Genomic DNA, 72,089 nt, shown 5'->3' on the forward strand with positions numbered 1-72,089 from the left:
GGTGTATATACCGTCGAAACACAATGCTTAAATATAAAATATCTGCATTGAGATTATGGCACATAATTAACGGATGCTCACGCCAACAGAATAAAGCAAGTAACCTTAGCCTGATGAATTAAATAATCGCATACAACCTACTCCCTAACAATAGCGATTAGAGACATCCACAGCAGAGTGGTATTATACAGGCCAGCCATTAAAAAAACGTAACTTACGGGCGGTTTCAGACATTCACAGACTGACTCTCAGTCTCACGTCTTGAAGAGAAGACAACTGTTGCACACTGGACTGGCCTGCCCACCCGGAAGTGCATCTGACATTAATTAGCAGTTCTTTCATTTGGTTCTAATATACCATGCCATGATTAATAAAACATTTGAATTAAAGCACCAATTTATTTCCGAATAAAACCTGGTGAAATAACTCCATAAGGGCAACAGCATTAATATGTCTGTACTGGGCTTGAAAGTTTTCATGCAGGAATCACAGTGCAGCTTTAATTAACCAAACGTAATTAGCATCAATTTCTCTACTGTAGATTCTATAACTTCTCACATCAGCACACAGAACAGGATCGCGACAGGCCCCTTGGAGTGCCATCAGAAAAAGCATGACTTTAAACATGTAAGAAAATATAGATGTCACGCTCAAGCCCGGGAGTCCCAAAATAATATGAAATTAAGAATCTTCTCCCTTGTACCAACATCAAACATCAGAGCCTTCGGTCTGCTGGCCCGAGGTAGATGCTCTCCGGTTTGGATTCCTTGTGTTTTGTGCAGCATCAGCACTTCTCCAAGCTTCTTGTCCTTGATTAATTTTGGCAAAATGAATTTATGTGCTTTGTGCTCAACAAACATATATTTAACGTGCTCCTGTTCCATTAGAGTTAAGAAGCAAGCACTGATGCAGTAAGCGCTAGCGTGGGAAGCAAGCCCATTATCACTGAAAATTGCGTCACAAAGTGCAGAGGCCTGCTGTCGAGTTCTCCTCGCCTGCCTACTCTCGGTTTCTCCTTCCCTTCTCCCGCAAGCCAATCACGATTGCGTGTAGCCAGCCCAGTGGTGACAAAATGCTTTGGCCTATAGTTTCATTAGCCTTTAAGCCAGGGTTTCATGCTATTCCTCAAGGGGCCCCCCAGATTGACTATGTAATGAACCATTGGCGGGAAGCACAGCAAAAACGGCAATTGGAAGCCAAGCCATCCCATTGTTTACTCAGAGACAGAACAATTACAACACACCACCTTAAGACATCTGAGTTGCACTTGCGCTCTTGCAGCAAAGCCATAGCCAACGCTGGACTATAAGTTAAAGATTGCCCGCCTGGGCCTTACCTGGTGAACTGATCGAGCTCACAGCCAGCCGAGTCCTTCCTCCTTCAACTGCCCTACTCGAGTCCAGCCAGCAACCACATAGACTACCACCTGCTGCACTCTGGATCGTATATTAGCTGCCACGTCCTCTCTCCAAATGCTGACAAGTGCGGCGCGCGGGAAGCAGTGAGTCAGGTTAGCGTCATCTCAAGCCTGCACAGACGGTCCTTGGCTGACACACCCTTTACCAACTCGTCACAGGGTGGGTCCCTCCCACCACGCCCTGTGACGAGTTGGAAAGGGGTGGTGACACAAGCTCTCCTCCACCCTGATTGACGTAGAGAGTTAGCGATCCCGGGCTTGCATTTAAAACGCCCGAGGCTAAATTAACCTCCACGCCATCAGGGGGTGGAGACTGGGCCTTCCAGCTATGTAGTTGACGAGCCGATGACATCACAGCCTTCAGGGCTGGGATGTTGTCGCCCGGCAAAAACATAGCAGGCATTTTTGGGCCTGGCCGCCAGAGAGCAGAGCAATTAGTCACGTGACGTGACAGCGGAGCTGCGCGATAATGGTGAGTCGTGAGTGGGGTTGTAGAAGACTGCAGCCTCAGACAGTGCCCCGGGGCCCGTGTTCTTTGGGAATGTTTTACATTTTTTTTAATAAAATAAAATGTTATTGATGCACTTCGTAAGTACCTGGGGCGGAGCCCCTACGCCCTAAAAGAGAAACCGCCACTGGGTCTTAGAATAAAACCCTGTTGGAAATAATGTTAAAAGGCATTACATTATTTTAAATAGTTTAAAATATAAATAAACGTAATTATATGTTATAAAATGCATGAAAGCAAAGTATATTTAATATTTAATTTAAAATATTTTAACAACCTTTTTTGAATTTATAAATGAAGGTAACATTAATTTATGGTAAAATATAATTAAACTACTTCTAACTAATTCTACACATCACTTTTAATAATAACTATTGCATATTTTTTTTACTTTTCTACTTTATGTGGAAATATAATATCTAATTTAAACTTAAGTAATTTCGATTTAATATATTTAAATTAATTAAAGGTTTAATTCACAACTAGGGGCTTATTACAATGTCGGTCGGAAAGGCTCCAAACGGCATTCGGATTTTCCTAACGCGGGACCTATGTTTCTGACCGACCGATTACGATGGAAAGGCATTCGGAGACTCTGAGTAGGTCGGAGCCGAATCGTATAGGTCTATGAACCGTGTTCCTGAGTCAGAACGTCTGAAACGAAACAGCTGTCAGAAACTGACTTTGGGGGCCCCAGCAGCATGCCCCCCTTCACCCGAAGGTTTCCCGATGGGGCCCTTTGGGGTACCCATGGGACTCCTCTTTACAACCATGCACAGTGTGGCAGGCACCATGGGGTGCCCACCACAGGGTGCAAGGTTTTCCACAATCACCCCTTCTTTCAATGTGAGCCTGTGTTGCCGGTCGGAATACACAGGCTCCTGTTGAAGTCAATGGGAGTCTGACCGAACAATGTTTGGAAACATCGTAATTGGTCGGTAGGACTCCCTGAACCCAAGTCGATCAGAAATGATTCAAACAAGGAATCGGTCGGAATGCTTTCCGACCGACATCGTAATGCGGTCCTTAGTTACTAATGCTTTATCATATTCTTTCCGTTGTTCTGTATTTAAAATAAATAAATAAAATTAATTCAAAATTGGTTTTTCTTTCAAATTTTCTTTTTAATTTCAAAGCATTTTATTGATTTTTAATTAACAGATACAGTAGCATTTCTGTCACGGGGTTAGCCAAACTTAGGGGCCGATTATGATTGCGGTTTTTCCGCATCCTCCGGGCCGGCGGAAGCCACCGCCGGCCCGGAGGATGCGGAAAAACCGCTGCGGAGCCTCCAAAGACCCACCGCCAAATTAGGATGGCTGGTGGGCCTGGAATTCCGTCCGCAGCTTTTCCGCCGCGGTCGCCTTCCGACCGCGGCGGAAAATCTCTAACATGGCTGGCGGTGTCTATCAGACACCGCCAGTCATATTAGGATGGTGGTGAATACATGCTTTTCCGCGGCGGCTTTTCCGCCGTGGAAAAGCATACAGACTTTCACTTCGGGGGCCCGTTGCGGGCCCCCTGGGTGAAAAGGGGGTGGGGGGTGCACATGGGGGGTACCTATGGTACCCCCCTGCATTTGCATGCACAAAGTGGCAGGCACTGCGCAGTGCCTGCTGCTTTGTGCATGCAAATGCGATGCATGCATTTTTAACATTGCGGCGGGTGCAGCTTGAAGCTGCATCCGCCGCAATGTTAAAGATAGAGGATGTGACCGCCACCCTGGCGGTCACATCCTAATCTGCTCGGAGGGAACGCCGCAGCCCATGCGGACGTTCCCTCCTCCTCAGGGGTCGCGGACGGACTCAAGTCCGTCCGCGATCCTAATCGGCCCCTAGGTATGTATTACAGTGATTACAGGTACGTGAGATATATGTTTAGCTGAACCCCTCTACATGGCTTGCAGAGAAAATAGGCACAGGGTGATAGAAAGAAAGAGACGGACTCATCGCTACAGAGCCTTTCTCGTACCCTCCTTTCACCACTTTCTTTCCCTGCTCTTTCTTTCAAAATAGTTTTTAACATAGAAATACCTTTTGCTAATTTTGAATTATTTATTTGGAGACTTTGTAACATTAAACTATATTTATAAATATTTTTAACTATTGTGAATAATTGAATCTAATTTAAAATTATTTGCTACCGGTTTTATTTTAAGCCCCTAACACTGTTATTTTTTATGGGTAGGTGTTGCAGTTCCCAGTGATTGTGCACGTGTGGTGCTGGACTTACTCCAGCTCTGAGCTGGAGTAATTTACTACTATTTGGATCCCTTTTTTGGCTGTAGTAACTTTAGAAGTGTAGTTTCAGAATAGCAATGGGCTTACTGTTTTGTGGGTGGGTCCTTAATTCTCTCTTAACCCCTCCTTACTCCTCCTATTTAGTAGTATGACCCTCTTTCCAGCCACCTCCCTGGTCCCTCCCACATTTACTACTAATTAGTAAATTTATATGTGTGAGACAGGAGAAGTGGAAGTAGAAATTTACATTTGTTGATTTGTGAATATAATTTTGTAGTGCGTTATTGATACTATTTTACTACAAAATGCAGTTGTGAATAGGACCTAGAGTTTTTGAGATCGGTTTACTGGGGACAGAGGGTGTAGTAGCCAATCCAATGGAGACAATATCTCACATCTCAAAGCAACACACAGAATCCCCTAAGTGCTGGTAGTAGGGAGCGCTTGTTGCCCTGGACAGCAACAAGAGAATTGCTCTGTTAAATGCATTTGTATAGAACTTACTACTACATGTATAGTAATGTAATGTTTACTGGTTCCTACATCCTCATAACAGCAAAATTATGGAGGGCAGAGGAAGTTGAACATTTTTAACTCAAGGTTAGCTGCAAGTGGAAAGACAGATTATGCACTTGTGGATCATTTAGAGGATGGTGTGACATTAAGTAGAGTGCTGCGGGATCAGACTTGCTCAGTACAGGGATCCCTGTCAGGCAGGGTTCACCTGTTCGGAGAATCCCTGCTACTACCTACACCAGCACTAAGACAGGAGTCCTTAGTAGAGAGACCAGGACAGGGCACTTGGTAGAGAAGAGCTTCATACTCCCTTGTAGAGGGAGATGGACAGCTTAAACTATCAATAATGCAGCAGGTAGAGAGGCACCGGGTCCTGTAGTATTAGGGGCCGACTACTCTATGATTATGGCTGTTTCTTCCTACCATTGAGAGGGATATAGGTCAATTTTTCTTTATTTCTGAAGGGCCAGCTGCATTCTTCCGACTCCACATGTAGTGGCAAGAAATCACTAAGCCATTTTTGTTTTTTCTGGTTTGCCTGCCTATCTTTCATGTTTTTGTGTCCTATATTTAAAGGCCCTTTGAACTAATTGTATTGGTCTGCTTCTATGTAATGTTTACATGAATTTGCTGATTCCTTCACCATGCCGTAGGCTAGCCACATGTTAAGGATGGTGTGTTGTTTCTCACTGCTTTTCTTTGACAAAACTGCATATTGCTTTTACTGCTACAATTTCTTCACTTTCCTTGCTGTGCTGTCTGTCCATTTTCTATGTATACAACCCTGTTAATCACCCGGTAGGGTATCAAGGCACTTGCAGGTCCCGGTGGGCTTATTCGAGCAACCAGGTCTTGAGGGCCTTTCAGAATTTTGGAAGTGAGGTGATGGTCTGGAGCTGCATAGTTCGGCTGTTCCTGGTCTTTGCTGCAATGTAGGAGAAGGAGTGCCCTCGGCTTCTGCTTCGGTGGATGTGGGCAGGCCTGGACTGGCCGTTGCGGGCACCGGGCAATCCCCCGGTGCACCACAAGGGTGGGGGCCGGTTTTGCTGCAAAAACGGCCCTGGCAAAGAGCGCGGTCGCACCCTCAAACCCCCTTGGGGGTGGGGGGCCGGCCGAGCACTTTGCCAGGGCCGGTTTTGGTTCCCAGTCCGGCCCTGGATGCGGGACTTGAGGACGAGTGATAGGGAAGCAGAGCATAATCTTCTCGGCGGTTAGTGAAAGTAGAGGCAGTGGTTTATGTAGGAGGGTCCTTGGTTGTGTATGGCTGTGTGTAGATGGGGCAGTAGCTTGAATTTGCCTCTCTTGAGTATTGGGAGCCAGTTGAAGTGTGTGGTGATCCCTACGTGGGTAGCGTTGCTATAGTTTAGTCGGCTGGTGAGGAGGGGCTGTGTCACTGTGCATCTCATGTGCAGGGATAGCCATTTAAAATTATCTTCCGTGTTTTTTTTTATTTGCCTTTGAAAATGAAAACCTGAGTTTTTCCGGGCTCTAGGTGGGTGTACCCTTTCTGAGAAAAGTTTGAAAAAGTTTTTGTCAGAGAGTGCATTTTGCAGCAAAAAGTTCATATAAATGTACTCTAAATCCATGGTTTCTAAAAGAACAGACATTTAATGGTGTGCCAAACCATTGAAACCTGCCACTCCTGAGGGGTTTATCAAATGTTTATCTAAACATGCTATACACACACCCGTGTGTCAAAAACTATCTTCACTGTGCCAGGGCTAGCATTTTGCATATGCAATAGGTGTGCCTTATGTCGAAAATGATTTCAACATATTTTTGCAATTTAAAGACATCTTGCAAATTAACTATTTTTAAAGTTACTGTATTGTGGATTTTTATCGTATTTGGTCTGGTTTTAAGTATATAAAAATATTGGATATTTTTCTAAACTGGTGTGGTGTCCTTTTGTAGTGTATTACTGTGGGTTATGTGCAAATGCTTTACACACTGCCTCTAAGATTACCCTGATTGCTTATACCAAGCTACCAAGGGGGTGAGCAGGGGTTATTTTAGGAGTGTAACTCCCATTATCCTGACTAGAGTGGTGGTTTCTGCCTGGTTTTGGTGCTGCAACCCTTATCCAATCAGAAATCCCATTTCTAACACCTGTACATAAACAATCCATGTCAGTCAGCACAAGGCAGCACACATGGAAAAAGCAAAAAAGAGGAGAAATAGTGCATTTCTTCTCATTTCACCAACTTAAGACCAGGTTTTTCCTGGTTTTAATTTTGGTGCTGGCTCCTATGTACGCTGCCCTTGTACATAAGGGGCAGCATCAAAATCAATGAGTGTTGCGGTGGAACGCCCACCACAACACCCACTGCCCACCCCTTTGCGTTAAGCATAGCGTGAAACGAGGGCTTATTTACAAGGCAGCGTTAAGCCACGTTAAATGGCTTAAAGCTGCCTTGTAAACAAGGCAATGCCCCTATCGCCACCTCAACATTGGAAAAAGTAATGCTGTGGTGGCGATAGGGGCTTGTACATATGCCCCTATGTGTTTTATTAAGCACAATATCCAGGTAAAATATAATAACAATGCTTACGTTTTAATTTTATAGTGGATTCCACACTCTGTATGCTATGGGTTTCATGCCCTTGTGAATTTCCATAGAAGCCCAGGTTCTGGTGTTAACCTGTGCTTCTATGGGAATTCACAAGGGCATATTATCAAGCCCATTATCCCTGCTTTAGCGGCAGTTTCCTGCCGATAAAAGCGGCAAGAATGTATCGCCTTTTCTTGATAATATGGCCCCTAGTTCGTCCGAAACAGTCAAACAGTTCATACTTCATAGATATCGAAGACTGGATAGATCTCCTAAGACTCAGCAAAGTTGTATCATCAAAACCAGATGAGTTACCCTGTCAACGTTTGCATTTTGTCTGGACGCCAGAGGCATCTTACTAGTTTCCTGCACTTCAAAGGGGAAAATCAAACCTGCTGCTTTCCACATGAATGGCTGCAATATTACTGTAAATGCTTGTCTGCAGTGTTAAACTGTAAGGTGTCTTTTGCAAGATGTGTGTACTGTTTGCACATAAAATAGGTGGAAATGGTGTGCTTCAATTTGTAGGAAATTAGGATTTCAGTCCATGACATAATGGAACGATCCATAAACTGATTTTGGTTCCCGTGTTTCACACACATATCACAAAAAGAGAATCACAGCAGCACTAACTGCTTGTGCGTTTTTGAGGGGAAGTCTGTTACTGCTGCAAGTATGATATAGAGCAACTGGAAGTAAACAATTTTGGAAAACAGGAAGTCTTGTGCCAATGATGGAATCAAAACTGCATTGTGCCTACCGAGGTATAGCTCTTCGAGGACACAGAGAGTCCGCAGCTTATTACATCAAAGGAACCTGAAGAGAATGATGACAATTTCTCTGCTGCTTTGTGCCTACAGCTTCAAGCCATTGATAAAGTTCTGGCAAACCATGTGGCAATATGTCCTTCCAACGTAGCCTACAAATGTTGAGAGATTCAAAATTAGATTATTTCTTCATGCAACATTCTGATGCAAACTGGAGTGGTGGAATGTGCCAATAATGCAAGATTTTTTATCTAGTTAGGAGATGAAACAACTGACAGAGCCACTATAAGGTAAACCTGTTTTTAATTTCGTTTTATGGAAAGAACATCCATGCCTGAAGAATTTTGTAGTTTTGAAGATTTCCGGGATGGAACTTGGGTAGAAACTGGGAGGAAAAATTTCAGTTCGTAAGAAACATATGTTCTGAAGGTTGAACGTCTGCATGGGCAATATGTGATGGTTGTGCTGTAATGAAAAGTACTGTTAAAGGTGCATGGGCAATAGTTTTAGAGCAGGTACTAAAGGCATTTTAGGTACATTGTGAAAGCCATATATTCACCCTTATGACTGGACATTCATGGATGCACGTCAAATCTGTAATTACCTTACAGCACTTAGAGAAGGGGGCAATTTTGTAAAAGGCTATGCAAAGCAAATGACTGCCCTAAACGTAAAACGTGTCACCTTGCTGAACCGAAAAAATACACTGTTAACTGGGTTATGTGAGACATGTTGGTTCAAAGGAATGCATCTGTTGTTTCGTTTGTTGATATGTAACCTGCTGTGGTCCACTCTTTGCTTGAGATCTCAGACTGACAAGATCCCAACACCTCTTCTAAATCTGAGCAGATAAATTGGAGTGTATAAAACAGATTGAAAAAATAAATATGATTTAAGAAAGCAGAGGCCAAGCTGAAGAAGCATTTCATGAAATCTTTGTGAAGGCCCAAACCACAGCAGGTGAACCCCGGATCATGCCATGCCTTACTGGCAGACAAACACAACCGGCCAATTGCAAGAGCTATCCTTGCTGCTCCATCTAGAGACCTGGCCCATAAGGTAGAGGAGGTGAGGTGGGATTACGCGGCTCTTGTGCATCAGGAAGCGAAAGCCCAATTCTGAGTCACTCAGTGCAGATTATATGAGGTGGGCAATAAGGCCTCCAAACTTCTAGCATGGTTGGCCAAGAAGGAAGAAGGACATAGAAGGGTTTGAGGGATCAGAACGGAGGAGCCAGGGTTGAGAGAGACCCCTCAGGAAATCACGCTGGTGTTTGCAGCATATTTAGAAAAACTATATACGGCCCACACTATGCCTGAACGGGGAGATCTAAAGTCCTTCATTAGGGATCTTCCAACCCCTCGGCTTGATCCTGACCAGGCGAATTTTTCAAAAGTGTCACAGCTAAAGTAGAGAAACCGATGCTGAATATGTTTACCAAGGCCAGGGAGATGGGTACTCTGCAGGAGACCATAGAGAAGAAACAATCGTTCTGATTCACAAGGATGGAAAACCTAAGGAAGACTGTGCTTCTTATAGGCCAATTTCACGGATCAATGCTGAAACGGAAGTTCTAGATAAGATGCTGGTGAATTGTTTCACGCAGGTGATAGATTCTCTGGTTGGAGTGGACCAATCCAGGTTTATGCCTTACAGGGCCACGAGGCACAATATGAGGAGGCTGATGAGTTGCTTGCCACATAGTGAGGGACTTCATGAGTCAGTAGTCCTCCTGGCCATGGATGCTGAAAAGGCCTTTGACTCCCTGGAATGGTCATATATGATGGCGATACTCAGCAGGATGGGATTTGGATCATATTTTTTATCCGGGGTTGGCCTGCTATATGAAGAGCCTGTGGCAAGAGTCCAGTTTAATGGGGCACTCTCCGATAGCTTCGGTTTAGCCAGGGGCACCAGTCAAGGCTGCCCCCTATCACCCTTAATATTTGCAGTGGTGCTTGAACCTCTAGCGTCGTGGCTTCAAATAGACATACAAGTACGAGGACTCCAATGAGACCTGTAGTCGGAAGATGTTGTCTCATTATATGCTGATGATAACCTCCTGTATCTTGCGTACCCTGAATTCTATACTTTGCATCCTGCATATCCTAGAGATTTCTGGGGCCTATGAGGGGCTCTGCATTAATTGGCACAGGTTGGTGACCTTCCCGGTGGGAGTGGGGGACCCGGACTGGGTTTGGAACTGCCCTTTTCCGTGGCCAGCTCAGGGGTTCCGATATTTAGGTAACTTTGTGACCCTAGATTGAATTTGCTTCTCCAGAAGAACTTAACAAGAGTCCTGAAGGCCTATCACTGAGATATGGAGAGGTGGAGGAAACTCCCATTATCTTGCAGAACATCCCCTTCCCGCATCCAGAAAAATTCTTCCACACAGTGGACGGGACCAGGAGGTTGCTACTATGAGATAGTGGGGTTTCTAGGATTGACCTGTCACTCCTGACCAGACACCTGATGGATGGAGGTATTGCTCTCCCGAATCTCCAGCTCTATTATTTGGCCTGTTGACTGGGTGTTCTCGTCCCAGCAGGAACAGTTCCTGAGAGCGGATCAAACTGCTATGACCCCAGAGGGTTACCTCAGACGGCTCTATGGAGGAAGAAGGCTACCCTCCTCCCTTACCCATCGGAATCAGTGGTCGCAATATGGAAGAGGGCAATGCATACACTAGGATGGAGAAGCAGATTGACACTGGAGACCCCACTCTGGAACTCAGACCTCTTGAGTGGTTTGCGTGAGATGGAGGGACACAAGAAATGGGATCTCTTGGGTATCTCAAAATTAGGAGGCGTGTGTAAAGAGGAACAGTGGTCTTGTTTGCTTGCCCGCCTGGCTGATGGGGAGTCAGATCTTGAGATACCAACAGATGCGATACATACTGGGAAAGTGTTGAGGTCCTTCGGGAGGACATAGAGGTCATAACTCCATTGGAGTACAGGGTTTTGAGTGTGCCCCTGACAAGCCACGTCGTGTCCAAAATCTACTCCACACTGTTGGGTAATAGTCTTCTATCGCTTGAACCTCTCAGAGAGAAATGGGAACAAGACCTGGGGAGACTTGAGAATGGAGATTGAGGACAGGCCTGCAGGTACCCGAGTGAGGTAGCAATCAGGGATTTATTCCGCTTGATCTAGTCAAAGATCCTGCACAGGGCATACTACACACAAACTTGTCTGTTCTGCATGGCGAAGGTGATCGATGAGTACTCTTTATGGGAATGTTAGAGGACCCTGCTGTACACACTATGGGAATGCCTTAGGATTTGGGCTTACTGGTGCACCTTACACACCCCAGCTGATCTCCTTGGGCAACTGAGGTGAGCAGTCCTTGGAACCATATGCTCTACTCTTTAGTAACATTGCCCTGATGGTGGCACATAGGGATTTACTGAAATACTGGGGGGCGCAGGCTTTGTCTACCGTGCAGGAGTGGGAAGAAGGCATGAACTGGGGCATGGGGCAGAACAATTGGTGTACCAAGCAAGAGGACACCCACGCAGATTTGAGAAGTTCTGGGGTCCTTGGGTGGAGGCTAGGGAAGAGGGAGTATAGGTATCCAGAGGGGGTGAGGCACCAGCAAGGGACAGGTCTGACTCAGACCACAAGACAAAGTGAAGGGATAATGTGACGGTGCCAAGAGCTCTGAGCTATTGTGACACGACGTGATCCAATCCATATTATAGGTTAACTTTATATAATGTTTGATATATTCTTGCTCGCATGCCTTCCACAGATGTGGGGAAATGTTATTTTATTTGTTTTCTTTGAAAAATGTATTGAAAAGATTTATTTTTCTATAAAAAAAGAACAGGTATCCTGAGACATACTATTGGATCTCAATACTTTTACTGGTCATAGAGAATTTATTGAATGAATTGCCCGAGATATTCAGCCAGCATGTGAATAAGGTGCGCACAATGCAGTTTCTGATGCAAGAAATGTCACCTGTGAGTCTTTTCAAAACTTTAATGAGACTCTGGACATGTAACAAGGATGATTTACCTGATATGTAGAAGTTTCTCAAATATGAATATGGCATGTTGGTAATGACATGGCTGAAGGTACCTATTGAAGAGAGGCCCGGGAACATAGTGAATTCCTAAGGTCATGTTGACATTATCTTCTAGCCAAAGAGTGCCTGCTAAAATTGGCAACAGGAGCCACAGCACAGTGCTTCATTTGCCTTGCCATAGTGGAAACATAGCTTCGGTCAAAAACGGAGAATGAAACAGTCTCTGAACATGCAGTGATCAAAATTTCATGAGCACATTGCCCACCTACAGAAGCAATTGTAAACAAATTTGCAAAAAAAAGTATTGTCGGCTTGAAACAGCTTTGGGGAAATGAGTTCTATTTTGTTCCAAATGTGCTTTGTACGGAAATCTGTAAAAGCTACCTTTCAATGCAATATGTATTACACTCAGTTACTTTTACATAGAACGCAGCCTATAATTGTGTCAAATCAACAATAACATTTATTCTCTTCTACATTTTGTCCAATGCGATTAAAAGCACATAATTTGTCTCTCCTTTTTCTCAGATTTGCTCGAAGATGACACAATCCCCCTTGCTTGGATTGTTGGCCTTGCCCCCATTGTTTGGTACGTTAGCCACGCCCCTTTGCTTGATGTGTTACCCTCCCCCCTCCTAAATTCAGGCCTAGTTGAGTCACTGTGTAGCACACTCCTGGATCTGTAATGTTGTCATCTTTTTAGCCCACTCCTAGCTTTGTGGTGTGCAGCTCTGTAGCCCACTCCAGGAAGTGTGATATGCAGAATCACTCCACACTCCATCCTTCGAGATGTATTCTTCATAACATACTCCAGAAACAGCGTCGACTGCCACGGATTTACTGAGGACTTTTGCTGTAGATATTAATAGAAAAATGTGGAAATAAAATGGGAACATACTGTTTACTAAAATGTTACTTACAAAACAAGAACAACCTGTTCAACATACTTCTTTTCAATTTTTTATTTAGCTTCATCGAACAATACGCAACCATACGCTTGGTGCAACAAACAACAAACACAAAGACAGGCTAATTAACAATGCTCAATGCCAGCTGCATATCAGTTATGTGATTATAAAGGGCTGTGAAGCGCCCGCAGCTGGTTCTGCAGTTAAGGAGCATTATAAGAGACTGAAGAGACACAAATGAGCATTTCAGTACGTGCCGTATTCTATCAAAAATTCAAAAGAATATTCTAGCTGCTGCTTTTTTCCCCTTACCTGCTCATAACTCAGCTAACACTTATGCTAAGTGCACGCTCCCCACTGAGTTTGCAGCAGTTCACTCTCGCCTATGGCCAGTGGCGGTTGGTGGCAATTCGCATTGGAAGGGCACAAAAAATATGCCCATAAAATACACGCAATAATATACACAATAATATAAATATACACGTAAATAACAAGCATTTGCAATGCAATAGGTCTCGCATTAGGAAATTTTGAGCTATTGGTATTGTAAATGACACATTTTTAATTTATGTGTTGGTTTTGAAAATAGCGAAATTAATAGCTTTGTCATTTACAATGCCAATATGTTCAACTTTCTCAAATGTGACACCTATAGCATTTGTAATGCAATATGTGTTGTATTTACGTGACTTAGGTGTATTGATCTTACAAATAACAATGGCTTTTATTTTTTTTAAATAATTAATACTTAAATGAAAGTTATTGTAATTTATAATGGCAAGAGCTTAAACTTTTGTAAATAAGTTTTGTGAAGTGAGGGCGATAGATAGAGTGAGGGCGATAGAGTGAGGGCGATAGATAGAGCGAGGGCGATAGATAGGGCGAGGGCGATAGATAGAGCGAGGGCGATAGATAGGGCGAGGGCGATAGATAGGGCGAGGGCGATAGATAGAGCGAGGGCGATAGATAGAGCGAGGGCGATAGATAGGGCGAGGGCGATAGATAGGGCGAGGGCGATAGATAGGGCGAGGACGATAGATAGGGCGAGGACGATAGATAGGGCGAGGACGATAGATAGGGCGAGGACGATAGATAGGGCGAGGACGATAGATAGGGCGAGGACGATAGATAGGGCGATAGATAGGGCGAGGACGATAGATAGGGCGAGGGCGAGGACGATAGATAGGGCGAGGACGATAGATAGGGCGATTGATAGAGCGAGGGCAATAATTAGGGCGAAGGCGATAATTAGGGCAAGGGCGATAAATAGGGCGAGGGCAATAGATAGGGCGAGGGCGATAGATAGGGCGATAGCTAGAGTGAGGACGATAGATAGGGCGAGGACGATAGATAGGGCGAGGACGATAGATAGGGCGAGGACGATAGATAGGGCGAGGACGATAGATAGGGCGATAGCTAGAGTGAGGACGATAGATAGGGCAAGGACGATAGATAGGGCGAGGACGATAGATAGGGCGAGGACGATAGATAGGGCGAGGGCGATAGATAGGGCGAGGGTGATAGATAGGGCGAGGACGATAGCTAGAGCGAGGGCGATAGCTAGAGCGAGGGCGATCGCTAGAGCGAGGGCGATAGCTAGAGCGAGCGCGATAGCCAGAGCGAGGGCGATAGCTGGAGCGAGGACGGTAGATGGAGCGAGGACGGTAGATGGAGCGAGGACGGTAGATGGAGCGAGGACGGTAGATGGAGCGAGGACGGTAGATGGAGCGAGGACGGTGGATGGAGCGAGGACGGTAGATGGAGCGAGGACGGTAGATGGAGCGAGGACGGTAGATGGAGTGAGGACGGTAGATGGAGTGAGGACGGTAGATGGAGTGAGGACGGTAGATGGAGTGAGGACGGTAGATGGAGTGAGGACGGTAGATGGATAGATGGAGTGAGGGCGGTAGATGGATAGATGGAGTGAGGGCGGTAGATGGATAGATGGAGTGAGGGCGGTAGATGGATAGATGGAGTCAGGGCGGTAGATGGAGTCAGGGCGGTAGATGGATAGATGGAGTGAGGGCGGTAGATGGATAGATGGAGTGAGGGCGGTAGATGGATAGATGGAGTGAGGGCGGTAGATGGATAGATGGAGTGAGGGAGGTAGATGGATAGATGGAGTGAGGGAGGTAGATAGATAGATGGAGTGAGGGCGGTAGATGGATAGATGGAGTGAGGGAGGTAGATGGATAGATGGAGTGAGGGAGGTAGATAGATAGATGGAGTGAGGGCGGTAGATAGATAGAGTGAATCTGTTTGTCACAAATTAAGCACTAGGAAAGCAGCACCAATTCCAAAGGCCACACAAGAAATTCTGTAAAGACACAAACCGTGAGCAAAAGGCAGGACTAAGAAAATAAAAGTCACATTGAGCGAACAAATGTACCTGTTTCCCCCCCGCCTCCCCAACACCACCTTAGGAAGGATGCTGTAGGCGGTTATATGTAGATGGCAGCACTATTGCCTTATATTTCCACAGCATAAGCCTGTGTGGGCACCACAGAGAAGCACCGCAAACCGCGGATACAACTGTGTTCTGTTAGTGGCATGGTGAGCGTTAAAACGGGTGTGTTCATACAGCGAGAGTAACGCTTGCCCAAAAGGATATAGTTTTAAAAACAGAAATTGATAATTTGGTGGGGGAACTGGGTCACTAGCACCACTGCAGTCCTTTATTAACTACTACACATGCCTGTCTTCATAAACATATTACTTACCTGTAACCTGCCCCATAAATCTATATTTACATTCACATGTAAATCTATGTGGCATTGTGTGTCCGGAGAGCACCCAAAAATGTTGCTGGGTTGACGAAATTATGTGCCCCAAAAAGTCAAATTTACTGAAAACAGCTGCCGCTAAAATCCTATTAAAGTTTAGTCCATATACTCTTCTTTCAGGTACATTTCCCCCCCCCCCCCCCCAAAAAAATCATATTGTGAAGCTGCTGCCTCATGAAACACCGCCACTTCATTATTTGCAAATTAAGCATTACGAAGGCAGCAGTAGCTACGTGTTTACTGAGCAATGTAACTAAAAGGTTTACGAAACTAAAAGCCACATATCAAGTTTAAAGGGCACGCCTAAAACATTAAAAGCAGATATCGTGAACAAAGGCACAATACACAGTGAAGTGTAAAAGCCAAACGTTACGTCCAAAAGACTCGTATATAGGTAAAGAAGGTTTGTGTGGCCTGAAAAGGACACATTCGGATTCCAAAGAATGCACAAGAAGCACTTTAAAAGCACAAATGGTGAGCATAAAGCACATATAAGACAAAAAAAACTCACATATAGCAAAGAAAAGTACATGTTTGGCCTCCCCACTTTAGGATGCAGTAGGCTGTTAGGTGTACATGGCAAGCCCTATTACCCTTATATCTCCACAGCATAAGCCCTGTGGGCACCACAAGGAAGCACAAAGTACAGCCGCTGAATAGAAAGCAAATACAAGGACTGTGGTCTGTTTCTGGGATGGCGAGCTTTAGGCAGGGTGTGTACATACAGCACGACTAGCATCTGACCAAAAGGTTGTTGGAGAAAACTCTGTACACGGTTAATGCGGTGGGGGGACCGGGTCACTAGCACCATTGCACTCCTCCTTCATTAACTACTCCACATGCCTGTCTTCAAAAGCACATTACTTACCTGTAACAGTAGCTTTGCAACATAAATCCTGATGTCCATTTGTGTATATTCCAAACATCAATATATCTGTAAAGCCACTGAAATTATATGGCTGACGACCACCCAAATATATGGTCGGGTTGACTAAATTATGCACATTAAAAATGACAAATTTACGGTGCCTTGTCTGTATGCTAAAGATCGCAATGCAAAACCCGTAAACACATATCGTTTTCAAAGTATAAGTTGTGCATAAACCATTCACAAGCACTAACAGGGCGGCAATAGCTAATTATTCCCATCTACATACAAAATAATTTCATAGCATAGCACCACTTGCGTTCAAATGTATTTATTACATGTATCAAAATTAACAGTACTTCGTCCACAATAAAAGATGAATAACTACAACTAAACAATAAAAAATATTTGCCAAACTCGTACGGTGCCACTTTGACCCTTTAACAACATCCCACCCTTATTTCTACAGTTTATATGCTTTATGTTGTGCAAGCTAAACAGAAAACACCCTGTGTGAAGCTACCGCATAATTAAAACGCATGCATCTCTTCTCTTAGAAATTAAAGTGTTAAAGCGGCAGTAGCGGAGGCCCTATTAAAATTCAGATGATCAACTCTGTGTAACGCAAGTTACAAATTAACCAGTACCAAAACGGCTATACCTACATGTTTGCAGCTACACACAAACAATGTTTGTAGCTTTAAATTGAAACAGAATCAATTTGTTAAATTAAACTTAAAACTTCGTTTTTTTTTGTTTACAAAATTGCTTTCACGAGGTTTGTAACTGTGTTAATTACATAAAATACATAAACATATGTTATGGGGAAGAGAGCAGGCTCAAAGTCTGCTGTAGTGTAAGTTTCGGTGTAAAATTCTACACTTCAGAAAGGATTCCAGCACACGCTAATGAAGCGTAAACAAGCCGAGCAAGACATTGTGAAAGTAAAGATAAGAGAAAACTAGCCAGAGTCCACGAAAGTCTCTTGTTACAGACACAGGCTACAGCGTGGGAAACAAGCACCGTTTGTGAAGCATCACCATACAAAACCTGACGGCGATAATGCATTCCATTCAGACTTGCATAATCACGGTTTCACTCCCTCAGTCCTAAACGCCAAACGGATTGCAATAAGCCTTCGGTGACATTTACTCAAACACACGCAGTTAGCAGGGGCGGAGCGGGGAGAGGGTGTTAAGCAGCAGGGGCCTTTGAAGTGAAGCTAAGCTTCACTTCAAAGGTGTGGGAGGAGTGCGGCAGAGGGAACAGACGGCGATTTGGTGATGTGCACGCGCATTTTAGGTCAATGCGCAAGCGCATTGACCTAAAAGCCACGGGCACAGCACCAAATCGCCAAGTTGGGTAAAGTCTGTTTAGGCCCCTATAGAGCTTCGCCAGCTAGGCGCTTGCGCCCAGCAGGCGAGCCCTAACCAGCTAGGCGCTTGCGCCCAGCAGGCGAGCCCTAAAAATCACATAGATGTTCTGCAGCACGTCCTCATTGTTCTGCAACATGTCCTCCGAGAGCGAATCCCTCAGCCAACTCTGTCATCCAAACTAGACGCTTTCCCCTTGCTGCTAAGCAGCATGAGTAACGTGTCTTGATTGGCTGGAGTGGACTGGCTTTATGCTCCAAAGGCCCTGTAGGCCCGTGCCTGCTCTCCAACCCAGCTGTCCGAGGCAGCCGGGTTGGAGAGGTTTGAATTGCACATCTCGGTTTGGCCGTAGCAAGGTAGATAACTTAAGTGACCACTCCTCAATGCTGCCAATAATTGGATCCGCCCTGCCCTCACACTCCGTTTGCTGACAGAGAGCACAAAAGAAAATGGTAATAAAATAATTTTATTACCATTTTAATTTTCACGCTTTCTGCGTAGGAGTGTGGGTGGGGCGACGCTCCTCCACTCCCAAGGAGGATCTGGCGCCTCCTATGGCATCACTCTCCAAGTGCAGTGAGAAAATCAGACAACTCTCTGCCCAGTGTGTTACCTGGGATGATGATTCTCGGGATCACTGCTTATCGCCTGCAGCCTCTAATTCATCCTTTCCCCACTCCTGACCGGGTGGAGTGGGGACAGTGAGGATTACTGACCCCACCCACACTGTGAGGAGTTGGGAAAGGATGGGTGACATAGCTCTCCAGTCCCCGGTTGAAGAAAAGCCCCTGGCCTTGCAGCAGTGGCAGCCGCTGCCTACCTAAAGTGGTGTGGCGGCCGCAGGTGGAGCGGGTTAGGGAGGTGGGGAGCAATAAAATATAAGAAAAAAAGAAGACTTACCTGCTGCCCCGCTCCGCTGACATCTGCATCTTTATTCCTCTCAGCGGCCGGAAGGGGATGGGACCATGGAGCACAGGCTCCGCACCCAATCCAGGCTGTGATCTCACAAGAGAGTAGCCCCAGGATTGGTCTGAGCAGCCTCGTTTGCCGCTCAGATGGTGCATTTGAGTCTGTGCTGTTTCTCCAGCCCAGCTGTGTAACACAGCCAGGTTGGTGAAACATAAGTGCACATGTGTGTTTGGTCAGCCAGGACGGCCGGCCAAACACACATGCTCACTTATGAGTGCACTTTACTCCTTCCTGACATGCCCGGCCCCGCCCGCCCAATACTTTTGTATTGGGATCAGTCAGCATAAATAAAATGATTGCGTTATTATAATTTTATTTATTGTCCGCTGGCATGGGCTGTGGGGCGATGCTCCTCCGCCATCATGGAGGAGACGCCCCTGCCCTGCAGTGCTTGAACCTGATACACCTGAGGCTAACTTTGTCTCCACTTTGTCAGGGGATGGAGATTAGCAGAGGAGGCTGTGGCTTTACCAGAGTGATAACCTTATGACTGTCAGATCATCAGCCTTCACATGTTTGCAGTTGGCTGGCAGGTCTGCACAACTAGAGAATCAGAAAATCTCAATGCAAATTTCAAAGCCTTGACCTGAAACAGGGAGCTAGCAATACTAGGGTTGAATAGAGTGTGTGTGCAATTATTTTTAACAATATGAAAACAAAGTATTTGATAAACAGAAACTAGTTTTCACCTTAAGGGAGAAGATAAAGAGGTTTTGGACCAGATGTACATTGTGAAAAGCCAGTACAGCCAAGGTTGGCAGCTTTTTTTTTTTGTATCTGGACTGTAGAGGGTATGTGTGCTAATGGTGGTGGTAGAGGAATCGGATCAAGCTTGAGAGATCTGTAAACTGTGATTGATACTAGTTTTGCATTTGGTTCTTTGTAGAATGTATGCATTGTAAAAGGTGAGTATGTAGGCTTTCAGTTTTAGGGTGTAATTGATGATTGCAATGTTTTTAAGCGATTATTGTTGTGGATTGGCATGGTTGTATCAGATGATACTGACAGAAGGTGGTGTACTAGATTTAGAGGAATTAAGTGGGTGGTGGTTGTGTTAATGGAGATTAGGAGATTGTCGAAATATGGGTAAATGCACCTTTAAGGTGATACTTGGTGAACATACCCAATGTGGGGTCAGGATTGGCAGCCATGCTGCTTTGTGAGATGGATATGGATGGGTGCATGTGTGGGAATGAGCTGAGAGATGAGGATGCAAATTCTAATAGCAGTCTGTGTTCAGTAGAAGACAGGTTAGTGATGTAATTTAGGGCCCCTTTGCGATGGCGGTCGGATGAGTGCCTGACCACCATTGTAGCGGGTTGGAGACCGGCCTACAGATAGTCGGTGGCTCCACCCACCATATTATGATGTGACCACCGTGTAGGCGGTCGGAAACGCGCCTTTTACTATTGCGGCTTGTGCTGCCGCCCAGAAATGTGCCGCAGCACAAGCCACAGTAGTAAAAGGCATACTTTAAAACATCCACGCACAGTGTGCCAGGCACCATGTGGTGCCTGGCACTCTGTGCATGGATGTTTGGGGGGTTCCCCCTGGCCACATAGCGGAGGCCCACAGGGGCCCTACCAACTGACCCGAAAGTCCCTTTCCGACAACCTTTCCCTGGCGGTGGTGCCACCATGAAAAGGCTGTAGGAAATGGACATCGTAATCTCTACGGTGGGGCCTGTACAGGTACCGTCTTCTTTGTAGGGATTAAGGTCCGACCACTGCCCCACGGGCTCCTTGAGCCCGTTGGAGGTGTCGGTCTGCCCCTCCAACCGCTACGGTACAACTGCCCGCATCGTGATGGTGGTCCCACCGACATCCTAATGAGTGTCTTAGTGTAATTGATGCATGTGTTTCATATTTACATTTATTTTCAATACCACCAGAAGCAAGGTGCAAGGCAGTCGGCATGGAAGTAGGAATGCCAATACAATGCGTTTTTGAAATATTAGTTGCTTGCCCTCTCACACGATAGTACCAGTTAGATGTGGGTATTGGTATGTCAGAAAACATTTGAGTCTGTCTCTTTCATGCAAGTATTGTTTCTTATTACATTCCTTTTCATGAAGAAAAGTCAATGTTAATGTGGTTTACAGGAGCACTCAGGACTTAATTTTAATTTTAGGACAGAGTGCTTTCACTATGCAATTAATACTTTTTATCTCCCAGTGGTTCAGGATTTTAATTACCACTAAAATGTTTATTTATGAAGAATGGTTTGTGATCCTGGCTGGATTCCAGTGAGCAGAAGAAAGCACACATTATTTTTCCCTGTTATTTACCTAAGAAAATAACTGCCCTATTAGTATTCAGTGCTTAATTTGAACAGGTGGCTCCGGGCAAAGTGTACTTGCGCTTATTTTTTGGGACATATTTTTCTCTATCAGATACTGACCATAGAAAAAGAAAGAAAGGGAGAAAAGGGAGAAGGAAGGAGGAATAGGAAGATAGGAAAACAGTGTTAAAAAGCAGAAACCAATACTAAAAAGATGCCAACAACATTGAGATAAAAACAGAGAAAGTGTAGACTGGTGGAAAAAGAGGCATCAGGTGGGATCAAGACTGGGCAGCATGGTATTCGGCAATCCCTTGTGTTCAGGAGTATTGGCAATGGAGTCCTGAGTAAACATTTGCTCCTTTGCATTTATGTTATTTACAAATTAAGCACTGTGTGTATTGTGAAGATAGTGAGCTAGTTTTAAACACTTGCCACGTTGAAGAGGAGGGCAGAAAGATGAAAGGGGCTAGCTCTTGTAAAGAGCCCCTGTGGAAGCAGCAGCTCTCATTGGGTTCTCCAGTATAAACATGGACTGCAAGCAATAACATCTGTTTACACTGGAATTAAAGGACAGATTTGCAAAGGTTTGTCCACATATAAATCATATTTACGATAGGTAAAAGGAGGTATGCAGGCATACACATCATGCTATTCAAAAATACATAGGGGCAGATTTACAATCCCCTTGCGTCATTTTTGCACCGCTGCCCATTTACAACGTCTAGGGAGATGCATCACATTGTAAAGCACTGCTTGAAATAATTTTGTGGCAGTAAGGGTTTAATATTTCTGTGAGTCCTCATCAAATAGTTTGCCCCCTTACATATGTTGCTGATATGATTTTTCATATTTAAGTGCTTGTCAATGGTGACTCAGAGAGATTTGACTGAGTTTATGATGCTCGGAGTGCAGTTAAAAGCAGTGAGGTGCGTCAACCAGAGGTCTAACGTAGGGATGTGATTCGGGGGGGGGGAGGGTGAGCAGGAATTCTGTTTTGGAGGTGTTCAGCAGGAGATGGTTCTCAGTTAACAAGTTTTGAGTAGACGTTAGGATATTGTTGAGTGAGATGATGTTTTCCGAGGTTGAGATTTTCAAATAGAGTTGTGTGTCGTCAGCATACATGTGGAAGAGAATGTTCGTGGAGTTTAGTGAGTTAGCTAGAGGTTCCATGAAGAGGTTGAAGAGAATAGGAGAAAGGGCTGACCCTTGGGGGACCCCCATGAGTACTGGAGAGGGCGGGGAGAGAGAGTGGTTTGCCTTGACTCTTTGTGATCTGTGGTGAAGGAAGGATGAGAACCATTGTAGCAACTGATCTGAAAAACCCATTCTGTTTTGGAGGATGGATAGGAGGTTGTCATGATTAACCGTGTCAATTGATGAGGAAAGGTCAAGGAGGATCAGGAGGCAGGATTCGTTTTGGTCAAGCATTTTTAAAATGTCATCCATAACATGTGTGAGGGCCGATTCCGTGCTGTGCTCCTTCCGAAAACCGGAATGATGCTGGTCTAGGAGTTGGTACTTCTCTGTGTGAGCCCTAAGTTGGTATTGAACGCATTTTTCTAGGAGTTTCGCTAGTGTGGGGATGTTGAAGATGGGGCAGAAGTTGTTGAGATCCAATTTGTCAACGTTGGTTGTTTTTAGGGCTCGGGCCTACGTCACACGAAGTGGGGCGGGGCTTCCGAGCTCTAATGTTATAAAAAAAAAAAAAGTTCAGTAAGGGCTGTGGGCTGCCGCATTCCAGAAAGCGCGTGGTTTTTGAGTGTGGTATTCTGCCATGTGAATGGTAATTGGTCCAGGCAAGGCTGTGTTTAAGTAAGGCAGCACGCCATAGGGCTTTGGAATTTTTGCAATGTCCACTTCCTGCATAAAGTGTTCGGACACGAGCAGAAGAATACATAAATCCTCAATTACCAGCTGTCCGAGGTGCCGGTAATTGAAGGCAGATGGTGCTGGGAGCGTGTGCACTGATGTGTTTTTTTTCCCTTGAGCTCTGTGTGCGCGCCGGCAAACCCACGCCTGCTCTTTGACTGAGGTAGGCTAAACAAGCATTGGCAAAGCAAATAGGACTCTCCTATACAAAATCTGTTGGTTTTGTCAGGGATATGTTTAGCCATGTTGTACAGCAGCCTGGCTAGTAGTGTAGAGTAGGGAGTGCAGAGTAGGGAGTGAAGAGTAGGGAGTGCAGAGTAGGGAGTGCAGAGTGCAGAGTAGTGAGTGCAGAGTGCAGAGTAGTGAGTGCAGAGTAGGGAGGGCAGAGTGCAGAGTAGGGAGGGCAGAGTAGGGAGGGCAGAGTAGGGAGGGCAGAGTAGGGAGGGCAGAGTAGGGAGGGCAGAGTAGGGAGGGCAGAGTAGTGAGGGCAGAGTAGGGAGGGCAGAGTAGGGAGGGCAGAGTAGGGAGGGCAGAGTGCAGAGTAGGGAGGGCAGAGTGCAGAGTAGTGAGGGCAGAGTAGTGAGGGCAGAGTAGTGAGGGCAGAGTAGGGAGGGCAGAGTAGGGAGGGCAGAGTAGGGAGGGCAGAGTAGGGAGAGGAGAAGTGAGTAGTGAGTAGAGTAGTGAGTAGTGAGTAGTGAGTAGTGAGTAGTGAGTAGAGTAGTGAGTAGAGTAGTGAGTAGAGTAGTGAGTAGTGAGTAGAGTAGTGAGTAAAGTAGTGAGTAGAGTAGTGAGTAAAGTAGTGAGTAGAGTAGTGAGTAGAGTAGTGAGTAGTGAGTAGAGTAGTGAGTAGTGAGTAGAGTAGTGAGTAGTGAGCAGAGTAGTGAGCAGAGTAGTGAGTAGTGAGTGCAGAGTAGTGAGTAGTGAGTGCAGAGTAGTGAGTAGTGAGTAGAGTAGTGAGTAGAGTAGTGAGTAGAGTAGTGAGTAGAGTAGTGAGTAGAGTAGTGAGTAGAGAGTAGTGAGTAGTGAGTAGAGCAGTGAGTAGTGAGTAGAGTAGTGAGTAGTGAGTAGAGTAGTGAGTAGAGTAGTGAGTAGAGTAGAGTAGTGAGGTGAGTAGTGAGTAGAGTAGTGAGGTGAGTAGAGTAGTGAGTAAAGTAGTGAGTGCAGAGTAGTGAGTAGAGAAGTGAGTAGAGAAGTGAGTAGAGTAGTGAGTAGTGAGTGCAGAGTAGTGAGTAGTGAGTAGAGTAGTGAGTAGAGTAGTGAGTAGAGTAGTGAGTAGAGTAGTGAGTAGAGTAGTGAGTAGAGTAGTGAGTAGAGTAGTGAGTGCAGAGTAGTGAGTAGTGAGTGCAGAGTAGTGAGTAGTGAGTGCAGAGTAGTGAGTAGTGAGTGCAGAGTAGTGAGTAGTGAGTAGAGTAGTGAGTAGTGAGTAGAGTAGTAAGTAGTGAGTAGAGTAGTAAGTAGTGAGTAGAGTAGTGAGTAGAGTAGTGAGTAGAGTAGTGAGTAGTGAGCAGAGTAGTGAGTGGAGAGTAGTGAGTAGTGAGCAGAGTAGTGAGTAGTGAGCAGAGTAGTGAGCAGAGTAGTGAGTAGTGAGTGCAGAGTAGTGAGTAGTGAGTAGAGTAGTGAGTAGAGTAGTGAGTAGAGTAGTGAGCAGAGTAGTGAGCAGAGTAGTGAGTAGTGAGCAGAGTAGTGAGTAGTGAGTGCAGAGTAGTGAGTAGTGAGTAGAGTAGTGAGTAGAGTAGTGAGTAGAGTAGTGAGTAGAGTAGTGAGGTGAGTAGTGAGTAGAGTAGTGAGGTGAGTAGAGTAGTGAGTAAAGTAGTGAGTGTAGAGTAGTGAGTAAAGTAGTGAGTGCAGAGTAGTGAGTAGAGAAGTGAGTAGAGTAGTGAGTAGTGAGTGCAGAGTAGTGAGTAGTGAGTAGAGTAGTGAGTAGAGTAGTGAGTAGAGTAGTGAGTAGAGTAGTGAGTAGAGTAGTGAGTAGAGTAGTGTGCAGAGTAGTGTGCAGAGTAGTGAGTAGTGAGTGCAGAGTAGTGAGTGCAGAGTAGTGAGTAGTGAGTAGAGTAGTGAGTAGTGAGTAGAGTAGTGAGTAGAGTAGTGAGTAGAGTAGTGAGTAGTGAGTGCAGAGTAGTGAGTGCAGAGTAGTGAGTGTAGAGTAGTGAGTAGAGTAGTGAGTAGAGTAGTGAGTAGAGTAGTGAGTAGAGTAGTGAGTAGAGTAGTGAGGTGAGTAGTGAGTAGAGTAGTGAGGTGAGTAGAGTAGTGAGTAAAGTAGTGAGGTGAGTAGAGTAGTGAGTAAAGTAGTGAGTGCAGAGTAGTGAGTAGAGAAGTGAGTAAAGTAGTGAGTAGTGAGTGCAGAGTAGTGAGTAGTGAGTAGAGTAGTGAGTAGAGTAGTGAGTAGTGAGTAGAGTAGTGAGTAGAGTAGTGAGTAGAGTAGTGAGCAGAGTAGTGAGTGGAGAGTAGTGAGTAGTGAGCAGAGTAGTGAGTAGTGAGCAGAGTAGTGAGCAGAGTAGTGAGTAGTGAGCAGAGTAGTGAGTAGTGAGCAGAGTAGTGAGTAGTGAGTGCAGAGTAGTGAGTAGTGAGTAGAGTAGTGAGTAGTGAGTAGAGTAGTGAGTAGAGTAGTGAGTAGAGTAGTGAGTAGAGTAGTGAGTAGAGTAGTGAGTAGTGAGCAGAGTAGTGAGTAGTGAGCAGAGTAGTGAGTGCAGAGTAGTGAGTAGTGAGTAGAGTAGTGAGTAGTGAGTAGAGTAGTGAGTAGTGAGTAGAGTAGTGAGTAGTGAGTAGAGTAGTGAGTAGAAAGTAGTGAGTAGAGTAGTGAGTAGAAAGTAGTGAGTAGAGTAGTGAGTAGAGTAGTGAGTAGAGTAGTGAGTAGAGTAGTGAGTAGAGTAGTGTGTAGAGTAGTGAGTAGAGTAGTGAGTAGTGAGTGCAGAGTAGTGAGTAGTGAGTAGTGAGTAGAGTAGTGAGTAGAGTAGAGTAGCGAGTAGAGTAGCGAGTAGAGTAGCGAGTAGAGTAGTGAGTAGAGTAGTGAGTAGAGTAGTGAGTAGAGTAGTGTGTAGAGTAGTGGGTAGAGTAGTGGGTAGAGTAGTGAGTAGAGTAGTGAGTAGAGTAGTGAGTGCAGAGTAGTGAGTAGAGTAGTGAGTAGAGTAGTGAGTAGTGAGCAGAGTAGTGAGTAGTGAGCAGAGTAGTGAGTGCAGAGTAGTGAGTAGTGAGTAGAGTAGTGAGTAGTGAGTAGAGTAGTGAGTAGAAAATAGTGAGTAGAAAGTAGTGAGTAGAGTAGTGAGTAGAGTAGTGAGTAGAAAGTAGTGAGTAGAGTAGTGAGTAGAAAGTAGTGAGTAGAGTAGTGAGTAGAGTAGTGAGTAGAGTAGTGAGTAGAGTAGTGAGTAGAGTAGTGGGGAGAGTAGTGGGTAGAGTAGTGGGTAGAGTAGTGAGTAGAGTAGTGAGTGCAGAGTAGTGAGTAGAGTAGTGAGTAGAGTAGTGAGTAGAGTAGTGAGTAGAGTAGTGAGTAGAGTAGTGAGTAGTGAGTAGAGTAGTGAGTAGTGAGTAGAGTAGTGAGTAGAGTAGTGAGTAGAGTAGTGAGTAGAGTAGTGAGTAGAGTAGTGAGTAGTGAGTAGAGTAGTGAGTAGAGTAGTGAGTAGAGTAGTGAGTAAAGTAGTGAGTGCAGAGAAGTGAGTAGTGAGTAGAGAAGTGAGTAGTGAGTAGAGAAGTGAGTAGTGAGTAGAGTAGTGAGTAGAAAGTAGTGAGTAGAGTAGTGAGTAGAAAGTAGTGAGTAGAGTAGTGAGTAGAAAGTAGTGAGTAGAGTAGTGAGTAGAAAGTAGTGAGTAGAGTAGTGAGTAGAAAGTAGTGAGTAGAGAGTAGTGAGTAGAGTAGTGAGTAGAGTAGTGAGTAGAGTAGTGAGTAGAGTAGTGAGTAGAGTAGTGTGTAGAGTAGTGTGTAGAGTAGTGTGTAGAGTAGTGGGTAGAGTAGTGGGTAGAGTAGTGAGTAGAGTAGTGAGTAGAGTAGTGAGTAGAGTAGTGAGTGGTGAGTAGTGAGTGCAGAGTAGTGAGTAGAGTAGTGAGTAGAGTAGTGAGTAGTGAGTAGAGTAGTGAGTAGAGTAGTGAGTAGTGAGTAGAGTAGTGAGGTGAGTAGAGTAGTGAGTAAAGTAGTGAGTGCAGAGAAGTGAGTAGTGAGTAGAGAAGTGAGTAGTGAGTAGAGAAGTGAGTAGTGAGTAGAGAAGTGATTAGTGAGTAGAGAAGTGAGTAGTGAGTAGAGTAGTGAGTAGTGAGTAGTGAGTGCAGAGTAGTGAGTATAGTAGTCAGTAGTGAGTAGAGTAGTGAGTAGAGTAGTGAGGTGAGTAGAGTAGTGAGTAAAGTAGTGAGTGCAGAGTAGTGAGTAGAGTAGTGAGTAGAGTAGTGAGTAGAGTAGTGAGTAGAGTAGTGAGTAGAGTAGTGAGTAGTGAGTAGTGAGTAGTGAGTAGAGTAGTGAGTAGTGAGTAGTGAGTAAAGTAGTGAGTGCAGAGTAGTGAGTAGAGAAGTGAGTAGTGAGTAGAGTAGTGAGTAGTGAGTGCAGAGTAGTGAGTGGAGAGTAGTGAGTAGAGTAGTGAGTAGTGAGCAGAGTAGTGAGTAGTGAGTAGAGTAGAGAGTAGAGTAGTGAGTAGAGTAGTGAGTAGTGAGTGCAGAGTAGTGAGTAGTGAGTAGAGTAGCGAGTAGTGAGTAGGACATCACAGGCAGCAGCTGTGCAAGCTTCTTACACTCAGAAGGAGACCACAGGCAGCTGAGTTGCAAGCTTCTCCCACTCACAAGAAGGACATCACAAACAGCAGCGGTGCAAGCTTCTCACACTCACAAGAAGGACATCACAAACAGCAGCGGTGCAAGCTTCTCACACTCGCAAGGAGACCACAGGCAGCTGAGGTGCAAGCTTCTCCCACTCACAAGAAGGACATCACAAGCAGCAGCGGTGCAAGCTTCTCACACTCACAAGAACGACATCACAGGCAGCAGCAGTGCAAGCTACTTACACTCACAAGGAGACGACAGGCAGCAGAGGTGCAAGCTTCTCACACTCGCAAGAACGACATCACAAGCAGCAGTGGTGCAAGCTTCCCTTACACACTCACAGCAGGTACTGTGCCAAGGCAGCAGCAGCAACAGAGCAAGAGTCCCTTACAAAGATCAGGCACAGCACAGAGATGCACAATGCAATCTTCTCATACTCACAGGCAGCAGCGGTGCAAGCTTCTCACACTCACACGAAGGACATCACAGGCAGCAGCTGTGCAAGCTTGTTACACTCACAAGGAGACCACAGGCAGCTGAGGTGCAAGCTTCTCACACTCACAAGAACGACAACACAGGCAGTAACGGTGCAATATTCTCACACTCACAAGGAGATCACTGGCAGTACACACCACATGAACACACCCCATAACACATAGCAACAATACATTGGCATTTACAATGCCATTAGCTCAAACTCAAATAAATCCGAGCCCGATTGCATTTCTAATGCTTGTTTGTATAGGTGAAACCTGAGCTGCTTTTAGGCAGTCGGGGATCATGCCTTGAGTTAGGGATGCGTTTACAATCCTCGCGCAAGTGGGGATGAGTGCATTCTTGATTTCTTTGAAGATGACCAGAGGCAATGGGTCACCAAAGTGGTTGGAAGGGATGATATTCTGAAGAATCTTGTGGATGTCTATTTCACTAAGTGAGGTAAAGGTGCCCCATGAGGCATTGTTCTTGGTGTTCGTGATGGTCGAGTTGAGCTTATCAAAGATGTCCAGGGGTGAAGTGGCACTAGAGGAAAGCAATAGTGCCTTCTTAGAGGCGAGGTCAGTAGAGATGAGTCTTGATTTCTCTGTGAAGAAAGCATCACATTTTTCGCAGGAAGGTGGGTTGCCACCCGGGTCAGGGAGGTTTGGACCTAAAACTGATTGCTATTTGACCAATTAGAAAAACTTCCTGGGACTGTTTGCTGCTTGGTCTAGTTGGAGTCTGAAATAGTCAGCCTTAGCGATCTTGATCTGTTTGTTGTAGAGGCTCCTGACATCTCTAAGGAGTTTTAGTTGGTCCGAGGAGGGATTGGATCGCCATGAGCGCTCAGCTGCCCTAAGGTTGTAGCGTTCAGTGTTCAAGTTGTCATTATACAATGGTTTGAATATTTTTGCTGAGATATATTTACGTTGGAGTGGAGCAATGTCATCCATGATGTTGGCGAAGGTCAAATTGTAGGCGTCAGTGAGTGAGTGCGCCTCGACCAAGTCGGCTTGGGAGGAGAGGGCAGATTTACAGTGGGCAGCGAGATTGACAGGGTTTATTGATCTGAGGTCCTTTTTTCATATCTTTGTTTTCGAAGGTTGAGCCTTCCTCATAACCACCTCCCTGTTAATATAAAAAGGATGCTGTGGTGGTCAGACAAGTCACACGGGGAAATGGAGTCTAAGGTGATGGTCTGCCCTTTCGAGATGATGAGGTCTAGAGTTTCTCCTTTTATTTGAGTAGGTTGATCACATTGCTGAGTCAAATCTTGATCAATTAGAAATGATTTAAGGCAAGATACTGCTGAATCATTGGGATTAGATCAATATAGGTTGAAATCACCTGGGGAGATTTGGCAGATGGCAGAGTCGACATTGAAAGAGACTATTTCCATTAGTTGCTGAATGAAGGGGAGATTGTGTCTCGGAGGATCGTAAAAGGTGTGTAGTTTGCAAATCTGTAGGTTCTTACTAGAGATGCTGAGGCAAACATATTCACAGGAGTAGGGGGAAGAGGACTCTAAGTGAGAGATCGATAGTGTGTTCCTGTGAATACAGGCTAGCCCCTCCCCCAACTTCAGAGCTCTGTCTAGTCTGAATATATCATGAGTGGGAGGTGCTAGGAGGTCTAAGATAGGAGTGGAAGCGGGAAGCAAGGATGATAATGTCTAAATCATTGTGTTGGATGGGGTGTGTTTTCTGGCTGATCTGCAGTTTAGTAGAACACATTTGAGATGTAGTGGGTTAAGGGGGGAAGGAGCCTCGGTGACGTTCACCCTGGTGAGTTTGTCAGTATTGCTACTTCTCAGATTGCGGGTAGGTTCTCTGTTCGGGATGGAAAGAATGGAGTGTATTTGCCTCGGCGGGGTCAAGTTAGGTTCAGACCAGGAAGATCAGGAGTTGTGATGGGCATAGGGATCGGTAGATGCCGGGTGGGTCTCACTTCTTCTACGGTTATGGGGGAGTTTGGACAGGGAATAGGTTTCAAAATGGGGGGGCTGATGACTGACCCATGTGCTCACTTTCAAAGTGGAGGCCCTGGGCCAGTTTGCAGAGGTGAGGAAAGAGCTGATCACGGGGAAAAGGTATTTTGAGAGGGCTTTAAGGTCATTTAGCTCTGAAGTGAGAAGGTGCAGCTGTAGAGATATAACATCTAGGCGCGCCTTCAAGTCTGAGTGTTGGGCAATGGGTAGAGTGTGTGGCGGAGAGGCTAGCGGCGATGGGGGGCCTCGGTGAAAGCCTGTGGGGTCCGCAGTGGTGGTGGGCGATTCATGGGTTGGGAGTTGGATATTTGGTACAAGAGGACCATTTAAAAGTGAAGTTGGGGCCTTAGCAAGGGGGGTGAGTTCAAGAGCTGAAGGTTGGGTGCAAGCAAAACTGAGCTACGAGTGATTGAGCATTCCTGCTCTGAGGAGGACAGATTTCATTTGAAAATAGTGAACCATTTGATAATGTGGTGGTTGTGTGGATGTGGGTGTCCTTGGGATTCAGGGAAACCATGTTTTAGTGTTGCGGGAGGATTTTGGATATCATAGGACGATTAGGGGGTCAGAGCCCAAGGAGGATCGTTGTATGAAACTGGCGCTCGGAGAGGAGATTGAGCCCAAATATCCGTCAACCAGCTGAGAGGGTGCTCTAGAGGGTTGGTATAAATCGACAGGGGACAAGGCGGCTCTACGCCATGGTGCGCCGTATTGTAAATACAGCTCATACATGGTGGCACAAGGGTTTCTCAGGGTGGCGCAGGGAAAGTGACGCATCTCTACAGATGCGTCACTTTCTTGTAAATCTGCCCCATAATCTTTTATGGTCATTGCGATATATGTGACCTTCACACAACATGTGCATACATTAAAGAAACGATGCATCTTCTTTGTTTTCAAAAATCACTAGAGGAGTGGTCCATCAAATGCAACGTATATATAGCACACCATCCACGAGCTAGTAACTTTTTGGGCAGTCACAAAAATAAAACTGTACATTTTCAATTCTTAACTGAGTGCCTTGCTGACCCCAAAGTGGTTGTGGTATAAGTAGTGCAAAAAGTGTGGGACGGTGCAATAATCTCGAGAGGTCCCAAGTATGTAGTAAGATGGGATGTTTATGAAAAAACAAGACTGAAAAAGCAGAGAGAAAATATACATTTTCATACCTTTACTCATTCATCATGCAGGATGTATTGTGTACAATCTGGACACACAGAGTAGTAAACTCGTGTTAATTCACCAATGCTCATGAGTGCTATGATGGGCATAGTGGTTCATGTTAGTGGAATGGCTCTTTCATGTAGTGATTGCGTATTCAACACATGACGGGCATGAGTACCCCGGGGAAGTCTCATACATTTGCTGCACGTAAGAACGTGGCACAACAATCATTCCATACTGGTTTGTATATGCAAACACAGGATTGTTACTTAAGAATTTTGGAGTAGTACCCTCACCCTATAGTGTGGCATGCTTCATCATAAGGTCCTCCCCATGGAAAAAACTGTACGTTGCCTGTCTGGGCTATCCCTGATCTGGGAGCTCTTATACGTTATAATTTCTTCGTTTGGGATTGTAGAAAAAACACCCAAAACATGTTGAGCAATCATAGGTCCCTTGTAAGATTAAGAACAGTAAAACATGGATGTGAAGGAACAGTAGTGGTTCCCACATCATAAAGTCAACATGTTTCAGCCTCTACTCGAAAGCACAGGTCTATGGTTGTCATCCCTATCTTCATGTGTGTATGTAAATACATGAGCAATAAGGTAATACTAGCAGTGTCAGCATCCACAGAACTACCTATATTTAAAAGATGGAAAACAAATAATTAGTTTCCTAAATCTATGTCTTCCCTCCTTATGTTATATCACAGTGATAAAAAAATAACTAGTTCTAATGTGTAATATTACCCAGAAATCGTGCATTACACCTCTGTGATTCACTGCAAACCACGCCATGTGTGCAGCACATCTATGTGACCCCTTTATTGTTCCAGTAATATTTCATATATATAACCTGCCTCACCCTGGAAAAATGAAATTGGCACCTAATGCCACCTCATGGATGGAGGGCAAGGGTAATCCCTGTAGTCACACACTATTAAAACCAAAAGAGGTATGAGACACAATAGTGATACAGAAGGACCTACTTCATCAAGGGGATTTACCCTCTGGTGCATCTGTTGACCTTACCAAGCATCTGAAAACTGAAAGCACTCTGACAAATGTTGCTGGTTTAGTTGATCATGGCGCCAGATCTGCCCTGGAAAGGAGGGTGACATCACTCTGTGGTGTTGAGGTGTGCTCCAGTCAGATACCCACTCATGTTGAGCTCCTCAGGCCTTTGGTATACTGCCATGCTTGGTTTAATCAAACCCCTCCAAAAGACTTAGGTGCCCCATCTGTGTTTTTGTGTATGGAATGTTTGTTCTGCCATAGCCTAATGTGCAGAAAGTAGAGTTTGAAAGACACATCAGTGGACATTTCCTCTCACTCCCTTTTTTGTGCAGTGAGGAACTGAGCAGCGAGAAACTGTGGAAGCTAACTTTTTAATGAAGGACAACCAGATTTAGGTGTCAAAGTTTTCTTGTCTGTACAGCAATGGCTGAACACCAAGGATTATTATATAATGACTATATGGCCGCCTCCAGTCAGGCAGCCCAATCAAGACTAGGCGATACTACCATCACACAGGTCTTATCCAATGTAGAATACTGCAATGCACTTTCAGAGATAAAGAAAACCCAGATCAAAACCCATCGCCATGGGGTTTTGTTGACCTACTATTGCAGGGCAAATTCAGTCCCTAGAGGCTTGATAGTTACCAATGAGCATCACATTTGATTTGACAATCTAATTTCCATAAAGATTTTCGTTGAGCTCTTGAAAGTGTATACAAAATTGCCTTGTTCTAATTATAAGCACATCCCAAAAGCTTTTGAAAGCGTTACCTACAAAAATCTGAACAGTGACAACCATCTGAAAATGCTGGTACACATTTCAGTCTTTCGGAAAAAAATCTGTAGGAAATAAACAAAGCAATAGCTGAGTTTATGGAGTTTCTCACATAGGTAAAGTTCATGAAGCTACAGGAGGATATAAAGAAATTTACACATTAGACAATGTATCCCTATACCAAAGAAGACTAATATGCATCCAGTCAGAATTAGCAAAACACCTAAAAATCCTAAACATATTTTCTGGTGGGATAACAACAAAGCACACCAGTGTTGTGTGTTCTACACTCTACCCACGATCTATGAGAAGAGCAATTCTCCAACAAGAGGCCAATTGTCTTTGGGATAGGTTCAGTTCTCAAATCGTTACCAAATTTTGTGATACAAGGATACAAAGGAAATGCTGAACCTCCTCAAGGAGATTACCTTTGACTCTGAAAAATAATCTTTTGTTCATCTTGACATTGAATCACTGTACACCAGCATCTCACAAGAGGAGAGTCTTCATGTTTTTGAAGAGCTTTTTTATGAGCTTAATTGGGACTTCATGACCCCTGTATACTTTGTTATGAATGTAGCAATATTAGCACTTACAAAGTACTTCTTTGAGTTTAATGGTGCTTTATATTTACAGATCCGTGAAATTCATTGGCAGCTCCTTCACCCCTAGCCTGGCTTGTTTGTATGTGTCTGAATTTGAAAAGAAACATATATGTTCACCTAACAATCAACTTAAAGACCCTTTGGCTATGGCGTAGGTACATCAATAATATTTTCCTGACATACTACAGAGGTAAGAAACTTTGTAACATGGATCAACAACCAGAAACCTTAACTGAAGTTCAAGTATACAAAGAGCAATGAAGAGTTACCCTTCCCAGACCTCTAAATAATATCGCCAGCAGACATATTATCACAGATTTGTACCACAAGTCAAAGCAATAGGTATAACCTCTTATGTTTTGATAGTGTCCATCCTTGTTCACTATGAGAGAACATGCCAATTCTTGTGTTTAAAACACAGCTGCACAAAAAGAGCTAGTTTCAAGAAAGAAACTGATACACTGCCAATGAAGTTACATGAGAGGTATTATCCTGAGAAAAATGTAACAAAGGAAAAAAGAGAGCCAACAACAACAATCATGAGGTTCTCATTAAAACGTACACAAAGAAAAAGTTAACCAACAAATATGTCACCACCTACAAAATCATATCTAACAAAATAACTGATAACTACACTTTGGAGTACACTAACTTCTGGAAAATTGCCACTAGAAAAAACGATGTTTTCCCTTAAAATAAACATTTGCATTTGAGGCATGTTGGTTCACCTAAAAAACTCCAAACAAGGAGCCACTACCACATGGACTTTACCTCCTACAAAATGTAATTTTCCGGAATGGGGAGGGGGCTGCAGTGTAGATCACTTAATGACAATAGATTCTGGTCTCCGTTCTCCATGGGGAATCAACCATCACACAAATTGTAATATAGAGAATTGATTTCTCCTATTAAGTGAACTTGCAATCTGAGGTATATTGGTATGACTACCCGCAATGTGAAAATCAAAATAGGGGCACACCGCAGCACTATCCGGTGTAAAAAGAACACTAGAAAACTAAGAGATCATTACATCACAACAGGCTGCATTGAAAATGACACGAAATCACATGGAGTAATTTGTTATTGATAAGATGCAAACCTATGATTTAGTGAGATCCCTATTTGAACGAGAACAACAGTGTATATGCCGATTGGGCGCTCACATTGATGAAAGATAATCTATGGATGCAATCATAGCTCATTACTGTTGGAGAAATAGGCTTCTGAATTCTATGGACATTGAACTGGACTGCTGTTATTTTGGTTTCCTTGACTAGGACATGTCATACATATATTAATATTCCTTTAAGGGAACTTTCTTCATTTGTTGACTAGAGATTTTTACACATATGGTAGATGGAGGAACTTTCATCTCTGATTTCCAATCCTGGTATGGAACCTCTTTGCATAGTAACAGATGAGTATGCAGTACATTAAATATTCATGGTCTCAATATAACTTCTTTGTGACTAGCTAATACCCTATACGAGTTGTATGCAACCGTAGATCCTAGAGCCAGTTACTATCTCGTATATTTTTTTGGTTTTTTGACTGAGTGATATGTGAGATAGATTTAGCCATTTCAACACTCACTGTAGTATGGCCTTTGGGGTCATTGTCGACATTGCTAAGTTAGCATGAGCTCTGCTGCCATGATGCTGCTTTTGCGCACGATACAACATAACTTTATTTTGCAAGACTCTGTTTGTGCCTTTCACATGAGAACTGTCTGCTTTCTGCATTCTCTGCCTGTTCCTGGATTTTAGTTTGAACACTCAGTGCAAGGTCGATAAACAATGCCCCTTGTTATTCTGCCTGGTCAGTCCCTAGCACTTAAACAAAACATGTTACACAGCTGCGGCTGCTGGATACTCATCCTTTGATATTATGGGTTTGCATGTTGGTTTAACACACACTTGGAGAGGGACCTTTCCAGGGAGAAGTGCTATGCTGTTCCAATGATGTTAAACTACCATCTAGGCACTAAGGTATGGGGTCTGCTGACAAAGCCCAAAGATCTTCTTTTATATAATAACACTTCTTCTTTTCAAGGGGAGGGTGGTTAGGGCTTATAGTCCTTTATCCACTGTCTGTAAACGATGACATCCCCTTTCATAGTCTATAGACTTGCTACAATGCTAACTGTTTTAGGTTTATGCGTTTTTCTGCTGGTAGTGGCTTGTATACTGCATTATAGAGCGCTATCGTCAAAATGACCATTTTTAACTATAGCAGTGACTCTGTCTTATCTTATTTTGGAAACGTACGAGTGAGTGAGCGAAAGGGTACGTCTTGCTACTGCGATTCCTGAGAGAGTCAGGAGTGTTGTGTTCTGGGTTGTCTAATCATTAGTAGCTTTGTGATTATGTAGCAGAACGAATGAGACACTATAGTTATTCAGTTTTGGGATTTTGGGCACTGAGGTGGTGGGAAGCCTTAGCCCCTACACACCAAGGTCCTGTTTTCCGGAGCATAGTTCCGTGTATGTGCAGAATCTCCGCAACATGGCGCCACCAACGTTTGGTCTGGTACTTATCTGCGAGACTCCTGAGTAGTGCTTGTGCTTGTCCTCAATACCCTTCTGTTTCCGGAGACTGATGTGACGGTGTAGCCTCCTAATATTGAAATATTATAGGTTTTTGAAGATTGAATATTAGAAGGTCTTTCTCAGTCTCAAGCCCAGTGTTGCACTGCCACACATAGGGTGTCATTCTATTCTGTCAACATGGCGGTTGCATGACGGCTCCTAACCGTGCTCTACTCACAGCTTATTTGACTCAACATGGGGTCCATAATGCTGGTGCTGCTATTATTTGTGTTGTTGAAGCAGATGCAGCTTACCGCTTAGAGGTATTTTATTCTTGGGTCACCTTTCCGGGAGTAGATGGACATGATCATTTCTTTCACAAATATACTGCCACCGCAGTACCGCAGGATTATCGATCTTATAGATCTCCTGAAATTCCGTTAACGGCTTAGTAACATACCATTTGGTTTAATGCACCTTTCCTCACCCTGTAACTGCGGTCCTTTTAGGCCCCTCAATTGATGGGGCCACATGGCCCGTTTTGGCTGGGTATACCCCGCATCCAAATTATCTTAATGTTCCAATCACAGAGCTTCGCGTATTACACACTTCGTTAATACGTGTACATAGAGGTGTTATACAGTTCATGTTGCGCAACATGTACGTGGTACCACCTGGCGTTGCTGCACAGCCATGGTGTAATTATCAGTCCTGTCATGATTAATTCAGTGATGGGCAAGCTTCCACAAAATAAGGCAAAACTTCCTTATTGGCTTGCTGAAAAATTTGGACAACTCAAAGCTGTTTTTCCAAATACCACACCTGTCGAGAAACACAGGATCCTGCCCATGAGTTTGCCTAAAGGACTTGTGCCTGAGTTAGCTGATTGTAACATTTGGGGTAGAGTATTTGCAGCAGTGTATTCAATGTGTTTCAACACCCCCGCAAAGACCGTTCTCCCATCCGTGATAAAACGTGTTCAGGATGAGCATGGGGCCGAGGCGGCCCTGGAATTGGTAATGAGACTGGTGGGGGTGTTATTGTTTGGGATATGATCTTTCCTAATGTAAAAGAAGATGCAGTAAGCTTGCAAGTGGGGCAACGCTTGGATGCTGTTGCAGACGTAGACAAACAGCATGAATTGCTAAAGATTATCGCTAAAGCTTATAAAACCTTAGGGCACAATAGTCTGGGAATTAAGCCTTTTACTCAAATTCAAACTCAACAAAAAGCCCAAACTGAAAAGGATGGGCGCCCATTCTTTCATAAAAAGAACTGGAAAAACAAAAAACAGGGGCAGCAATAACAGAAGCAGGGTTTGCATGCTGGTTAACCGACACCCGAATCTTCTGAGCGAACTTATGACTTGCGCGATCACGATAAAATTAAGTCTCCTGATCGATTTCAGGTCCCTGATCAGCGCTCTCCTCTTTCTTTACAGGACTCATTGGAATCTTGAGTCGGTAGAGGGTAGCGTCAGTATCGAAGCAAAGGTGCGACCACTCAACAGGGGTGGGATCAACATTGCCAGTTTGATGTGAAGGCCAAACAAGAGGGACTGTCTCGTTTTGGACCCCCGTATCAAAAGAATAAAGTTGCTGCTTTAACAGCGAAATATGCCTCAGACGGTGAGGACGCTACTCCTGGCCTGGCGATGTGTAGTGACTCTGCTCGACAGAGCATCGGAGGTTACCATAGTGCGGGAGGCACTGAGTCGCTCTCTGGAGGCTAGAGCACCTGATACATTTATTACAGTAGAAACAGCAGATACTTGAGTTGCTCCCCCGGATAGACTCTATGAAATAGACCTCCAAATTAAGGGTGATATACAGCGTACAATTACGGTGGTTTTCTGGGAAAACCTCACTTCTTCTTATGACATTTTGTTGGTGGAGGCAGATTGGCCTCCAGCCTTTGTTTTGGCTGCTTCTAGAGAGGAAGACGTGATACTTCCTGGTTTTTTAACCATACGTCTCTGAGGAGGCTAAAAAGGCATACGCATTGAAGTGGGCTTTGGCTCTTGCCCCTGCAGTGTACTGTAATCAAGTGGGCTGGGATAGAGATTTGCCGGCACACGAGATACCATTACGTTCTATGCCGCAGCCACAAACACAATATCCAATCAGGCAGGAGGCTAAAGCTCCTGTTTGTGATATTTTGACTCAATTGGAATATCAAGGTGTATTTGAATTCTGTGCATCACCAATGATTAATCCTCTTTTTCCGGTATCGAAACCGATGGTTCATATTGCATTGTATTAGATTATAGAAATTTGAATAGTCATTGCCATACATTTGCGGTACAGAACACTCACAGCTCTGCGCTAGTGAACAGAATAGTTCATAAAAAATATATGACAACACTAGATATATCCAATGGTTTCTACAGTCACAACTTGGCTCCTCAGATCTGTGACTTGACAGCATTTACCGCCGTCGGAAATCAGAAAAAATGTACGCGTTTGCCTATGGGGTATGAGAACAGCCCGGGGCTTTTGCTGCACGTGTTGTGTCTATGTTACATAGCATAGACCCAAATGCGTTCTCGTACGCAGATGATATTTATCTGATGGTCGACAAACTGATACTGCATCTTATCTGAGTCGACTAAATTATTCTGTTGTTTGCCGACTATAGATGCAAATTTAATTTTGCTAAATCACACATTGCTTGCTTTGTGGTGTTCTTTTTGGGCTACAAGCTCAATAATGAAGGCAGGGGGTTAGCCTCCCACTTTCTGGACAAATGTGCACAATTGCAACCTCCGTCCACACTAAAGAAGCTTCAGTCTTTACTGGGATTTTTGAATTTTGGGGAGGGCATACGTTCCAGATTACGCCCAGCGTATCAAACCGCTCTATGCGTCGATACAACGTACATTTACTTCTGGTTGCTGGTTACCAGAACCTACCTCTATTCTATGATATTTGCCGTCTGATCTGCTAGAGACTAACTTCTTGTTGACACGTGATAATTCTACGAACCTGGTTATACGTATTGTGCCAGGGATGTGGGTTTCACATACTTAACCCATTCCGTGCTCGCGTCGGCAACAGCCAGCGCGAGTACTACCTCCCTGGTGCTGCACATGACCGTTGGCCAACGCAGTCCCGCAAACCCTTTAGAAACGCCCGCACCGTGGCGGAATGTTCACCGCGGTAAACGGGTTAACGGTCAGCAAAGGTGACACAGTACCTATTGCATACAGATCACATTTGTACACAGCAGCGGAAATGTGTTTTACGAATGTTGGAAATATTTTGACAGCTGTTCAAATGCTGATTCTGAAAGAACGTTTGCTGGTGCAGGGAAAACGCATTCTGGTGGTTTCGCCAATCCCTGCTTTAGAAGCAGTGACTAAGGCAAGTTTACCAAACTCTAAAGCTTTACATTCCCGTTGGATACTATGGGCTACTCCTTTCACATCTGCTGATGTCACGTCTATCTTTGATCCTGCTCTCCAGACACAGCAGTTTTTACAGTATGAACATGTTCATCCCCCTCAGTTGTTGTTGCTTCCTTTGGATGAGCACAAATGTATCGTTTACACCGATGGCTCGGCTCAACTGGCCATCGGGTCCAAACATGCTTATTCCGTGGCTTGATCTCTGGGTGGGCGGACCCCATGCGAAATGCTCTTTGGCATTAAAAAGTTTGGGCCTGACCTTGATGGTCTAGACGTTGTGATGGCGGCTGCCATGTTTGACGTAGATAACCATTCTACTATGTTACAGGACCTACAACAGACCCGTGACAGCTACACAACTGAACATATACTCTCTTCCAATGACACAGCAATGCTTATTCCTGTCGCCGGCTGGCTTCCTAAGGTTCGGGATATGGTATGAGAAAAGCTGGAGAACAAAAAAAAATGTGGTCCCTCTTATCATGCACCGGTCCCAGTTCTTGGATAGAGGGTACTCGTACAGTGATACTGCCACCTTTGCCTGGTCACAAAGAAAACAGATACATTTCGATTGACCATGTCCAACTACACCATCTGGCCGATTCTGAAATAGTGTGACTCTGAGTGTTTCATGTAACGCTATTTCTTTGAATCTGGTGATGCCTGCGTCTTCAATTAATCCCTGTGTCGTTGAGGGTGAAATGGAAACTACCGCTAGCCTGTTGCCTGCTGTGCCTTCATCCACTGTGCCTTCCAACGTGGACTTTGAGTATACTTATCCTGCGGATGACTTCCATATTGAAGTACCGGACAGTCCTTTACACATCTTGCTGCTGATGCTGCGCTGCCGCCGTTAAAGAACGTGGCTGCAAGCCGTTATTTTGAGACCGTATGAGCTTCTCTCATGACTCCACCTCGTCCTCCTCTGTGGCTCATCCAATGACAAAAACAAGCATTTTCATCTCTTGGTTAAAAAAGACTTACCTGGTCCCACCCTGCACTTACATTTGGTTGGTGCTTATCCTGATTTTCCTCTTCATGTCGATTGGGTACGTGACAGTATTCTTCTTGCTCATCAATGGTCATTAAATAAAACTGGAGGACATATGTACACGTACAAGTTCACTCGAGCTTAAAGTTACATCATTAACGGAATCTGTCCAAGGCAACTCCAAAGATATCGACTCTTTAAAAACTCAGAATCGGTCTTTACAAATGGATATGTGTTGCCCGCAGAAACAATCTAAGGATCCTTAGGATACCTGAGGGAGTCGAAATTGAGGACATAAAGGGATTTGTATGCAAGCTATTACGAGAAGGAGTTCTTAAAGATCGACCAGATATAGACTTAAAGTCTGAAATACAAAGAGTCCACAGCGATCCCTTTAGGCTGCATCTGGACAGAAAGGCCCCCAGGAAAATGTTAGTTAATTTTCAGACCTATAGTGTTAAAGAACTAATTCTGGGGATATGTTTAACCCGGCCTTCTCTCCACTATCAGGCCACTCCCTACCAAATCTGTTCGAATATTGGAGGGAGAACAGCGCAAAGGCAATGGGAGTTAGGCTCTAGAATGCCTGAATTGAGATCACTTGGAGCGCGGGTTCAAATGAAATTTCCTGCATTATTGAAGATAAAGTGGAAAAATAAAATGTATAATTGCAGTCAGCCGGAAGATGTTGATGACCTTTTGTCCCAGATGAGAGGGTAGAGGATATGTAGTGTGGAGAACTCTATAAAGGAGGAGAAGGGGAAGACAAGGTAGGAGAAAGGAGGTGGGATGAAATGTTTTGAAATGATACACTAGAGGATTAAAATAGAGGAAGGAAGGGATAGAGGGAAATGGGGGGAGGAAAGGGAAAAAGTATAAACGTATAAAAATATATACATATATAAGAGGAAAGGGGGAAGAAGGAAAAAGAAAATATATATATATATACACGTTTGAATTGATAACTATATGTAGTACAGGCCAGAACGGTGTTTTTCCTTTTTATCCCTCTATCTATCTTTCCCTGCAGCCACACAAGATTATCCGATGAGAGAAGATGCTGTGGCGCCTAAGGAGGGTTCCTAAAAGGTGGTTCTAACGCCTAAATCAAGGATGGGTTCCTCAGGGGAGGGGGGAGTGAGGGGTGCGGGAGGGGGGGGAAATTTGGAAAGTTGTCCTCATACAAGGTTAAAAAAGTTTTTTTTGCTTGTTCAGCTCTAGATGGAAGATACATACAGTCTGGATATGTTTTATTAGGAAATGATTGGGTCACCCAGTATAAAATTCCTCTCCTGGAATGTTAAAGGACTAGGTGGAAGTAAGAAGCTTTCCCGGGTTTGTGAATTCTTAAGGGAAAGTGAAGCACATGTTATTTTGCTACAAAAAGCCCATCTGGAAGCTACTGAATGCAAACAAGTCTTTAGCAGAGTAGGTTGGGTATAGGAAGTGGTATGCTCCAGACAGAGAGGGTGCACGAGACGGGTTGCAATAGTGGTAAGGGCAAATAAGGGGATCAAGATTGAGAAGTGCGACACCGATCAGTCAGGGAGATGGTTGGTGGAAACTTTGTCCTTATGGGGTTCACCGATCACCTGTGCTGTGTATTATGGGCCTAATGAAGACAACTCCGGTCCGCTCCTGAAACTTCAGACTTGCTTGTTGCATACGTCAGCCCCAGTTATATTGGGTGGAGATTTCAACTTAGTACTCAATAAACAATTAGATCGGACCTCTAAAGCAAGATATAGCGCACCAACTAGAACATTTCAAGTGCTCAGGAATGTTATGAAGGAATATAACCTGTTGGATATCTGGAGAGTTAAAAACGATACTGCAAGAGAATTCTCGTTTTATAGTAAAAAGTATAAGCAGTATTCAAGGATCGATTAGTGGATCAGGGTCTGGTCACAGAGGTAGGGTCCGTTAGTCACATCCCAGCAATTATTTCAGATCATTCTTCTATGAAGTTGGTCCTTAGTCTCGGGATGAAAAATACAGAGAAAAGGTGGACCTTGGGAAGGACCTTGTTCTTAGACGAAAGGGTGAAGGTGGAGTTGAATGAAAGATCAGCTGATTTTTTTAGCTTTAATATTGGCACCTCCACTGAGCAGATGGTTTGGGAAACCTTCAAAGCCTACTTAAGGGGGGTGTTGAGCTCCATGATGATCCATAAAAGGAAGTCCAGTAAGGAAATAGAATTAGAGGCCCTTAATAATATCAAGAAGAAGGAGTTGGAATTGCAACAAGCGGTCTTATCGGCCAGGGGGTTTATCCCTCAGCTGGAGAAGGAGCTGGTGAGTTTACAGGCAGAGTTTAACGCCAGGGCAGATAAGACCATGAAGGACAAGTGGGAGGCAAGTAAATTACAGAACTTCGCTTATGGGGAAAAATGCGGCTCCCTCCTGGCTTGGAAATCAAGAACAGAAAGGGTAAGAAATAACATTAAGAGTTTGATACAGAGGGGGTCAGGTGTTTTGTTATCAGAGGATGATAAAAATCAGAGAAGAGGCAAAGTCTTTCATGCAGGATCTTTAACAAGATGATACTACCCATAGATAAGGTGAAGTTAGGGCCTGGCTAGATAGTAGAGATCTACCCCAATTGTCTGAATCGGACAAGGTTTATCTAGCTTCCGACATATCGGAAGGGGAGATTAGGGACCAGTTGAGGAAAATGAGTAGGGGCAAAGCCGCTGGCCCCGACGGTCTACCAACTGAAGTCTATTTTAGCCTTTTAGAGAAGGTGGTGCCAATATTGAAAAAACGTTTCAATAAATTATTCACACAAGGCGAAAGTATCCCTCCATCTTGGTTGGAAGCGACGGTAACACTAATACATAAACAAAATAAAGACCCTCAAAAAATAGAATCTTATAGGCCAATTTCACTTTTAAATGCGGACTTGAAGATCTTCTCAGGGATATTGGCCACCAGGATGGCTAAAATCATTAAAACAATCATACACCCCAATCAGAGAGGGTTCATACCAGGGAGGCAGCTTAACGAGCTCACTTTTTAGGCGATCGGCGCAATTGATTTCGCGGAGGAGAGGAAGTTGCCACTTACCATCATTGCAATCGACGCCGCTAAGGCGTTCGATCAGGTTAATTGGGAGTACTTATGGGAAACTATGAATAAGTTTGGCTTCCCATTAAACTTCATAGGAGCCGTTAAATCTTTGTACCTGAACCCCAAGGCGAAAGTTCTAGTTAATGGTGTCCTTACAGGGTGGTTTAGCATATTTAGAGGCACTAGGCAGGGCTGCCCTTTGTCCCCTCTATTGTTCAATGTTTACATTGAACCCTTCGTGTGCGCACTCAGAACGGATCATAGCATTTCACCTTTTAATTTGGCAGATTTGGAGCTTAAAACAGCGATATATGCAGATGATCTCCTTCTTTATACCTCAAATCACATTAGGGCAATCCCACGGTTATTTGAACTAGCCAAGGAATTTGGTAAAATATCAGGATACAGGATTAACAAGGAAAAAACTGAGGTAATGGGGTGGAATAATATAAATGTCATACAGGGAGCTAAAGATCAGATGAGATATTTAGGGATTCATATAACCACGAAATTGATGGATATACCAAAGATTAGTTGGCAGAATGTATCGAAGGAAGTCTGTAAGCTATTACTAAAATGGGGGAGCCTGCCATTGAATATTTATGGGAGAGTTAATCTTATAAAAATGACGATACTTCCGAAAATAACCTTTCTGTTCAACACAATACCATTATCCTTTAACGCTAAAGATATTTCCAGTCTTCAAGGGAAGATTGGTTCTTTTATATGGGCAACAAAAACACCCAGGATAGCGTGGAAGAAGTTAAGGAGAGGGCTGAAGATTGGAGGTTTAGCCTTACCTGACCTACTATCCTACTGTTATGCCTTCCATTTTAAGAATTTTAGACTTCTGGCAAATAAACTAGATTCATCTGCGCAGGGCATGTTATTTAGGGCAATGTTATATGATATACCACAAGGACAGGAATTCTTTCTTTATAAGTTTGGGGACCCCAAATTTTACAAGAAGGTCCGACTGAAGATATTGTTGACTGCTCTTAAAAACTGGGGACATATTAGGAGAATACTGGGGATCCCATATTACACCTTACAGGCCCTGATTTGGGATTCCCCCAGGACTCCTGATTGTTTGTTAGACCAACTGTCCCAGCCACTCAAACTAGCAGGTATTAGACTATGGGGAGATTTATGTAAAAGTTCACAGCTTATGAGTTGGGAGTCCCTCTCTAATCTTACTAATGGGACTTTAACGAGGTTTAAGTTCTATCAGCTTTCTGGTTGGTGGGCAACACAATCATGGGGTAACGAAGAAGACACTATGGGGCAGATTTATGAGGCCCTTGCGCCTCTTTGCGCCGCAATTGCGTCACTTTATTTGACGCAACGGCGGCGCAAACAATGCGCCCTATTTACAACGTGACGCATCTAGGAGATGCGTCACGTTGTAAAGCCCTGCGCCATAAGGAGGCGTTCCTGCGCAGGGGGGGGGCGTTCCTGCGCAGGAACGCCTCCTGAAAGTGGCTGAGTGAAATCTATAAGATTTCACTCAGCCACTTTCAGGCCAATGCTGCGTCAAAACCCTGCGCCTGCTTGAAGCAGGCGTAGGTCTTGATGCAGCATTGTGAAGATGGGGCACCCCCGAGCCTTGCTGGAGCTGCGTCGCGCTTGCGACGCAACTCCAGCAATGCGCCACCTTTACGGCACAGATGCGTCACGCATCTGTGCCGTTTTTGCCCCATGGTGCGCCGCATTACAAATGCGGCGCACCATGGGTGGCGGAGCTGTGGCGCACTGTGGCTCACATTAACTGGCGCATCCCTGGGGATGCGCCAGTTAACATAAATCTGCCCCAGTGTCCTTAGGGTTACAAAGAAACAGATGCTGCCAAACCCATGCCACGCGACTCATCAGTAATTTAGGAGGCATTTCTCGCTAAAAGTCCATTAAAGCTGGGAAACAGAATGTAGAAATGTTCTTTGCAGAGATTTCCAGCGCCGACGTTAATGGCGCGTCTCGCAAGCGCCTGCTCCGTTTGAAGTGACAGCACTGACGCACGAAGTGTGCGCATCCTGTACGCCACGTGGGGGCAGATTTATGAGGCCCTTGCGCCACGTTTACGACGCTGTTGCGTCACGCAAGGCGGCGTAAACGTGGCGCATCCCTACGAACGATTTACAACGTGACGCATCTAAGCAGATGCGTCACGTTGTAAAGCCCAGCGCCTCTTGTGGGCGTTCCGGCGCAGGGTGGGCGTTCCGGGCAGGTGCGCCTCGCAAAAGTGGCTGAGTGAAATCTATAAGATTTCACTCAGTCACTTTCAGGCCAATGCTGCGTCAAAAGCCTGCGCCTGCTTGAAGCAGGCGTAGGTCTTGATGCAGCATTGGTCAGATAGGGCACCCCCGAGACTTGCTGGAGCTGTGTCGCGCTTGCGACGCAACTCCAGCAATGCGCCGCCTTTACGGCACAGATGCGTCACGCATCTGTGCCGTTTTTGCCCCATGGTGCGCCGCATTGTAAATGCGGCGCACCATGGGTGGCAGAGCTGTGGCGCACTGTGGCGCACATTAACTGGCGCATCCCTTGGGATGCGCCAGTTAACATAAATCTGCCCCTATGTTTTCTGATTCTATCTCTAGAGTGGGCTCATGAAAACCGGAGGTTTCCTTCTGGTATGAAGCTTTTATAGAAGCAGGGGCCTGTTTGGACTCCGAGCTGAAGAATCTTTGGGGCCCGGTTCTCACAGAAAACGGGGAGGAAATTCGGAAAATCTGGTGCGATTCCTACACTCTGTCTCAGACAGTGATTAAGCCAGCAAATCTCAGGAGGAATCATTTGTATACCACTTACAGAGTGTATTGGACACCGGGAAAACTATCCAAGATGAGTATAAGGTTATACTATTGCCCCAGATGTAAAGATCAGGCTGTGGATGATCAACACATGTTCATGGGGTGTCCAAAGATTGCTCTATACTGGGCTAGGGTATGTGGCTTCCTGGAGGAGGTTCTATTAAGACCAATTGAACTTACCACTACTCTGGTCTTCTTTGGACTCTCATCGGATCATTGTATAAGTTCTCCCGCCGCAAAATTGCTATTCTATGTAATAGTTATTGCCAGGCGGGAAATCTGCAGGGCATGGAAATCAGAGACCCCACCCACATTTATGGGCTGTCTCAAAAATATTATCACGACAAGTCAGTATGATATGGCCTGCGATTTATCTAGCCGCGATAAGGTATGGGCAGCCTTGGAGACTTGGAGGATAAAATAACACCAGTCCTATGATTATGCCAGAGGTTTGTTGTCCGGTCCTCCCTAGTAACTTGCCTCTTGTTCAGTCAAGAGAACGGGAGTGGGACCAGGAGACAGCCCTTCCTCTGGGTCAACACTGTTTGCCAGACACAGATATACCCAGGGCGGCCATCGATTTTGTTTGTGTGGAAGGCACAGAGGGACCCCATCTAGAGTTTATCAAGTCTGACGGTATGTATGAGGACAAAAATTTTTTTATAAAATCAATGGTCATTATTTGCCTGAACGCTCTGCTGTAAAGTTGGTCGATGGTATTCTGGCTCCCCATACATCGTCCCTTATCATGAAACGTGATCAAGCCCTTGTGAACATTTCAGTATTCCCGGTAGCAGATGCCAAAGTTTCGGATAAAGTGGCATTCCAAATCCATGGTCCAACTGAGGTCCTCAAGATACCATACATGTTTCACGTTTCCTTAGGAGATGTGGTAACACAGGACATACATTCTGGTGATTGGGAATTACAAGCAGTACATTCATTGTTTTCTGATTTGAAGTATTATGCTGCTTTTGATGCTGAAGATTTGGATTTAAACACTGCCAATTATGCTGAATTATTCTGTTATCAACATTGTGGTCGCCATTTCTTGCACAAAACAAACACCTTAAGACCTACTTTTAATTACATGCATTGCGAACATTGTCCAACTCCCTTACAGGGAAGTTCAAAAACACTTAGAAATACAACACATCCAATCCAGACTCCTATTTCTTTAAATTGAAATTGCTGTCTCAATCTAAATTTATATTGACACACACAAAGTTAATATATTCAAATTCTTTTTGAAATGAATGGCCTTACAGGGTTATGATCACTGGGAAGATACCATTGATTTGAAGTCGATTTGGGGCACTAAGGTTTGGTAGGTCTGAGGAACTGAGGCTTTGCATTGTGCATGTCTAATTCCGATGCAAATGTTATTTTTAAATGACACGGTGCAACACACTACTTGTTTTGGCCTGACTACTGCCAAAAATTTGAATATTCATTCCATTCTGTCATTGGCTGAGTATGATAATTGGTGTAAACATGCCAATTATACAACCGATGTGCTACAAGCCCCATTTCAAAATGACAGTTTCAATATTTCTGATGTTGACCCTTTAGAATGGTTGTTGTGACAAATCAATTCTAATGCTTGTCAACTGCGTTTTTATAAAGCGACGACCAGTTTCACACAAACTAGACCTGATCCCCATTTCCCACATTCACACTCGGTTACCACATATTCAGTGGGAAAATTGTTTCAACAATGGTTGCAACACTCCACTCTGTCGTCAGGGAAACAACACCTGTCACTCTTGTCCAGCGACATCAATTTGACTGATTTTCTCTTGGGTCCTAAAGCTACCAGATCCAAAAGATTCATCTATGCTGCTTATAATGAAAAATGGAAATGATCTCAGATGGAGGCGGCATTCAGTCTGCGCCAAATTGACAAAGCAAATTTATAGAAGGTACTTGCAGTAGTCAACAATAGCATAAATACACTGTCTTCCCGAATTTATACTTTAGATAATATTGTTTCATCTGTTATTGATATTGTTCAAAGTGATGTATCTGTGGGGAAACAACCTTTACAACGAAACTTTTACAACGCACTACCATTACAACAAAACTTTTACAACGCAAGATCCATTACAACGCATGTCATTACAATGCAGTCATTAAAACGCATACCATTACAACACATACCATTACAATGCATATCATTACAACGCATACCATTACAACGCATACCATCACAACGCATAGTACCCTTACACTATCCAAAACTTACCCTATTGTTGCACCCCCTGGAGTTAGAATAGTATTTTTTACCCCTACACTATCCAACACTTACCCTACTGTTGCACGCCCTGGAGTTAGAATAGTAATTTTTACCCCAACACTTACCCTACTGTTGCACCCCCTGGAGTTAGAATATTAATTTTTTCCCCTATACTATCCAATACTTACCAAACATGTGTTGTAATGGTATGCGTTGTAATGGTATGCGTTGTAAAGGTAGTATGCGTTGTAATGGAATGCATTGTAATGGTAGTTTTTGGAAATCCGTTGTAATGGCATGCGTTGTAATGGAATGCGTTGCAAAGGATGTTGCGTTGTAAAAAAATCATTGTAAAGGCATGCGTTGTAAAAGTATGTGTTGTAACGTCATACCACTGTATCTGTGTTATATCATGGTCAAAATCAATTACCATCTGTGATGCTATTTGTATGGATGTTACAAACTCTCAAAATGGGAAAAGTACCATGGGACTATTTGAATGCTTCTGCTTTGTTTTTACCATTTTATCTGACTCATAGACAGAGATAAATGTCCATAAAAGACACTACGTACACGCAGTTACACATTGAACAATTAGAACACTTGCCATTTTCTGTAGCGGAGACCGATTCGGCTGTATGGTTAATTCATGGCGTTATCTCTCTGCCATTTTCGCAGTTTCAATTTAAATCTTGCATGAAACATTTCCCAATTGGCTGCTTTAAACACTTGGGTTTGCCTTTCTCCATGAATTATGGTCCCTACTGTTCACCTACAGATGTCAATGGGAGGATACAGAAGTTTTCCTAACAGGGGAGGACTGGGATTCCACAATAGGACATTCCCTAGTTTGTAAACAAGTGAAGTTGCACAGCACTTGTAATGTGTCTACACTTAATCTGGCTTGTTTTTTTTAAGGAACGGCTGTCCCAGCTATAATACCCGTTCTCACATTGCTTTCTAACCACAGTCATATTATTTTGAATAACAACGACTAATGTGGCTTACGGGCAGGCATCCCGTATATAGTAAAAGTTTCTCAGCGTGTTACTTGTTGTAGCAATGTGCTTTTTCCGCCCCCCACTTGGCCTTTCATTCCGAATTTGAAAACAGATTTCAATAAATTAAGCAGACTCAAAGCGCTGTTGTTTCAACAAGAAGTGGCTCTCACTTTGGCTCGAGAGACCTTCGAATTGCAGGTGGCTAGACCATCTAGTGAGATTCAGTCACTGCTCAACACAAATCTCCCACTTCATTTTGGAGAACTAATACATAGAATATTTAATGTGACTGATACAGAAGGTCTTGCTAATTTTTTTTAACTTGTGGGATCCGGCCTTGTGACTTCTTTTCAGATTATTTTTGGAGTAATACCGCCCTTTATATATTCTATTTTTTCCAGCGCCTTATGAGGGTTCCCCTTAATACTAGCGCTGGTGGCTGGTGTGCTGATACTTCTCTTCCTGTTAGGCAATGGCTGCCCATCTTGTGGCACAGACTAGGCCAATTACAACTGTACCGTGACAGACTGCAACACTTTTTCGGATTCTTGCCATTAGTCACGCCTAGCGTGAGTTATGGACTAACTTTTTGCTTTGCCTACTTCAATTGCGTGCAACCAGTGTTCTACTGCCAGTGATGCCCTTTCTATTGGGCCTTGGATTTATGCCTCTCCAAAACGTCATAAATGGATCCGGATTATGACCTGTTAATGGGTATATTAGTGGCCCATAACCAGGCCTGTTCTCGGGTTGACCGTATGGCGCGTGGAGTGTTGGCTGAGTGGAATATCTGTGCAGCTGCAAAGCACCTCTTGCAACAGAGTTTCATTGAATATCACACAAGTTGCCCGGATATGCTCTTGGAGGGATCGGATTATGAGGAACACGTGTGTTCCTTCGAGCTACTTGATTGGATGGCATCCCTTTTTGCTACGAACGATAGGGATGACGTCTTGGAACTGATTGTATTCTTAGGTTCATATACTTTGATGGATTTTCCAACTCCTAATCAATCCCGTTCTCAATGAACTACAACATGTGAACATTTTTTGAATTTTCCAAATGTGGGTTTTTGACTCTGCTTGTAGTTGAGCTCCGTTTTGGTCCTTTTAACTATATGCTATGACCTGGCCAAGGGGAGGGTGTAGTAGGGCCATTGGGGTCATTGTCGACATTGATAAGTTAGCATAAGCTCTGCTGCCATGATGCTGAATTTGCGCACGATACTACATGACTTTATTTTGCAAGACTCTGTTTGTGCATTTCACATAAGAACTGTCTGCTTTCTGCCTTCTCTGCCTGTTCCTGGAATTTAGTCTGAACACGGAGTGCAAGGTCGATAAACAATGCCGCTTGTTATTCTGTTCTGGTCAGTCCCTAGCACTTAGACAAAACATGCTACACAGCTGCGACTGCTGGGAACTCGTGCTTTGATATTATGGGGTTGCATGTTGGTTTAACACACACTTGGAGAGGTTCCTTTCCAGGGAGAAGAGCTATGCTGTTCCCATGATGTAAAACTACCATCTAGGCACTAAGGTATGGGGTCTGCTGACAAAGCCCAGAGATCTTCCTTTAAATAATAAAACAACTTTTTTTCCAAGGGGAGGGTGGTTAGGCCTTATAGGGCCAGATGTAGGAGCCAAAATACCGGTCGGTAACGGCCGATTTCGGCCGTTACCGACCGGTATTTAAGAATTGGCATGTAGGGGCAAAATTTTACAGAATCGGTAAATTTACCGATTCGGTAAATTTACCGATTCTGTAAAATACCGAATCGTTATTTTTACCGATTCGGTAAATCCCAGATGTAGGTGGTACTCTTCTGAGTTCCAAAGGCCCTACAAATTCGGTATTTTACCACCCAATCCAATTGGGTGTTAAAATACCGAATCCAGGTGTGCATGCACATGTGTGCATGCACACCTAGCCATGTGACAGACAGACATGCCCTTAGGGCATGTCTGTGTGCCACATGGCGCACATGCCTATTTTTGGGGTGCCAGAGGGTCTCAAAGTGACACCCCCTGCACCCTTGCTGGAATCGGTATTTACCGATTCGGTAATTACCGAATCGGTATTTCCCATTGATTCCTATGGGCTTCACAGCTCATAGGAATCAATAGGAAATACCGATTCTGTATTTACCGAATCGGTAAATACCGAATATTAACGATTCGGTATTTCAACATCTGGAAATACCTACATCTCCCCCCTTCATATTTACCGATTCATAAATACCGAATCGGTAAAATTCGGTATTTATGAATCGGTAAATAACATTTACCTACATCTAGCCCATAGTCCTTTATCCACTGTCTGTATACAATGACATCCCCTTTCATAGTCTATGGACTTGCTACAATGCTAACTGTTTTATGTTTATGCGTTTTGCTGATGGTAGTGGTTCATATACTGCATTATAGAGTGCTATAGTTAAAATAAACATTTTGAACTATAACAGTGACACTGTCTATTCTTATTCTGGACAAGTACGAGTTAGCGAGCGAAAGGGTACGTCTTGCTACCGCTATTCCTGAGAGATTTGGGAGTGTTGTGTTCTGGGTTGTCTAATCATTTGTAGCTTCGTGATTATGTAGGAGAACAAATGAGACACTATAGCTAGTCGGTCTGGGATTTTGGGTACTGAGGAGGTAGGAAGGCTTAGCCCCTACACACCAAAGTCCTGTTTTCCTGCGCATAGTTCTGTGGCTGTGCAGAATCCCCCCAACAATACACCCAGGACCGGCTTTAGTGTTAGTGGCGCCCGGTGCAACAATATTTTTTAGTGCCCCCAACCATGACTTCCTCCTCAGATTTACCCCGAAAAGGCAAAAGTGCCCGTCATCTCTCAATAACCCCTCTCTCACCCTCATTTAATTTGTTTTAAAGCACTGGTAACGGTTGGCTTTACTAATTTACTCTTCAGCTAGCCATATAAAATACCGAACTGTTCTTTGCAGCAGGCATATTAACTCTCTGCGCTACCTTATGAAGAGTCAAAACTGCCACTAGACAAAACTCTGATCTCTCTCCAGCAGCAACATTAATCACCCAACTTATCTTGCCATTTTTATTGCTACCTGAAAGCTGTACACACAAGGAATTCTACATCAGCTGCGTTTAAATTTTAAGTAATTGCTAAACACAGCGGCCCCCCTAAGGTCAGCACCCCCCTCCAGGTCAGCACCCAGTGCGCTGCACCGGTTGCATGCCCCAAAACCAGCCCTGCATACACCCAAATAAATAATGGCTGCACTTTATATCTCATTCCCCAAAACTCTGATAAACGAGTCCCCCTCGTATGAGTCAGTAAATGTTGTACCATGCTCGTCATGGCATGCTTTTAAAAAGCCCAATTTGCTGAATGTGAGTAGAAATGATCTCACATAGTTTTACTACATGTGATATGGGTGATAAATTTAGTGGTTTTTTCCGTGGTAATAAGACATCCATCAGCTCTTTCAATTAACGAGATCAACTGCTTCTGGAAATCCTAATGTAGTGGTCGTAGAGCGACTGAGCACTTTTTCCATGCGCACTAGTTCTTTTGATCATGCACACTTGAATCAATCATGGTGTCACTTCAAGAGTCTTGCCTGCCCAATTTGAGCAATAATCTGATTAGTCAATTGGAAACAGCCTAATTATTTGTGACATGGCTGAAATAGCCTAGTCGTTTCTATAGAGTTAAATAGCGAATCCATTAGCCCTTTTAATTAATGAGTTTAACCCCTTCCAGAAACTCCATTATGGTGGCTGCAAGGGAAATTTAGCTTTTTTCCCCCTTGCACTCCAGTTGTTTTTAAAGAGGTGCACCTAAACCAACCATGACACTGTTCCAAAGGTCTGGTGTGCCTAGTATGAGCAGTTATCAGATTGGAGCACACCTCTATATCATAGAATGATGTCTCACACCCTTCCCAAGCAGATCGGGCTCAATGATCGAATAAAACTGCAATATTTGTCAGAGCACCCTCAATATTCAGATGCTTGGGAAAGACTAAATAGGTCTGTGCTCTTGGATGTGTCTCATACTTCTTTTGGTTTGGACTGGATCTGCCACCTCCCTACATCCATGAGGCGCCAATTTCTTTGATCAAGGTCAGTCAGGCTACATATCTAAAATGTTATTGGAATGACATATGGTTGTATGCCACTATAAGTTAGTAAAACTGCATGATAGGTAACAGTCACCTTCGACATATCAGATCTTCTTCTGATGTTGGTTCTACATGAAATCAATAAAGCTTTAAAATTAACCCTGATATTTGTCTGCAGGGTTTTAGGATCATCAAAAATATTTTCCACCACCCATCTCCTCTGATATACTCTAACCAAGGGCTGTCCCCTGCTAAATGTAAACCTACACAATCTTTTGCTATGTCCCTATTTAGCACAGCATTGGGTTTCATCCAGATGGAATGCCACAAAAGTAAGGTGCTCTAGTTAGACCATCTTCTATGAAGGGCAACCCTAACTTCTGGTGGCGGATAGTACAGGAGCTACAAGGAGAGACCGCCAGAAGACTTTTGACATGGGTGTCGGAAAATATTTTGATGATCCTAACAACCTGCAGACGATGAAAAGGGACAATTAAAAATCTTTATTGATTTCATATAGAACCAACATCAGAGGAAGATCGGCTGAGTCGAAGGTGACTGTTCCCCCATCATGCTGCTGTACTAACTTGTTAATTTTTTCAAAAATATTTAGTTTAGCTAATGACATATTCATTTCAGTTTGGACGCTATTCACAGAAGTAAATATACACATGTATATTTACTTGTGTATAATTACTACTACACCTAGTAGTAACTTTTCACTTTCTGCTGTTCACCATTTACAGGTGTAGAATTACTCCTGGTCTAGACTAATATGTCTACACCTGCTGTGAAAGCTCCTATACAAGGATTTATGAGTGTAAATGTATTACTCATGACTTTTCACACATGGGTGGAAACCTCAGCCATCACGGTGGAGGTCTCCCTATGGCAAACTATAGGGAACAATTAAAAAGTATATAAAACCCTTATATTTTTTAACACATTTTAATGTCAGATATTAATGTATAATCATTTTAAATATTTCTTTTAAACCTAGAACTAATACAAAAAAGTTACAGCACCTTAACTTAAATGTTTATTAAATAATTATTTCATTTAAATATATTTATTTTATAAATAAAATGTCTTTTGAAAGTAAGTAAATTTTTTTGAAAAACACTTGCAGTAAACTGTTTATGTTTATTTAAAATGCATTAAGGGGGCGTGGCCAAGATGGCGAGCTGAGCGGACGCACTCTCCGCAGCTCCTCCGACCTCGGGCCCTTATGACCGAGAATTAGCGCAGATCTTCCCCTGGACTGCGCCGCAGCAGTAGCGGCGAAGCACCGTCATCGCGCTCTGCCGGGAAAAGCTCTCTCTGCCAGCAACCGAAGACCCGGGAGCCCCGAGACCGGCGGCCTCCGGACAGCGGCCTGTGCAAAGCTCCGCACGACGAGGCGCCAGTGAAGCGAGGATCAACGGCTTCAGGGCCGAGTGTACACAGGAAGGAAGGTGAGCTGCCGGGCTCACAGCGACGGGCGCCGTTGGCCGCTCGTCCGGCCCTGGGGATCGGGTGGCGTCCGAAGACGGCAAGCGGCGGCGCCCCCTCGACCGGCCACAGCACCGGAAATCCCCAAGCGAGGCCGGGGGTCGCGGCCTACTAACGGTGCGCCCCGGCTCTCTGTCGCGGCCCACATGGGCAGAGACAGACCGCTTCCAGGCCAACTCCGGGTGTGAGATGTGGAGCGCACCCGACCCCAGAGGGCTCATCAGGGACGGCCCGGCTGCAACACCGCCGGAGGAAGCGGGCCCGGACGACGGCTGGAGCGGAGTCCCGTGGTGGAGTGACCGGGACCGACGTTGCACGACTTACACAGCGGCGGAGCCTCTGCCTTTCAGTCTCGGCTCCGGGGACTGTGGGGTACGGCGAGCTGGGGACCCCAAGCCTCAGGGGCCCCTGTGGAGAACTGCCCCGAACACGGGCCTGGGTGGGGGACGCACGGGTGGCCGGAGACGCGGACTGCTGCCGAAAATAAGGAGGCCGACCCCCCCTACCCTACGCTGCAGGGAGAGCCTACGGACGCCTGACCCCCACGCAGCTAGCGGAGCCGGACCCCCCGGGGGGAATCACAGAGGACCTCTCACGTCGAAGTGGAGGCCCCCACCTCCTGCCACCCCTTCCGCGGCCGGCTCCCATCGGGCCGAGGAACGACGAGCACTGACCGACGACGGTGGCGGGAGACCGGGGACCTGCCCCCTGAAAGCTTGGGCCCGGGACCTTTACCGCGGGACGCGGACTTCGGCCCTGGCCTGCGCCCTCACGCACGGGACCGGCCTGGTGCTCTGCACTGGACTCGCTTCGTAGCACACGTGAGGGGTCCCTCGCTGCCCTCTGTACAGCCTAAGGAGGCGTCGTCGTGCTGAGACTGGTGGCCTGGGCGTTGCGGGGGACAACATCGTGGGCCGAGACGAGACCTGGACGACCCACGCAGCATTGACCGGGGGTCTCGCCCCACACCAGAGAGGGGGCTGGTAGGAGCTCTGGGTCCTTAGCCGAGGCGCGAGGACTACAGCGCAGATCCTGATATAGCGCCACTCCGAACAGACTTTCACTGCCGCGCTACGACCCTTCGAGCAGGTCTAGACGCCCGGCGGTTGGACTGGGCGCCATTGACCACAACGATGGCTGGCAACCGAGGACCCAAAAAGGGGGAATGGACCCTTCCCGGAGATGCTGAACAAGGGTCCTCCGAAATCTGACAAAGGACAGCACTCACCGGGCACCTCTCGAACCCCGCCGGACACGGAAGACAGGGAGCCGCCGGTCACCAGATCCTTTCTGGAATCCCTATTCAGCTCCCTGAGAGACGACTTCCAGACATTGAAGCAGGAGGTGGCCGGAGAAGTCAAGGAAGTGCGAAAGGAGGTGGACAACCTCGGTGAGAGGGTGGCCACAGTGGAGGAAGCTTGTCACTCTAGGGATGAGGAGGTCGAGCACCTGCAGCAGGAGGTGCTCCGCCTACGTGATCAACAACTGGACTTGCAAGCCCACAACGAGGATCTTGAGAACCGGTCCCGCCGCAACAATATCAGAGTTCGCGGAGTACCATCCAAAGAAGAAGGGGAAGACGTTGCCGCTTATCTGCAATCTCTGTTCAGGGACGTACTGGGAGAATCTGAAGACTTCCCCATCAGGATAGACAGAGCGCACAGAGTGGGCTTGGCACGCCGGGCCTCAGCACTGCCGCCGGACATCCTGGCCTTCCTGCCGGATTACCCACTTAAAGAGCGGATCCTCCGTGAAGCGAGGAGACGACAGTCGCTACACTTCCGTGGTCACGCGATCGCACTTTTTCAAGACTTATCATCGATTACGCTCCAAAAACGTAAGGCATTTAAGATCGCAACTGACTTTCTGAGAAGCCATGACACCCAGTATGCCTGGGGACACCCTTTCCGGCTTATTTTTCGCTTGAACAGCACCCTGCACCAACTCCGCTCCCTTCAAGACACGTGTGAAATACTGGGAATCAAGGCGTCGGACGAGCGCCCATCCACGCCTCGTCGCAGGCGCACCACCAGGGACGGCTGGCAACGCATCCCGGATCGACGACCATCTGTCACCTCCGGCCGCCCAGACTCGCCCACTGCCCGGTCGGGAATGGACAGGGCGATACAGGAGGCGGCGGCCAGAGGTACGACCACTAACACTGCCGCGCGAACAGCATGAAATGACTCCGGGGGGAGAAGGACATCGCCTTTACTAATGCAGGTTTGGGGGTGAGATGGGAGGGGCGGGAGGGGTGCGGTGGCTGAACGTCCATTACCATATTCAACCACAGTCTTGTTCTGGATGTACTGGACTGGGACTAAAGGACCAAGGGGCTTATTGCAGGGTGGGGGAGGGGGGCAGGGGGGTTGTTGGGGCTTTTGTTTCAGTAGTTTGGGGGGTGGGGTACGGGTCTGTTCTGGGGATGTTGAGGGAGCAGGGGGAGAGGTCGTCCAGTGCCCTGAAACCACACACGCTAGCCAGACAATGCTCCGATACACTGTTTGCTGCGATGCTGCCGGGCCCGGGCTCTGAATCATTGCTTGCGATGCCACTGACCCATGATTATGGCCACTCTTAAAGTAGTGACCCTTAATGTGAAGGGGCTTAATAATCCAGTCAAAAGGAGGGCGGTACTCTCCCTACTTGAAAACACCCAAGCAGACATTTGTCTCCTGCAGGAGACTCACTTACTAGCCCGGGATTGCCATAGGATGCGATCTCGCCATTTTCCCACGCAACTCTTTTCCTCCAACACCACCAAGACAGCGGGGGTGGCAATCTTGCTCTCCCGAACATTTAAGGGGGAGGTTTTACATAAAATTGCTGAACACAAGGGGAGACTTTTAGCGTACAGGGTAAAACTGGGAGGGCTGGTGTTCACGGTAGGATCCATGTATAGCCCCAACGAGCAGCAGGAGTGATTTTTACACTCAGCCGTGGAGGATGTCACTGCCACCGCAGACAGGCACATCATCATAGGGGGAGACCTGAACATGGTATTTGACTCATCCTTGGATAGGTCAGCGCAGAGATTCCCACAAACAGGAGCACTCTCCCAGGGGAGTAGATCCCATTTGAGGGATCTGGACCTTCATGATCTTTGGCGCAGTCTTCACCCCACCGATAGGGACTACGGGCCCGATTCACAGAATGAACTTAAGACTCAATCCTAAACTTACTACTATTTTGGTATTCACAGAATGCACTTACTACTTTTGGCATTCACAGAATGAACGTACTACTTTTGATATTCACATAATTTAGGATTTTGTCTTAAGACAGACTTAAGACAGACTTAAGACAGACTTAAGACAGACTTAAGACAAAATCCTAACTTCTGTGAATACCAAAAGTAGTAAGTTCATTCTGTGAATGCCAAAAGTAGTAAGTGCATTCTGTGAATACCAAAACAGTAGTAAGTTTAGGATTGAGTCTTAAGTTCATTCTGTGAATCGGGCCCAACTCCTTTTACTCGCATGCGCATAAGACGTATGCGAGATTGGACCACCTCTTGGTCTCGGGACCGGTCTGTGCCCTTGCCACATCGTCTGAAATGGGGGTTCTCTCCCTGTCTGATCATGCACCCGTCATGGGCACCTTTCGCCTCCCTCCAGTGTCTTCATCGCGAAGGGTGTGGCGCCTCAGGGAAACGCTACTGCACAAAAAGCCGGTGGTGCAGCGCATCACGGACTCCATCCGCGAATACCAGACCCACAATGATAACGCAGATACCTCTGTGGCGATGCAATGGGCGGCCCTTAAGACGGTGCTCAGAGGGGAGTTCATAGCGATCTCTTCTGCGGAAAATAAGGAACGACAACTCAAGCAAGACGAGCTCACGCGTGCAGTCAAGGAGCTAGAACAGGTGCACCAGCGCACCGGAGCCCCTAGGGTGTGGAGACAACTTACGGCGGCGAGGAAACTCTTATCGGCTCTAGACACGGATAGGGCAGAGTATGCTGCGCTGCGCTTGAAGCACGCGTACTACACGGGCAGAGACAAGTGTGGCCGACTGCTGGCGAACAAGCTCCGTGTCGCGCACCAGCAGCATCGCGTGAAAGAGCTGCAAACCTCCGGCGGGGACACGGTCACGGACGATGCTCGGATAGCCGAGACCTTCCGTACCTATTATGCGGAGCTCTACGTGGGTGAGCCCCCATCCCCGTGGACGGGGGCGAGTTACCTGGACTCGGTCGCCCTCCCTGCCTTGACTCCGGAGCAAGCGGAATACCTAGAAAGGGACATTCGAGTTGAGGAAGTGATTACAGCCATCTCTAAACTTAAGCACGGGAAAGCCCCGGGCCCGGATGGCTATACTTCCCTTTTCTACAAGACGTTCGGCTCTTTACTGGCTCCTATTCTCACCCGGCTCTTCAACTCATTCTCTACTCCGGGAGCTATCCCCCTGGATCTGCTTCGAGCGACCGTCTCGGTCATTCCCAAACCGGGTAAGGATTGTACGCAATGCAGCTCGTATAGACCAATCTCCCTCCTGAACGTAGATCTCAAGCTGTACACCGGGATCCTTGCTACGAGACTGGCACTCCATCTACCCGGGTTGATTGACCCGGACCAGGCTGGTTTCGTCCCCGGGAGACAGACAGTGGACAATACCAATAGGGTGGTACACCTGCTTGAAAGGCCTCTCGGACCTCCGGTGAAACCATGCTGTTGGCCGTCGACGCGGAGAAGGCGTTTGACCGGGTGCACTGGCCTTATTTAGAACGTGTCCTGGCAAAAAATGGCATTGGGGAGAAGTTCCGCACTTTGGTGTTCAACTGCTATAGGCTACCATCGGCGGTGGTACGGGTGAATGGTGACAGCTCCCAGAGGTTCGACATAGAGAGGGGCACCAGGCAGGGGTGCCCTCTGTCACCGCTGCTCTTTGCCCTCTATATGGAGCCTCTAGCTCAGAGGATACGCCTAAACCCAGCGGTGACAGGGGTGAAAATGGGGGAGTTTGTTCACACCATCAGCCTCTATGCGGACGATGTGATATTGACATTAACTAACCCGAGAGGGGCACTCCTAGTGTCTATAGCGGAGTTAGAGGCCTTCTCGTCCGTGGCGGGTTTCAAAATGAACATGGGGAAGTCTGCAGCCCTTGATGTCTCACTGACTACGGCCACTAGAACTGATCTCCAGAGGCTCTTCCCCATGCATTGGTCATCAGATGTGGTGCCCTACCTAGGCATTCTTTTGGCGCCCACCCTGCCTGCCATGGTTACTGCTAATTACGCGGCATTGGGTAAGAAAATTAAGGAAGAACTGCGCCGCTGGGACAAAGGCACCCTGTCCTGGCTGGGCAGAGTTGCAGCAGTTAAAATGACAATTTTACCACAAGTCCTGTACCTGTTCCGAGCCCTACCGCTTCATCCCCCTAAAGGGTGGCTTCACCAGACGCAAGCGGACCTGGCCCGATTCGTCTGGCAGGGGCGCAAGCCCCGGATAATGAGAGCGCTCATTACGCTGGCCCCTGAGGCGAGAGGTCTAGGTATGCCGGACTTACGCAAGTATTTCCAAGCGGCGCAACTGCGCTATCTAGTCGAGTGGAGCAGACGGGAGTCAGACAAACATTGGCTTTTTCAGGATCAGGCAATAGCAACAGGCCATTACAGGAGATACCCTTCTTGCTCAGACCTCACCGCCCGCCCAACCTGTACGCATCCTTTATCACGCGACTCCCGCTGCAAACATGGGACGCTCATGGTCTCACCTCGTTCCCCTCCATGTTTACGCCACTGGTTTGGAACCCGGATTTCACCCCGGGGATGGACCTTGGTGCCTTTCGGCGTTGGCGAGAGGAGAAGTGCACAGCACTGTACCACATGTATTCCCCAGACGGCGTTCTCCCGTTTGAGGATTTTAAACGCGAACATCATATGCCTGAATCGGAGAGGTTGCGATATTTGCTGGTGCGGCACTGGGCGCTGCACCCACAGGTGTGAGACTCGGCAGATAGGCAGCTTACATCTTACGAGAAATGGCTAGTGACACGTACCTCGGACGCAAAACTAATCTCGGATCTTTACCGATTACTGCAGCCTCCCTCATATCATATTCATAACCCAGGCAGGGAACGGTGGGAACGGGAATTGGGGAGGACACTGGATCATAAAGAGTGGGACCAGATCTCGTACCGGGCACGACACTCTGCATACCACACAGGCCTTACAGAAACATTCACTAAGGTGACAACTTACTGGTACTACACCCCCGAAAGGTTGCACGAGATGAATCGTAATATTGAGAATACGTGTTGGAGGGCCTGTGGGCAGGTGGGTACACTTACACATCTGTTGTGGGATTGCTCTTTGCTGCGCTCCTACTGGACGGAGATTTTAGATGAAATAGACGCACACTTTGACATTGAACTCCCACGCTTCCCTGCCTATGTGCTGCTGGGCTTGCCCAACCGGTTAATGTACCCGCTGAAATCCCGAAGGGGCCGGCAAATTGTGATTGCTCTGGGCTCGGCAGTGCAAAACATTCTCATACACTGGCGCACCACAACGCTCCCCTCACTCACAAGTTGGCTGCATAGATTATGGCATGTCTTGGGCATGGAGAAGTTGTCGCTCACAGTAGCGGGTGATGTGGACCAATTTGAGGAACTATGGCAACCGTTCCACTCGCTGTTGGTTAAGGAATTCAGAGAACTTACGTGCCCGAGGTATCTTAGACTCTTGAGGCTGTCAACACCTGCGAGCTCATCTACTTGAAGGATTGGGGGTGGGGTGCCGGGGAGCGGGGCAGGACTTAGGGAGTAGCAAGTGAATCAATCTGGCGCTGGACGAGGGTGGAGGGAGGGTTTTGGAAGGTGGGGGGGTTCGGGGAGTTGGTGTGGGTTTGTTCATTAGTGTGTTCGGGTCGCAGTATGCGCACCAACGCCAATGCTGAATAAGTGCCTTCTTTGCAAAGTTTTCTATGCCAAGCGCCCTGGGGTGGCGATATTATGTCTTGACTTTGATGCGACCATTGTAATTTTTGTTTTGTCAGTGGATAAATCAATAAAAATGCTTTAAACCTAAAATGCATTAAAATTTACTAAATGTTATGTACAAAATTTGCCTCAATTATATATGTATATATTTTTTAAGTTTTAATAGTTATATTTTAAATTGAAAATATGTTTATCAAAAAATATTGTTAAAAATGGTGCCTAGGCCCAGCACCCACCTGTGGCCTTTCGGACCCAGCTCTCTCCTTGCTCCTTCTGCTCTCTCTCTCTCTCTCTCTCTCTCTCTCTCTCTCTCTCTCTCTCTCTCTCTCTCTCTCTCTCCCTCTCACACCTCTCACACCTCTCGCCTCTCTGTTACTGTAGCTCTCTTCCTCTCATTCAAGCCTGTTTCACTGCTCAGGTACTCTTTTCTCTTTCACAGATCGTTCACCAGCTTTTTGCCTTTTTGCCATTCTGATAGCTCATTCACCCATTCTGTGCCAGCCCATTTCTCTTTCACTGTGTTTTTGCCTTGCTGTCCGCTCTTTCACCCGTTCTGTGCCATCTCTCTTCTCTTTCACCTATTTTGTACTAGCTCTTTTTTCTCTCACCCTTTTTGTGCTAGCTCTTTTCTCTGTCACCTGATTTTTACCTTTCTAGTAAGCTCTTTTTCACCGATTGTTTGCCTTTTTGCCAGCTCTTACTGGGTTTGTGCCTCTCTGTAGTATCTTTGCCTATTTTCGTCCTTCAGCTGATCTCAGTCGTGCTCCCCTCAGCCCCCCAATCCCATCACGTTCCTTTTTTCTCAACTCTCCCCTATCCCACTCCTCACCTGCTCTTCCAGCCATGTCTCCTTTCTCCTCTATTTTTCCAGCATTCATTGACCATCTACACATCAATCTGCAAATCTCTGACAACTTCACCATCCTCCTCACTTACTTAATCGCCCTCCTCACCATCAACACCAAAGACTTCATCCTCCTTGGCGACCTCAACTTCCATCTAGAAGACAGAACTGACCTCCTGCTCCACAACACTCCTTGTAAGCCTGAACAACATAGGTCTAACTCAGCTCATCACAGATCCAACACACATCACTACAAACAGGCTGGACCTCATCCTCATCATCAGCAGTGGCATCAAGTAGAACTCAACATCACACTTCACAGGGACTGACCACTCCATTATCCATTTCCAAATCAACAAATCAATACACTTACCAATGCCAGCCTACCTAGCCGCAACTGGAGCAAAATCTCAGGAGCTCAGCGCCATCAGCACGGATCAACCCAACCACACAGACAACCTCAACAACTGGATCTAGAACTTCTCAAACCCTCTCACACCCATCAAATCTAACAAGCAAAGAAGAACAAACAAGCAGGCCAGTTGGTACACAGAGCACCTTCAAGACTCCAAACGACAATGCAAACAGCTTGAAAGAAAATGGAGGGCTAGTCACAAAACCACCGACAGAACCACCTACAAAGTTGCACTCAGGTGCTGTGACCAGCAACTGAGAGAGACCAAGTAAAGAGTGTTAGCTGAAACATTGAAGGAAGCTCCAACAGCTGCAAGAATATCTTCTCGATCATATTGGACTTCACCATACCCCCGCCACTGTCAACAGCATCACCCCCACTCAAGAACTCAGTAACGAACTATCCAACTTCTTCCACAGCAAAATCAGGAACATCTACAGCAACTTCATGCACCAAGCAGACCCTAGTGATCTCCTTGGCAACCTGCCCACTACTAATCAAGACAACCACCTGACTGAATGAAAAAGTCTCTCCAGAGAAGAAACAACAACCATCATGCAGACCATCCACTCAGGGGCCCCAAAAGATCCATGATCCCAGCAATTCTACAACCCCGGTGCATCACAAAACAGCACTATCCTAACCCATATAATCAACGCCTCCATCAGCTTTGCCACCTTCCCAGAATACTGGAAGCAGTCAGCGGTTAACGTCTTCCTCAAGAAACCTACATCAGACCCAAGCCAACTGAGCATCTTCCGTCCCATCTTCCTGCTTCACTACTGAACAGAAGTGATACAAAAGGCCATCACCAAGCAACACACAAACCGCCTCAAGCTACACCACCTACTGGACAACAGTCAGTAAGGATTCAGAAAGAACCACAGTACTGAAACAACACTCATCGCAGCCACGGATGATATCAGGCCAATTCTGGATGGAGTAGGAACAGCAGCCTTCATTCTGCTTGACCTCTCTGCGGCATTCGACACAGTCTCCCACAATATACTCATCAAGAGGCTCCATAAGTTCAGAATCCAAGGAGCTGCCCTCAACTGGATCTGCTCCTTCCTCAGTGGAGGAACCCAAGGAGTCAGACTGTCACCTTTCACATCTGCGGAGTCCCTGAAGGATCGTCCCTCAACCTGAACCTGTTCAATGTCTACATGACAGCGCTCATCAACGTCATCTGATATCCGACAACATATCACCATCATTTCCTACACCAGCAACACCCAACTCATCTTCTCCCTGACAGACAAGACAACCACCACCATATCCAACTTCACAACCTTCATGATCATGGAAGCCAACTGCAGGAGAACCAAACCGTCATGCAAGCACTCATCACGAGCATACTCAACTAAGCAGGAATCCCAAAGCAATTCCTACACAGACTTCGGACCATTCAGAATGCTGCCTTGAGGCTCATACTCATCTTCCCACTCTTTGCCCACATCTCACCTCTCCAGCTCCAATGGCTCCCGATCCACAAATGGAACGAATTCAAACTCCTCACACATACCTACAAAGTCCTTCACGATACTGGACCAGCATACCTGAAGAGCCAAATACACTTTCAGCCTGTCAGATCCCTACGCTTAGCCTCACTATCACTCACACAAAGCCCCCGGATTAAAAAAACAGAACAGGATGTTGCTTGCTCTACCAGATCACACTCAAAACATGGAATGACCTCCCACAACACATCAGAGCCTTCTACTCACTTCTAGAGTTCCGTAAAACCTGAATACCTGGCTCTTCAAATAACTGCGGGGACCACACGCCCACACTCCTGCCCAAGCACACGCAAAACCTCCAGGGTGATTAATGCGCACTACAAATTGACATAACATTAAATAACTATAAAAGTATTAATCAATTATACATAATATAGAGAATAGTTTTGAATATGTGTGTGTGCATGTGTATTATTTTAATTATATGCCGCTATTATTTTCAATGGAGTAGCATCCTACCCAGACAGGGCAATTGCCAATGACTGCGCCACACACAGAGAGTAGTAATACACTTCTTTTTTCTTCAGTGTGTGAGCAAGAACTCAATGTCCTAAACCTGCATGCACTTCATTACTGTCCAGTGCCTACGTCACTAGTCTATGGAGTATATCGGAAGTCAAAAGAGTTCCGTCATTCTTTTTGTACACAACACTACATCTGGGAATGTTTTGAACGACCTGTGAGTGGCGTTTGTGGCTATGGACTTTCTTGAAGGCTTGCATTAATGCTTGGAGAGGTGGGATACATGAACAGACATTTATTATCTTTGGAGCTTAGACCTGCCAAGACTGCTAGGAGTCCAGGCTATAATTTACCTCAAACTACATCTCTTCCTGAACTAGTAACACATGAAAGTAAAATTGCCTCTTTGTGTGTAGGGTAACTTTGGACAGTTGCTAGATTTATGACCTTCATTAAGATCATATGAAAATAGCTGAAACTTCTGTGCCGCACCATAAACACACTAGCATGGTGGCCACCCAAACTTGGATATCCGTCTGATATGGAAAGACTCATGGTTGCACTTGTCACGGTACTTCTTGTACACAGCATTGTGAAGTTAGTCTGTATTAAGGTTAAGAGTGTTGGTCTCTGTTGGTAACTGGGTGTATAACTGGCCTATGAATAGGGTGAGAGAGCATCTGCATGGCTACAACAGGTGTTGAAGAAGGGGGCATGCAAGTGGCAGACTGTAGAGAATAGATGCATCAGAATTTAGATATGAAGAGTCATTGGTTTACTTCAACAGGACACACTTGTATCCTTTTATGGCTAAACCTATCACAATTCTGGTGGGAACATATTTTATATTTTTAGAATTGATGCATAGGTTGATTTTAATGTCGAATACCTCTGCACCGCACTACCTGGGAACAGGCACAAACATTAGTTTAGTATATGCAGTCTAGCAAGGCTTGTAGTATGCTAGCCATGTACGTTGTAAATGGCACCCACCTATGAATCTTGACTAGTTGAATATTCTAATGTGCCTAAAATAAAAAAAAAACACCAGGTCATCAAAGAATGAATAGAAGATGAAGTTGCGGAGACTTTCAAACTTCCTACTAATAAAGGCATGGCCAGGCCATTTTTAATGCTGAAGGATTTATTTGATTTCTTGGAGTTTACTTTTTTCGTCTCTTTTTTATTTTCTGCAATTCAAGGGAGTAAATATGTCTAAAGGGGCACAGTTAGAATAAATAAAGGGCCCCAATGATTGAACTAGGGGCTAATTATTAGTGTCATGGTAATTCTGATGTGGTCGGTAAAAGGAGTAGCCCGCTCCACCTGGGATTGTATGTCAGAATATCATTTACAAAAATATTATATCACAAGAATATGGTATCCTCAATATCATTTTTAAAAATATCAAGTTGACTGTAGATTATTTATTACTAACACCAATAGGATGGTATTTTTGAAAGTTATATTTAGGATAACATTTTCTAATTTACAATACAGATGATATTTTACTTACCATATTGAAATACCATTGCACATCAGGATTGTAAGACCTGCTGTAACCCTGCAGATTCTATGTATGTCACCTTTGAATTTCAGCTACAGAAAGCAGCTAAATATCCAGAAGAAATGCTGGGATGTAGTGAGGAATAACCAGGGGAATCAGGACCAGAATCACTGATATCTCTACTAAGGAGACATTCTGGGTCCTACTTCCAATCCCCATTAGCTCCCTGCAGAGTTACCAATACTCCAAACATAGGCAACACTGGGGGTAGACTTGGCCGCAGTACTTGCCATGAATTCTCTAGTTGTGAGATTTCATCTGAATATCCATAAGCTGTGAATCTCGAGAAAATATGGACAGCTTAAATATACACAAAAAAGAGAATTCTGAATTTGCGTGGCACTTCACGGCTCTATATGCCAGACACAAACAGATCTGGGCCGATCTAATTGCGGAATTCCTCAGAGATATCCCACTGCGAAAGCTTCTGGAGCAACTACGTGAAAAATTGGAGATCCCAATAACAGTAGACGAGCTAACTGGAGTCCTCAATGAGCTTAAGCCAGTGCAGGCCCCCGGTCCCACTGGATTCCCTATGGAATTGCTATGGCCGCATATGCACCTGTTAGGCCCCCACCTAATGGCTGTGATCCAAGAGGCCGAGGACTCCGCCATATTGCCTCAGGATTGGTGACACGGCAAAATAGTCCTGTTCCTTAAGCTGTGTCGCCCTCGAGAAGACCCCTCCTCCTACCGACCCACTCTCCTCATTAATTTTTAGCCCAAGCTGTTGGGAAAGGTCCTGACCGATCACCTTTGTGCATGTGTCTTGGATCTGATCCACCCTGACCAGTCGGGATTCATGCCCCAGAGAGCCACGCGTCATAATATTCAGACAGTTCATAATGCTTTTGCGGCTGCCCCAGCCCTGGGTCGGCCGGCGGCCATGCTTTTGGCCGACATAGATAAAGCATTCCACTACCGTAGCTGGGTATACTTCTTTCAATTGCTTGAGGCAATTAACTTCGGACCACGATTTATTGCGTATGTACGCCTACTTTATACCAACTTAACGGCGTCGGTGCGAATAGCTGGGCACCGCTCACCCCCTTCCCTATACAAAGAGGCACTAGGCATGGCTGCCCCCTGTCACCATTATTGTTCGCCTTTGCGGTTGAGCCCATAGCGGTGTGGGTCAGAAATGACCCTGTTCTCCGGGGCTTTGAATGGTCGCAGTCGCTTTCGGACCGAATCGCATTATACGCGGATGATGTCCTATTTTTCATCATGGACCCTTGGTTCTCGGGGCCTCGCATCCTGGAAATCCTCAGGGTATTCGGGGAAACTACTGGCCTGCACACGAATCCTGCAAAATCTGTATTGTTTCCGGTGTGCGCCCATCAAGGCCGAGATGCTGAGGCATCGCAGCTATCCCGCGCGACCGACGGTTTTAAATATCTGGGTAACTTCGTGTCACCATGCCCCAAAATCTCCTGGGCGCATAACATCACTCCATTGCTCGCAGGCCTCAATAGTGAAACTGCAGTATGTTCCTCCCTTCCCTTGTCCCTGTATGGACGCTCGGCCATCTTCAAATTGGTATTGTTGTTCCGGATCTTATATTGCCTCCAAAACTTCCTGTATCATATCCCGCACTCCTGGTTCGCACAGGTCAACGCCATACAAAACAGATTTCTCTGGAATGGTGGAGCAGTCAGGGTCTCTCTTCGCACATGCGTGCAGTCCATATACTGCGGGGGTATCGATGCGGCAGGCATTTATTCCAATTACGTGGCATCCAATCTGCTCGTGGTAAACAAGTGGTGGTACAACTCCCCCATAGATCTGGCATACGCAATCGAGCACGCGGCAATGGAGCAGGCCCCCCTTCTCCATCTCTTATACAGTGTCACACGCCTGGATTTTATGCCTCCAGCAGGTAAAGTCGTAATATCACTATGGCAGGCTAAAGTCAGACAAATTGGGTGGAACAGAAAGCTCACCCGGGCATCCCCACTATGGCAGGGTACATACCATCGTCTGGTGGCCGCCTTGAGGGGGTTCCGGGGATGGGACCTGGTGGGGATATTGATCCTCTGCGATGTGATGCGGGGCACTTCCTTGAAATCCTACCAACAACTATATGTGGAGTATACATTACACAAAACAGAATTCTACAAATTCCTCTAACTCTGCCATGCACTCACCCCTCTTATCCGCACGCTCGAGACCCTTCCGGAATTCCATCCATTAGAGGGCCGCCTACTGATGGGAGATCTGGACCTCCACAAGATTAGGCAATATACCAGACATTAACGACCCACACACAGACAACGCTCGACAAAATGCGACTGGCGTGGCAAGCCGACATCCCTGACTTGACGGACGATGAGTCGGCTGAGGCCATCGCTAGCCCGCGGGGTGCAGCGGTCTCTACTAGATACCACCTGATACAGTTTAAATATTTGCACCGGGCTTATTCTACCCGGACTAGACTCTGGCGGATGGGAGTGATCCTATCCCCTGCATGTCTGCGGTGTGATCGAGAGGAGGTGACATTTTTGCACACAGTTTGGACTTGCACAGCGCTGCAACCCTTTTGGCGTAGAATTCAAGACCAAAATGGGCAGATGTTTGGAGGCTGAAATGGCAGTATTTCTAGCTCGCGGTTGCCCAGCTAAACATAGGAAAATTTGGACCCGATGGGCGTCATACCGGGGGATTGAGTTTCCCTCATTGCCACCTACAGACCCCTGATGGGTGCCCTGTTTCTAATGTATAAATATTTGGACTATCTCGCGCTGTTTAATAATCGTCACCTATGCTAATGTATCCTATATTCAAGTTATAACTCCTGCATGTTTGGCAGGTGTTTAAAATTGGTCAAAACACTGGAATTATTGTGATATTATGTCATTTTCTCCTACAAGTCAATGTAGGGCTGTTGCCCGCCTTTCCACGAAAAACCAAATAAAATCTGTTGTTAAAAAAAAAAAAGAGAATTGTGAACCTACAAGGATTCACACAGACTTTTTGTTAGAATTCTACCATGATGTGTTACTAGATTAAATTAGTGTCTGACAGTATCAAACCTAGATTTAAGGCTTAGGTGCAGAAAACAAGGAATAATTTGCAACGACAGTGGATTTTGTTTGCATTTAATTATACAGCCTTCCTGGTCTCTTGTTAAGGAATATCCATCTCCTGATGAAATAATGCCAGTCACTCTACAACACAACTTTAATAGAACGTGTTGACAGGTTCTCATGCTTCATGTAGTCTCACAGTTTTAATGCTGGAGGAGAGTTATAAATCAGTACCCTCCCCCTAGTGCAGCAATCACCAGTGCAAGACATGAATTGTGCTCCCTTGACAGAGATTGCTAGTTCAGGGATACCATGATGGCAGATAATGTCTAAAGTATCAAAGTGACCAATTTGAGTTATGAAGTCTTTTTGACTAAATACAACATCCCAATTTAGTGAATGAGAAAAAAACACAAACACTATCATAAGCGCCTGGTCAGAGTATTTGTGCTGTAGCTCTATGGTCTGACGTGCTCACTGTGACTCACTGATGAGGGTCAACAAGGCTGAAACTGATACGGGGTTGATTCAGTTTCTATTCAGGGGGTTCAGTTTGGTCTGGACAGTTCCTACGGAAGTAGGACTAAGACTGATTTTCATATGATTGATCACTGTGGTGGCACGATAGTCAACAAAACAATGGACTAGAGAGTAACCAGAGAAAATACCAATGACTGAGATTAATTCAAGAATTCCATCTATCGTTTTTTGGTTTCCAAAAAGAGCAGGCATTGTTGTTTTTCAATAAGATTCAATCACTGTAATTTCCAGCGTGATATTGTACAATATGTTACTCTCAATTGTTCCTGCAGCTAACACAATAATTCATGATTTTAGAAACTGAGTAGAAAAGAAATTTTGTGAAAATGATGATCAGCTTCCCTCGTCAGTGCGGAAATTGTACTAACCTACTGCAAGGTATAGACTAGAGAGGAACATTACAATATTGAGAGAGTCTTCGATAACAACTAGTCAAATCACAGATCACACTCACACATGTCCATGCCTTAACTGAAACAAAAGCCATGTTTCCGCACACTTATGAATGCATTCAATCGGACCCCAGGCCCACCTCCCATTGGTTGAAAGCAGCTGGGGTGGGAGTCAAGTTTCAAGTTTTAGTTTATTATGATAACGGAACTCTTTACGAGGTCCACATAAAAGACATAAAATATACATACAGAAAGAGCAAAAATTTTCAAATATGATTATATCATCAGGTACACAACAAAATATACCAACATTAATACAGATCCAAAAAACACTTAAAGAACTTGTACAGTTTAAAACAAAACATTTCATTTGGCGGAGAGATCATAGCCGCCCAAAAAGCAGTAGCTGACAAAATATTGAGTTGAAGGCAAATTGGCCTTAACCATCTTCGCCTAAAAGGCATCAAAGCTGGACAAACGAAGATGACATGGGTCAAATCTTGATCATACATCTGACACAAATCACAGATCGGTGAATGGCCATACCATTTGGAATAAAGAGATTTCAACGGGAGCAAATCCTGTCTTACTAAGAACATTAGGCGTCTAACGCCGTGAGGGATATTCCATTGAATATACGGTTGTGCTTTCCTCAAAAGACAGGACTCAATAACAGGCGTACCGCCTTTTTTCGCCATCCGGAAATCTCTATCTAGTCTGAACCCTAGTTCCCACGTAGAGGATTTCAGAAGAGATTTTAACTGATAAGGAGATAGAGAAAATAAAACATCTTTATCCAATTGCAATTGACCCACAGCGAATCTAAAATGTTTTACAATCGATGAGAAATTATTGAAGTTTCCCAACAACTCCCTTTTTAAAAGATGTCTTAGGGTG

Source organism: Lissotriton helveticus, chromosome 2_1 (genome assembly GCF_964261635.1).
Source record: "Lissotriton helveticus chromosome 2_1, aLisHel1.1, whole genome shotgun sequence".
Classification (NCBI taxonomy): domain Eukaryota; kingdom Metazoa; phylum Chordata; class Amphibia; order Caudata; family Salamandridae; genus Lissotriton; species Lissotriton helveticus.